Here is a 71,458-nt window from a genome sequence, read left to right as displayed (position 1 = left end):
GGAAGAGCACACACAAGATTTCAAAAGTCACTTATTGTCCACACCCAGAGCAGGGCCACCAGGGAGAAGACTGGTCCCTGGGGAGATGGCAATTTCCCCTAATGCCAGCTCCCTGGAAGAGAGCAGCGCATGCTCCCCGGCCACCAGCAGCACCTGGGACGATGGCTCCCAGGCCCCCACTGAGCCGGGCCTGCTGCCAGGGGAGCCTCCTCACCCCAGGCCCTGGGCCAGCCTCTACCCGGCCAGGGTCGCCCGTAGGGAGGACCTGACACACGCCCTCACATGGGAGGCCGGCTCGGACCCCCAACTTGAGCCATCCGCCGAAGACCTCAGGACACTTTCTCCAAGAGGTTCGGTGCTGGACATGGCCACCAGCTCAGTGGGCCTCCCTGAGAAACCAGAGCCTCCTGCTCAGCAGGAGAGGGCAGCCGGCAAGCCCCCAGCGGTCCCACCCAAAACAGAGAAGGCCCTGCGGCGGGCCAAAAAGCTGGCAAGCAAGAGGAGAAAGACCGACCAACTGCAAGAAAAGCATGGTGAACCTGGAGAAGAAAAGCCCTTCCTGGAGGACTGGGAGCGTAGGCCACCATCCCCCGGAGAGAGGCCCCGATCCAGGTTCCCCGAGGTCCGTTCCCTGCCCCCTCCCATCCACCGCCACTCAGTGTCTGCCTTAGAGCCACTCAGGAGGCAGCCTGGGGGATCCCAGTCCCGTATGCCTCTGGCCCCTTACCCTGCCACCCAGAAGGTCCTCCAAGACCCCCAATCTGGAGAGTACTTTGTCTTCGATCTACCACTCCAGGTGAAAATCAAGACCTTCTATGACCCAGAGACGGGCAAATATGTCAAGGTCCCCATCCCATCCTCTGAGGGGGGTTCCCCCGAGCCACCCCCGCCAAACACACCTGATTCTCCCTACATGCTGTACCCCCACTTCCGGCCCCTGCCCCTGATGCCACTGCGCTGCTCGTCTCAGCTCTCTGCGCCCACCTTCTTCAGGCAGGGCCCGCACACCCCCGAGGCGGCCGGCCCTGGGTCCCGGAGCATGCAGCCAGCACCTTCCCAGTGCCCAGCGGAGGAGGGGGGAGATGCTCCGCGCCTGGGCATTATCTCTACCGACGACCTAGAGGACTTTGCCACAGAAGGCATTTCTTGAGAATTACAGCAGACTAAGCCCCCTCAAATAAACCCAGAAGAACTTACTTCCCCTTTCCACCAAACAATCAATCACTTACACACACACACACACACACACACACACACAGACATCAACACATACTTAGCCATGTGGGATCCCTAAAGTCTCAAAAAAGTGGGGATTCTGAGAAAACCCCACCTGAAGGGCTTCCTGGGGCTCTCCTCCCTGGGAGGGCACTGTTTGCATGACCAGGTCCCTCCCAAGCCCCTTCCCGGATCCTGGATCTGCTCCCCTTACCCCTTCCTTCTCCCCTCCCTTACTCCCTGTCCTCCTCCCATGCCACTGGGGTGAGTCCAGCCTGATTCCTAATGGCCGCTCTGCTCGGGCACCGCACCTACTTCTTCTCAAGGGCCGGCTCATGCAGTGAGCCAACTCCCAAGCCCCCAGAAATGCCGCACTGCACTGAGCGCAGCCCTGCCCGGCGAGCAGGCCACCCGGCCCAGCCCCTCCAGGTCCAGCATGGCACAGAGAAGCGCCTCTACCCTCGCTCCCATGCAGTAACCATTTGCAGCTCACTGCAGGCAGAAATGGCTAAGGACTGCCCCAAGGCAACCCTGCAGAAATGTTTCTTTGGATAGAGTGGGTTTTCTTTACTGAGGAAGCTTTCCTCTGAAGGCTATTTTCTGATAAAGAAAAGGCTACCTTTTAAAAAGTGAAACAAGCTTGCAGATGTGGTTCTGTCCTGGACTGGTCTTCCATCTGTGGGCAGTGGCAGGTCTCCCCTGGTCAGTAAAGTGCCTTGTGCTGTCCAGGCCTTCCATCACCTTCCATCACCGCCGGCCACGCAGGGGCATCACTCTGAACAGAGCAGCCTCGGCACCTGCTGCCATCCCGGTGCTCCTCCTAGAGCCCTCAGCACTGTCCCTGCGTTCACGGGGCCAGGCTGTCCACTCATGTGGGGGGACAAAGAGGAGGGAGACCCAAGCTCACCATCACGGCTGGCGCAGGGAACTGAGTCAGGCCCCAGGTGTCCCAATTTCACAACTGTTAACCTATGCCCTGTGCTCAAAAGGAAATTGTATTTTCCCAACTCCCAGGCCTTTGGGGATGTGGAGGGAAGTATCTGATTCAGGTCAAGGCAGCAAAATGCAATAACCATCTCTGGCCTCTGAGAACAGAGGCGTCTGTGAGCACATGCACACTGTGGGCAGCCATGCTAGGAAGGAACGCAGGCTGGTTTCACGGGCTTCCACCCAGGGCATCCGCTACAGCAACTTAATTCTTGTGCTATGGGAAAGACAGGGGCAAACACGTCTCCCTCCTTGTTTAGAAAGGGCAGCTGTTGAGGCAGCTGTCAGGACTGTGCTGTCCACGTCCCCAGGGACCCCACAAACTGCATCATCCTTGTTCCTTTGGCAAAGATGCTGTTTCCAGGCTGGAAAGATGGGAAGGCACAGAACTCACCAAGTCCCAGGCTCACACCAATACAAGAGCTCTTATTCTTGGCCACGATTTGGATTCAGGATTTTCTACCTGTTTGTTTTCCCAACAAGTACGGCCACACCTTAATTTCATTGTGAAAATACTCCACAAATCCCCTGGCTCGATGCTATGGTGAGACAACCAGACGGCTGGCCAGGAACACAGTCCGGCTGCTGTCCGAGAAGTCTGGTTCCCACGAGTCATGCATTGGGGTGCCAGTTGGAAGAACAATCTGTGATCTTGGCTCTTGCCACCGTGGCTAAGCATCCTCTCACCTGCTTTCATCTTACTCAGATAGGAAAATGGATAGCTCATTTTAAAATTCTCAGGGCCCAGGAAAAGAACTGCCTAACAAAAATAGAAACCTTCGGTTAAAAAAAAAAAAAAACCACAGTAATAGTAACGATGTCCCCACGAAGAATAATATACTTTCCTTAAGGGGAGCTTATGTATGGGGAAGCAGTCATCTTCTGTCTTAGAAACAATATAAGCAGAGCTGTTGATCAAGCTAAAAGCATCAAAGTAGATATTTGGAGATCAAGGTCAACTTCCTTATGAATGCACAAGAGGAACAGGGCATCTGGCAGGATGCAGCATCCACTCAGAGAGCCGGGATTCCTGGGACACCTGGCTCCCCAGCAGGTCAGCCAGAGGAAGGCCTCCATCACTTACAGCAACGTTCCTATATTCCTAGGAAGCAGGTAATGCTTCCGGGGGATAAAATCAATGAAGACCAACTCATTTGCAAATAATGTTCTCTTTCCTTCCTCCCTTCCTCCTTCTTTCCCTCTTTTCCTCCCTTTCTCTCCTTTTCCCTATCTCTCTATTTTCCTTGCTCCCTCCTATTACAAACATTTTCAGAGTTCCCGTCCTGTGCCAGGCACTTCACTGGGCTCTAAAGATATACTATGATAATTAGATCTGGTCTCCACACCCAAAGAATTAAAATCTAACAGAGAAGAAAGACAGTGATAGTCCCCTGTGGTAAGTAATTTAATAGAGTGGTCTGAGGGGCATCTACCTCAGCCCGGGAGACGGCACCTAAGCTGAGTCAGGAAACACCAAGGAGTACATCAGCTTGTGAAGACACCAGAATTTCCCCAGCTTTAATCTATCTATTAAACAAAGATGACATTTGTGATACACTGATAGATTGGCCTTACCAGGTCAAAGTATAAGGGCTTAGCTAATGGTTAATTAGCATTTTTAATCAGCACCAGAATCAACCAGTGTAGCCTCACAAGATAGACCTTTATTGTTACGTCCCTTCAGCTTCTGAATTAATATTTCACTCCTCTGAGTTACCCAAAAAAAACCCACTATTTCTACCATTGTGTTTAATAGGACAGTGGTGAGAACTGTGAAAACATTTTATTTGTGGAAATTGTGGGTTGAAGCCATGCGTGCATCTTTTATTTAGTGCACTGGCCCTCCTATGAGTTATAACCCCCCCTCAGTGTTTCCTGGGGGAGGTACATAAATGTACCTCAAAAGAACAATCAGAGGTCCTGGAGCTATCCAGTGGAAAGTGACCAAGAGCTCACATTGTCAGTCAAATGCTATGTACCAGCCCCGGAGCCGGGAGCTTTGAGACCGGCCTGCATCCTCACAACGAGAGGTAGCCTCGTTCGCAAAGGCACTGAGATTTTGAGTAACTTCCCACCGTCACACAGTCACTGAGTGAGGGGGCCACGCCAGGAACTCAGGCCACTGTCACTTTCACTAGGTGGACCCTCTTAGCACGCCCCTCCTGCTTCTCTAAGTGTGGTCAATGAATCAGCAGCCTCCAACATCACCAGGGAGCTTGTTAGAAATCCAGAATCTCAGTCCGCATTTTCACAAGAACCCCCATGGATTTATTTGCACATTAAACTTTGAGAAGTGCTGGGAGCCTCTGTTTGGCCTGGAAGGGAAAAGATTCCAGGAGACGCACCCAGGTCTTCATGTCTGCAGCTTCGCCGCGGGCCCAGGAAGAGAGCCTTACATGTCGGGGTGGGAGAGCGGCAGGGAGGCCGATTCATGCCCACTACAGGAAGGGCGTGCCTAATAACTGCACCACTGTGTCCAGCTGGCTAGCGCGGCCTGGGGAGCACTAAGCTCCCCATCACCGGAAACATGCCATAGAAGCTAGTGACCCCTTTCCTAAGACAGGGATGGGTTCAATGTCCAACGTGTCCTAACTACATCTCTGAGACCCCAGGCTGCACATGGGGCTCCAGTATAACAATGTCGTGGGTCCAAAGTCTAAACAGGGCATGGCCGCAGGAGTGAAATATATGAATGAAACATTTGCAATTGAAAGAGGAGCTCTAGGCAAAACGTAAATTCTATGCAGGTGGGAAGCATTTTGGCCCAGATAACACTGCGATGTTACACACGATTGTCTTATGTAAGCCTTCTATATCACTCAGATATAAAGTCCAAGGTAAGCAGAGAGAGCTCCGGGCCATGTCATCAGAGCCTGTCACCACCTGCTTATGTGTCCTTAGTGTTACCCCAGCAGGGCCATCTGAGCAGAGGGCTCCTCCTTGTGCTGGACTCCGTGTAGATGCAGAACTGCAGCTGATTCTGGGGGTTCTCTCCTTCACCTGCCGGCTCTCAGACAGGAAGCCCAAGCCTTTCTTGGCTTTCCCAACACCTGTGCACTTGATGACAAGACAGCCCCGGCTGCACTTCCTGCTCACCTCATCACCTCTCCAAGTGTGGGAAAAGGACAGCTGTAAATAGAAGAGCTCCCCGGGGGACTCAGGGACACCCAGATTCATAAACACCATCCTAAGCAGAGTTCCCACGCAAATGATCCGGCGCTGCCCGGGCCCAGCGTTCCCACCAGTGGGGTCACTTCAGTGGAGGCATATGAGGAGGAAGGGCCCATCTGGGTTTGCCCATGGGCAGGCACTCCTCCAGGTGGAAAGCTGTGGACGGGCAAAGGCACAGCCAGGTCCTGGAACTGTCCAGCACAGCCACAAGCCCTGCCAGAGCCAGACGCAGGCATTCCCTGGAGCTCTGAAAGGAGCCCATGGACTGATCTCAGAAGACAGGAACGAGGGCTCCCTTCCAAGGCGGCTGAGCCAGTGTTCCCAGCACACGAGGAGATAATGGGGGACTGAGGAGCCACGCGCATCACCATCCCTAAGCAAAGCCAGTCTTGGCTGTGCTCATCATTCATCCAACTGCAGTTTCGTTGTTTAAGTCCCCTCACTGTTCCTGCACTGTTCTCCAACTCAGCGTATTCTGGGCACTGCCACGCTGACATCATTTTCCAGCCCTTCCATGCCATCGGTTCTCTTCCTGGGTCCCAGCCCTGACCTCCATCTCCCATTCCCATCCTTCCCAAGCTTAGAAGTGCACCTTGCTCTCTTTAGAGCCCTCTCATCCCCCTTCATCATAATGTGTTGAGTGATATTGTGGATGCCTGCCATCCTGTCTTCCATGCTCAGTCCTATATTTTCCTCTGAATTTGGAAAATTTTAGGCTGGTGTGCTCTTCTTTCACACTTACAAACTCTAGATGACATGGTCAGTCTCACTCGGCATTCCTGTGCTTTCAGCAGCCCATTCTTCCCTGCTAATCAAGATGGAAAGTGCCAGCAAGCCAGGTCAAGAACTCAGCCAACACTGCCATAGTGGAGCCCCATCTCTACCCTTCCTTGCATGGGTCGTCTGTTGCGTACCTGCGTGAGGAGTATAGGGAGGGCCCTCTGTCCACCCAGCTGATCCACTGCACCGGGCAATGTGATTTCAATCGCCTCCCCACACACTTACCATATCTCTTCTGCCAAGTTTGCTGACTTCCCAGAAGGTGTATACCTTCTGATGGAAACCTTTTGACCCATGTTCAACATCACTATTCATTAGGAAAATGCAAATCAAAACTACAAAGAGGTATCACCACACAGCCATTAGGATGGCTAGGATTTAAAAAAAAAAAAAAAGAAAGAAAGCAAGTGTTGGTGAAGATGTGGAGAACTTGGAACCCTTGTGCACTGCTTGTAGGAATAGAAAATGGTGCAGCCGCTGTAAAAAATAATAATGGCAGTTACTCAAAAAGCTAAACATGGAGGGGCACCTGGGTGGCTCAGTCATTAAGTGGCTGCCCTCGGCTCAGGTTGTGATCCCAGGGTCCTGGGATCGAGCCCCGCATCGGGCTCCCTGCTCAATGGAAAGCCTGCTTCTCCCTCTCCCACTCCCCCTGCTTGTGTTCCCTCTCTCGCTGTCTCTCTCTCTGTCAAATAAATATATTTTTTTAAAAAAAGCTAAACATAGAATTACCACATGGGCTAGAAATTCCATGCCTAGGCAGATACACAAAAGAAATGAAAGCAGAAACTCAAACAGATATCTGCACACCCATGTTCATAGCAGCATTATTCACAAAATAGCCAAAAGTTGGAAGCAACCCAAATGTCAGTCAACAGATGAACAGACAAACAAAATGGCGTCCATCCGTCCAATGGAATATTCTTAAGCCTTAAAAAGATTGGGCTCCATGTTCTCCTGGAATCAAAGGTGCAGGGGCCAGAGGAAGGCAGGATTTGGGACTGTGGGCCAAATCGAAAGGGTGTGGGGGCCCGCTCAGACCCACACTCTGGCGATAGCAGAGCAACTATACCTGCCTCCAAAGAGAAAAATGGAAGAAGGAAAATCTCCAGAACTCTCCTCTCAAACCAGGTCCTCCCCTTCTGGCCTTCCCAGCTCAGTGCCACAATGCCCACTCCCTGGTGGCCCAAGCCACAGTGCCCATCCCCACTGCCCCCAATCTCTTGCCCCCAATTCAATCAGACCCCAAACCTGTGGATTCTATCTCCAGTCATCTGTCAATATGCACCATTCATCGGCACCCCACCACCATCCCTCACTCAGACTGCTGTTAGAGCACCCCCACTCCTCCCACTCCCAATATGACCCCTTTCCACTCTCCTCACAGGGACTCCAAAGCCCTGAATAATGCCCCACCCTGATCCAGAATGTTCCAGGACTTCCTGCTCACCTCAGCAGAGTCAGCTCCAGAGGAAGACATGCACAGCTGCCACATACTGGGACCTCAGTTCTTAGTGGCCTCATCACCTGCCTCCTTGGACTCCAGTCATCCTGGGCTTCTTTGAGTTGATCAAATGGGCCATTTCCTCCCACATTCTCTGACCCCTCCACAGGAGGTTGGGTCTGCATCTCCTTGCCTGCTGGTCTGTGCCCAACAGGATAGAGTTGGTGTGCAATGCCAAGGCCAAGTCAAAAAATGCCATGCCACATTCCCCAGTCCCCTGGAACATGCATCCCTCAAGCCCCCAGTGGCCATGGAGCAGTCCATGTCCCCTGGCTCACTCTGCTGTAAAGAAGCCAACACTGACCACATGGGGATAAAAAGAAAGGGAGAGACCCCAGCCCTCTTGTTCTAGCTCCTGCGTCTAGGCCACCTGAGCCAGAAGCAGCTCACCAAGCCGTTCCCAGATTTCTGACCCACAAAACTGTGAGAGATGATAAACTGATTGCTGTTATTTTCAGCCACTAAACTTCAGAGTAGTTTGTGACACAGCAAGAGATGACAGGAACTCTGTCTTTCCGCCAGCCTCCTTTCCCTGTCTGCTCTCACCCTCTCCCTGCCAGCCTCCTCTTGTCTAACTCTTGTGAACCCTAACACTCCCCAGCTTAGACCACGTCCTCTTGGAGGCCATCCCCAATGCCCTTGCTCCTGACCGTGCACCTCACTTTCCCCACCTGCTGGTCCATGGGCTTCCCCCATCACAGAACAGGCTGTAATTGCCCACTTAAATGTCCCCCTCACCTACCCAATGGTCATTTTGGAAGGAGGAATCTTGTCTGTCCACATCATCACTGCATCCCCAGTGCCTAGCACAGTGTGAGGTCCAAGGTAGGCAACATGTAAACATCACTGAATTCAGTGGGATTCTTATTTTATTTTGCCCTGTTTTAATATTTTATTTATTTAAGTAATCTCTACACCCAATGTGGGGCTTGAACTCACAACCCTAAGATCAAGAGTCGCACACTCCTCCCACTGAGCCAGCCAGGCAAGGCACCCCAGGGATTCTTACTTTAAATGGAAGAGTTGAAGCCAGTTAAAAGGATCTTTTAGGAAAGCAACCTATTCCATTTAGATCTTATTTCCTCCCTTTCTCACCTAGTTGTTGACACCATGTGGATGAGTCAACCCAGTCCCAAACCAGAGCAGGCACTTTGCTCCCCTGACCCTGTATGAGGGGCAGCTGGGCAGGCTGCGGCCCCACAAATGGGGTCTCAGGGACCTGAGGCCCAAGAACAGATGTCCCACAATGTACCCCATAAGTCAGCATTCACATTTAACTGATGTTCTTTGATGAGAAATTCACACCTGCCAACAAAAGGAAGCCAAAGACTTGCCTGGTGCTCACAACAACGTCCAAAACCCAAATTAGAAACCAACTCTTATTTGGTTTGGTGACAATGAAATGATGAGGACATTAGACAAATTACATTAAGTGAAAGCGGTGAGTGGCCCTGAACTCTGTGTTTATTGCCATGGGAAGACTCGGCACCAGACCCCAATCTTCTGAAGTATTTCACCATCTTTGGCTGCCAAGTGGGAAGTCCAGGCTGGTTTAGATGGGGTTTAACTCTTAAGTCACCTAAGGAAAATCAAGGCTGCCCTCCTTCAGGATGAGGGGGGTAAATTCAGCTGGTTATCCTCTTCTCACTTCCCTTCAATCCAATCAAACTATCTAATAAATATTATGACAGGGGAAAAAATGGCTCTAAAAGATAAATAGCATCACGACCTAAGGTGTCCACACATCCAGTTTAACTCTGTAGATAGGATTTGAACATTATCAAGCATGGAAGAGCTTTAGAAAGTCCTAGAGGAGACACTGCTTGACATCTTCATGTCTCAATTAATTTCTCTATGAGGTTTTGAGACAGGGTGACTCTGAAGTGTCTTGGGAAGTCAAATCAGCCACTAAGATATCCCTAAAAGTTTCAACAGCTTCCTTTGGGCATGTTCTTGAGGCTTCAAGAACTTAAAATTAGAAGATCCCAGCTAAGACCATCAGTTAAAGGACCCCCGACCACACCATCTTCCCAGAGCATGTTATCATGCTGACAAGGCCAGCCCACCCAGCCTGGGGAAAGACCTTTCTCTGTCCTGCACTCTGCAAAGCAGGGAGGGAGGGGGCAGGGCAGAAGCCACCAGAAGCAGGAGGAAGGAAGAGAGAAGCCATATGCTATTCCCTCCCAAAATTCCCACAACAGATTTGAAGCTAATCTGAATCCTCCAAGCTTTGGCAGAAGACGCTAAGAGAAAAGGGTTCTTCTAAGTAAATCTGAGCCCCCTTGTTGCTGGCCAAGGAGGAGATTTGCTAGGTCCAAAATGACTCTCAGGGCAGCTCCTTTCTCTCTGCCACCTGAGCAGGGACTCCAGCAAACCAGAAGAGATGTGTCCCTCCAAGTTGAGGTCCGTAGGCCCATCCAATTTGGCCATTTTTATTTAAACCAAGAATCTTTGGGATTTTACATGGAAACTTGGTATTAACAGAAATCTGCTTAGAAAAATAACTTTATCATATTCCATGAGTGAGCTTCTAACTGAATTTACCAAACATTAAAATCAGCCACTATCCATACTAAAGTACATGTTGTGAGAGCATGCCTCTTCTGCCTCCCCTCGTGGTAGCAGGGCTTCCTCCACAATAAGCAGCAGTTTTTAGCCACTGGACAGCAAGCAGCAGAGGACCATGATCCAGAAGAGAAGGGAAACAGGTAAGGCGAGCCCCAAGATTTCACCAGCTTATTGTCTAGAGGCAATTTCCAGGCTTGCGGTTCAGAGAGGAGAAACCCAAACAGAGCCCTGCAGTCTGGCTTTGTGGATACAGAGATTAGAGTTTCGAGAGGTCAAGAAAACCAGAATTTTCAGGGCAGAGTACTAGAGAGGAGGGGGCTGTCCAGAAGGAAAGTTCTGGAAATCTGCAAAAGGGGTCCCCTTGGGTCTTTGGCCAAGTATAAAAAAATATACATATGTTTGAGAGGAAACCACCAAAACCAGGTAAAGAATCACCGGAAATGCATAGATGGAACAATTCCCCAATCTCGTGCAAAGTCAAGAATAGCTCATCTCCTGCTAATTAGAATGGAAATGCATCCTATGACACAGGGCATTAGGTAGAATCTTCGGGGGGGGAGGGCATCACCTTAGTAGTGGAGCTAAATAAATCTTAGAATAAAGACTCACTAGATCTGATCTTAAAAAGCTGGAAGGTGGGGCACCTGTGTGGCTCAGTCAGTTAAGCAGCTGACTCTTGATTTCATCTCAGGTCATGATCTCAGGTTCCTGGGATCGAGTCCCACATTGGGCTCCACACTCAGCAAGTAGTCTACTTGAGGATTCTCTCTCCTCCCTTGGCCCCTCCTGCTTTGTTCTCTCTCTCTCTCACACACACGCTCTCTCTCTAAAATAAATAAATAAATAAATCTTAAAAAAAAAAAAAGGCTGGAAGGCAAGCCTCTAAAGCTACAGTGTCCAATATGATAGCCACTAGCCAAACATGACTGTTCACTAACTATATAGAAAGTGGGTAAAAGCTGCATGTAAGTAGTGCCTACCATTTTGAACAACACAAATTACAGAACGCTTCCTCATCAAAGTAAATTCTAAAGGATCCAACATATCCCAAGTAACTTAGCTGCTTACCAGATAAAACCCAACTCCATTTAAAGGAATGCAACAAAATCCAGGCAACCAACAATATAAAAATCACAATGTTCATCACAACGTTCACTATCCTATCAAATATTACCGAGCATGCAAAAAAGCAGGAAGATATGATTTATAACAGAGGTGTGGGAAGGATCATTCAATAGAAAGAGACTCTGAAATGAAAGGAATAATGGATGAGCAGACAAGGACACTAAGCAGCTGTTCTAAATATATATATATATATATATATATATTCCAGAATTCAGAGGAAAACATACGCATAATGAAGAGAGAGATGTAAAACATAAAAAATGACCCAACGGAACTTCTAGAGTTGAAAAATACAATAGCTTAAGTGAAAAATACACTAGATGAGATTAAAAGTAGATTATATAATCAGAAGAAAATATTAGTGAACTAAAAGATACAGCAATGGAAACTATGCCAAATAAGCCACAGAAAAAGACTTTAAAAAATTAACAGAGCATTAACAACTTGTGGGACAATATCAAGAGGTTTGCATACATTTATTTGAAGTTTTTTTAAAAAAAGAGAAGAAGGAAGACAAACACTGAAGGAATAGTGATTGCCTTTTTCCAAATTTGGTAATAAATATAAACTCAAAGATCCAAGAACTTCAACAAACCCCAAGCAAAATAAATCTAAAGAAAACCATGCCAATCAATGGTTGTTGTTTTTTTTTTTTTTTAATTCCAGTTAGTTAACATACAGTGTTATATTAGTTTCAGGCAACAAATATAGTGGTTCAAGAACTCCATACATCTCCCAAGGCTCATCACAACAAGTACACTCCTTAATCCCCATTACTTATTTCACCCATCACCCCCACCCACCTCCCCTCTGGTAGCCATCAGTATGTTCTCTACAGTTAACCTCTCTCTTTTTTTCTTGGTTTACCTCTCTCTTTTTTTCCTTTGTTCATTTGTTTTACTTAAATTCCACATAGGAGTGAAATCATATGGTATTTATCTTTCTCTGACTTATTTCAGTTAACATTATACTCTCTAGCTCCATCCATGGTGAGATTTCATTGTTTCTTATGGGTGAAAAATATTCTGTTATATACACCACATCTTCTTTAACCATTCATCAGTCAATGGATATTTGGGCTGCTTCCATAGTTTGGCTATTATAAATAATGCTGCTATAAACATAGGGGCTCATGTATCCCTTTGATTTAGTGTTTTTGTATTTTTTGGGTAAATACCCAGTAGTGCAATTGCTGGATCATAGGATAGTTCTATTTTTAACTTTTTGAGGAAACCCCATACTGTTTTCCACAGTCATGCCAACCAATGTTAAAGAGAAAATTTTTTAAACAGCTGTACAAGAAAAAGACATGTTATATTCAAAAGATCAAAGACTTTTGATGGCAAACCTCACTAGAAACTATGAAAGCAAGAAGACAGTGGAGCAACATCTTTCAACTATCAAAAGAAATACTCTGCCCAACTTGGAATTCTTTGCCCAGCAAAAATACCTTTTGAAAGTGAAGGTTGAATAAAGGCTTGCAGACAAGAATCTGAGAGAACTGATTCCTGGGAAGTCCATGCCTCAAGAAATATTTTTAAAAACCAAGATCTTTAGGGAAGTGGTGCCAGGAAGGAAAGGAAGGAAAAAGATGCCAGATGGAAATCTAGGAATCTAAGTTTACACTAAAGAATTATAAGCCCTAAAAATGATAAATATGTGGGTAAATTTAAAAGACTTTTGTCTTATATTTAATATATTTAAGGGGCACCTGGGTGGCTCAGTCAGTTAAGTGGCCAGCTCTTGATTTCAACTCAGGTCATGATCTCAGGGTCATGAGATCAAGCCCTGCATCAGGCTCTGCGCTCAGGAGGGAGTCTGCTTGAGATTCTCTCTCTCTCCCTCTGCCCCTCCCCCAATTTGTGCTCTCTCTCTCTCTCTCTCTCAAATAAATAAATAAAATCTTTTTTTAAAGAAAGATAACTGTTTAAAGCAAAAATAATGTCAGCATGGTGTGGGGTGCACAACATAAGCAGAAGTAAAATATATGTCCACAATAACACAAAAGATGAAAGAAGGTAAAAGGAAGAATGCTGTTGTCAAGTTCTTATGCTATAGAAGAAGCAGGATAATCTCTTTTTTTTTTTTTTGAGAGAGAGAGAGGGAAAGAGAGAGTGCATGCACTTGAGCCAGGGGAGGGGCAAAGGGAGAGGGAGAGAATCTTAAGCAGCCTCCATGCCCAGTGTGGAACCCAATGTGGGGCTCAATCTCATAGCCCTGAGATCATGAACTGAGCCAAAAATCAAGAGTCGGATGCTTGAGGTACCTGGGTGGCTCAGATGGTTAAGTGTCTGCCTTCGGCTCAGGTCATGATCTCCAGGTCCTGGGATCGAGCCCCATGTTGGGCTCCCAGCTCAGCAGGGAGTCTGCTTCTCCCTCTCCCTCTGCCTCTCCCCCATTTGTGCTCTCTCTGTCTCTCTCTCTCTCTCTCAAATGAATAAATAAAATCTTTAAAAAAAAAAAAAAGAATCAGACGCTTAACCAACTGAGCCACACAGGTGCTGCAGAATAACCTTATTATTATAAGTTAAAGATTAAATTGAAAGCCTTCAAGCAGCCACTAAAAAATAAAATGAGATAGAGTTAATAAGCCAATAGTAGAGTAAAATGAATGAATATCGTATGGCAAGAAGCATGAATAAACTTAAGTTACACATAGAAACACAGATGACTAACTGATTTAATGTTCACAGGAATAAAATCAAGTGGCAGAAGAATAAAAAATGAAAAAAAGGAAACTGGAGCGGCCATATTCATATTAATTAAAGTAGATTTTAGAATAAGGAATAAATAGGGATCTTTCATAGTAATAAAGGGGCCAATTAATCAAGAAGACATAACAATCCCAAATGTGTATGCATCTAATAACAGAACTCTAAAGTAAATGAAGCAAATTAAAGTCACAATGAAATAGCATGACTTACCCATCAGATTGGCAGAATAAGAAATTCCAACAATCCCAACCATTGGCAAGGACACAGAGCAATGGGAGTTCTCATATGCTGCTTGTGAGAATACAAATTCGTACAAACACTGTATTAGTTATTCGTTGATATATAACAAATACCACAAGACTTAGTGGCTTAAAACAACAAACGTTTATTTTCTCACTGATATCATGGGTCACAAATGCAGGAGCTAAGACATGACTTAGCTGCATTTCTCTCATGAAATTGAGTCAAGATGCCCATTAGGGCTACATTCATCTGACCTTCCTCAGCCAAGGAGTCTGAGAGAAGGTAGAAGCCCCTCCCCACCACCCCAGAAGGGAAACCCTGAAGATCTGCAATGAAAACATGCCAGGGTAGCAAAACACTACCTACCCCCAACCCACAGAGATACATCAAAGGCATTACTGAGAAGAGGCCCCCTCCCTGCCCCCACCTTCATGAGGAGCTCAGGCAGGGCCTGGAATCAGGCTGCTCGGTTCACATCCCCGCTGGACTACTTACTCAGTGATTGAGCAGGTCACTCTGACCCTCAGTATCTTCATCTATAAAATGGAGATCATTCTAATCCCAGCCTCATACGATGGTAGTAAGGATTAGGTGAGTTAGTACCTGTAAAGCACTTAGCCCATTGCCCAGCACCCACTAAGCGCTCATCCATCTGGTTCCCTCTGCCACAACCCCCCACTGCTCAGCAGAGGCCCCACAGTCTGGGGGTGGCCTGGCTGCACGCAGCCCCCAGTGAGCCTGGCTGGGCCCTCCAGGCTGGGCCATGGACTGGGTCCTGCCCAACACACCCACAGCTCCCCTTCCTGGATGCTGAGGTCATTCATTGACTGGCTTCCTCCCACCAAGCAGGCATGAAAAAGCTGCAAGAGGAAAACCTCCAGGAGTGCAGGGCCGCACAGCACCAGGGGGACCACTCCCAATTCTGCTGTAGCTGCAGTTCGAGCCTTGCGCATGCAGGAACGGCCCGAGTTTAATAAAGGATAATTCCTAGACTGCGAGACTGAAGGGGAATTGGATTCAGATGACAAAGCGGATGTGGCTTAATTGGAACAAAGTTACTCCCTCCTTCCTGGTGCCAACCGCGAGACCAGAATCAGAGAAGCGAGCATGGCAGGAGCGGCCACGGCCTCCCAGTGCGGCCTTGCTCCTGAGGCAGAACCCGAGACGCTGCGGGATCTGCGGCCCGGCCAGAGCTCTGCTTCGGGGATGGTGTCCCGGGCTCGACCTCAGGCCCCCGGCAGAGAACTTCCCTGAGCTTCCCTGTGAGAAGTAGTCACTGAGGAAGGAGGCTGATGCTCTGCCCAAAGCTCCTGGGGCAGGCCCTGGACTTTGCAGTGCCTGGTGTGCGAAAAGCCAGATGCCAGAAGGATTCAGTCTCCCACCAGCCCCTCACCCCACCCACCAGAGCTCCTCAGCCCTTGATTTTGTCTCCAGCTCTCTGATTTTGTCTCCTGCCACTCCTCCGTCCTCCCCGGCCACAGTGACCTCTTGCTGCTCCTCTAATGTTGCAGCCCCAGGGCCTTTGCACCAGCTACACTGGCAGTTTCCTTTGCTATGAATGTTCTTCCCCAGACGGTCACCTAGCTCCTTCATTCCTTTCCTTCAAGGCTTCACCTTCTGGATCAGGCCTACTCTGACTACCCTGCTGACCACCAAAACCTACCCAGTGCCCACCCCACGCCAGGCCGCCTCCCTTATTCCTCTTTGTTACTTTTTTTTCACATGCGTCTCATCTGCTAACATACCATGTAATTTAGGATTAAATCATGTCTGTTATTTTTTGTCTCTTTCCCCTCTCTGATAATATAAGCCACAGAACAGGGATCTCTATTTTGTTCTTGGCTGTTTCCAAAGCACCTAGAACATAGTAGATGTATAGATGCACAGTAGATATGAATATGTGTTGAAGAGAGAAGGCAGGGAGGGAGGGAGGGATGGAGGGACGGAGGGAGGGAAGAAGAAAGGAATAGAGAATAGGGAAAGACAGAGTATCTGTGGTTAAAGGAGACACGTCTCTTGGAGCCAGCATGGAGGAAGCAGTTGGTCAGGACTAGAGCAGCAAGGGAAATGTCGGGGGGCAGGTGTTAAGGCTCTAAGCTCTGGCCAGCCACCCCTCCTTACCGTGAGGAGCTGGGCTTGCTCTTTAGAAGCCTGATGAGCCCCTTACCGATAAGTTATTATTTTTTCCATTGTGATGAAGAAAAATCTAAGGTCCAAATAGCTCAGCACACGCACAGAGTGGAGCTGGGATCCAAACGCCAGGTTTGTCCAGCTCCCAAGCCAGAGTTCTCCACCAACACTGTGGACCTGCAAGGAAGAGCCCAGCCGAGCTGTGCCCACTGCACCGGTCGGTGCAGGAGGGATGGGGAGGAACCCTGAAAGGGCACCTAGATGCCGAGGAACCAGCCTCGGCGAAGTCAGTGTGCTGCACAGCGGCAGGAGCCTCCTCCTGCCCCACTCTCCACTTTCCCCACAAGCAGACATAACTACATCCATCCACAGAAATGTGCTTCTCCCCACAGACCTCTCACTTTCAACCTGCTTCGCTCCTGCAACTCTCCACCTTCTCCATAAAAGCAGAAGAGGTTCACTTTATAGCCCGTTTAGCTCTCAGACATCAACAGGGAACAAGTGCATCAGGAAAGATGCATCGTGCCTAGGCAGGTCATACCAGGAATGAGCACCCCGCCTTGGACCCCTGGCCTTGAGTCCTGTAGGTTTCAGGCCATGCCTGGAAGCATGGCTGTCATCAAGGGCACTGCAGCAGAAGGTCAGCTTCACTCAAAGCTAGAAAGCTCCGTCCCTGGGACATGGGTTGGTCAGGCAGCAATAGTGGGTCAGGCAGTAGGGAATCACATGGTGTGGTGGGGCCCACACTCCAGGTCTGCGACAGGGACATCTCCCCAGCCTGAAAAAGTCTCCTAAGAATGTGACTTTACAAGATGGTGCTGGGGGAGGGGGAGGGAGGGGAGCCCAGGGGTATTACGACTCTAGGTTCTCCTAAATGGGGGCAGGGATAGAGACAAGCCTCCTCGTTCCAGATTCATCCCATTAGTAAACAGAGATGAATCTTTCCCATAAAGAAGGACTCCAACTGCTGCCATTACTAATCACCGGCAATAAAACTACCAAATAAAGAAAAGACAGAATGATAAATCCACAGGAGGGATGCCCGACAGAACAATTAGATGTGGGAGAAAAACATTCATTCACAGACATCACCACCAGGCATGTATTATTAATAAAATAGACATTGAGCTCTGTCAATAATAAAAGGAAAGGGACCCCAGCCTCCCCCACCCCAATAAAGTCATCCACCGTCCCTCAGCCTTGGCATTGAGCTCTAGCTAATATTAGCTCTGAGACAGGTGAGGCTGTCAGATGATGCCACAGCCATAGAGAGACACCTGGCTCCCTTTGTCCCACTTGTCCCACTCCTGAAGGCAGGCAGGACTCCCACTATCCCACTGCCAACTTACATCCGGGTCCAGCCCCTCCTTTCCATGCCTTAATGAGCCTCCCCAACTATTGTTGTGTAACAAATTATCCCAAAACTTAGCAGCTCAAAACAACATTTATTGTCTCACAGTTCTGTAAGTCAGGAATTGGGCACGGCTTGGCTGGTGTCTGGCTCAAGGTGTCTCATGAGGTTGCCATCAAGCTGTTGACCTGGGCTGTGGTCTCATCTGAAGACTGCCGGGGAAGGGTTTTTGTAAGCTGACTAGATAGGTGTCTGATCCTCACAGCTGTTGGCCTGAGGCCTCCCTCAGTTCCTCACCATGTGGCCTCTCCATAGGATAGCTTCATGACTCGTCAGCTGGCTTCCTCACGCACACACCCTCACCCTGAGTGAGCAGTCCCCAAGATGGAAGCCACCATCTTTTCATAGCCTAATCTGAGAAGCCACATCCCAGCCCAAGTGTCCATCGATAGATGAATGGATAAAAATGTGATACACACACACACACGTGCACACAAGATTGTGATTCAGCCATAAGAAAGAATGAAATCTTGCCATTTGCGACAACATGGATGGATAGAGGGTATACTGCTAGGTGAAATAAGTCAGTCAGAGAAAGACACATACCATATGATTTCACTCATATGTGGAATTTGAGAGACAAAACAAATGAACAATGGGAAAAAAGAGAGACCAACCAAAACACATCCCATAACTTCTATTTATTAGAAATGAGTTACAAAATCCAGACCATACTCCAGGAAAGGGGATTAAATGGGAGGTGGAGATCACTGGGGGTCTATTTACAAGCTACCTGCCATACCCACTACATGTGGGTGAGTGGGGTGACAAGATGGGGCTGAGAGGCAGAGGAGCCTGCCAGCTGAGAGGAAGCCACAGAGCCAAAGAAGGTAAAAGGGGGGGGGGAGGGAGGGAGGGAGGGGGGAGGGGAGGAGGGAGAGGGGGGGATGGAGGAAGTTCATTTACAAGATGCAATATTTTCTCCCAAGTTGTGTTCCATTTCCCCCAGCAATACAAAATGTTCAGAAAATAACAAGGAAATCAGGAATTTGTGTCAACCCCACATCTGTTCCTTAATTCCCCCATAAACATGGCAATGTAGATTCCAAAAAACCAGAGAGTGAAGAATATCCTTGGAGAAAATGGGGCAGCAGGTGTGGCTAGCAGCCCTGGCCTGCTATCATCCACCCACCGTCTTCTCTCCCAGGACTCCTCCAGCCATGCCAACCACCGCTGCACCCACAGAGAAACATGAACCAAGAAACAGACCACCTTTTCAGGGCAAGAACGAGCCAGCCCAACTTGGATGGCAGTTGGGGTCCCCCTCTGTCCTCAGAGCTCCCGCTCACTGGCCCCACACAGGCTCATCCCAGAGCCGCTATTGCTCTACCTGGTCCCTGGGAGGAAGGAGCTCAGAAGGAACATGGGCCTCTGGCCCAGGACTGGCAATGGGGAGTCAGCTCTGAACAGACATCTGGAGAAAGAGCTAGAGACATTAATGAAAGCGACAGAGTAGCCATGCGTTCCATTTCCATGAGTAATTGATGACCACTTAACCTGTGAGGGAAGGGCAGGGCAAGCTGGAGTTCTGGAAACTAACAGAGTCAGGGTGCTGGACAGCCTCAGTGTGCCCCAAAGATAGGACAGAGGGGCCCCAACGGCCCTTGTAACTCTGCTCAGGACCTCCCAGAACTTTTACACTTTCTTCCACATCTTGTCCTCATTTTACTACCTACCCACACCTCCCAGGAAGTCAGGAAAATTCTGGCTAGGGTCAAGTTTTCCTCACTGTGGTGGTGGAAACAACAGGAGACCCAGCTGGGACAGTGGAAGACTAAATCAGTCCCATGTGCCAAGGGCACCGGAGGGAGGGCGGACAGCCTGGTCTCCCACTGGCCTCCAACATCCTTCTGCAGCTGCATCAAGAAGCTCCTTTGCCCTCTGCCTTCTGTTTGGGCAACGGAGAACCGGCAGGAATCGGGGGCAGAAGGAAAGTGGGCCAGGAATATTTATTCCTCTGGCTCTGTCTCTGGGAGGCTGAGGGCTGACAGTGCCTGGATCCCTCTCCCCAGGCCCAATGCTCCTATCCAGCAGCCCTCTCCAAGTGACAGGGCTCACTGGTTCCAGCGCCCTCCATCGGGTCCGGGGGTGAGACCAATCCCTCAGGGCTTCACCACCTCTTGTTGGCTTCCCTTTACCCTGCCTACATGCTTGAAAACAGTCCCTCTCTTCAGCTTTCCTCCATCACCCATGGCAGGGTACCTGCTGGACCCTGACTGCTAGAGATGGGCTGGAATCTGCCAAGAGCCAGGAGCTGGTGGAGATAGGGCAGGAGTGACAACTGGATAGAGGGGAGGAAGGACCTGGTGACCATGGGCTGAGCCAGCCAGGCATATCCGGCGGCTGTGCAGACGTGTCCTGCTGCCTCACAGGTGGGGTCAGGTGCAATGCCCACACTCTGGGAAGCCCCTCCAGCTCCATGCTTAGGACACCCAATCTACTCCCAGGGAGGGGCATGATCCCCTCAGTAGCCTTGGAGGGATGGAAAATGGGGTGCCTGGTCCCCTGTCAGTAGACAGGGAATCAAACTGTCTGCCTGGAGTGGGTAGGGCCAAGGGCCCGCCTCTGCTTGGAAAGTGGACCATCCAATCCACTGACCAGCACTGCAGCCAGCAGGATGCTCTCCTCCCTCCAACAAGACAGGACGGCTCCTAATAGTTTGGTGTTCACCACAGAACATGCCTCCACTTGGAAGCAGCAATAGTAGGAAAGGAAGTGTAGCAAAAGGCAAAGAGCCAGCACTTTGGCATCAGATGACCCCAAGTGAAAATTCTGGCTCCACCAATCACTAGCTGTTTGACTCTGGAGAAGTCACTTAGACCCTCTTAGCCTTGCTTTTTTCAGATGTCATATGAGAAAAACAAACAAACCTTGTCAATTCATGTGAGCATTAGAAATGATATATGGGAAGCATCTGGTAGAACTTCTTGCTCATAGATGGTATCCATCAGTGATCATTATTTTTATAATAAAAGACAAAGTCAACCCAACGACCCTTCAGACGCCAAGAATTCCCTGCATCACCTCCAGGGTAAAGCTCACCCTGGCTCACAGGTCCCTCCTGTTGGCCCTCAGCCTGTGTTCCCCACTCATCTCCCAACACCCTAATCCTCTCCGGCTTTGCTCTTCTCTCTTGGGACTGCATTGGCTCTTGACATGAAGACATCAACACTCCCACAAGCAGAATTGTCATACATTGTACTGCAAACCGCCAAGTCAACTTTCTCGTGCCAAAGGTAGGACTTTGGAACATCAGCTGATGAATGGATATTTTAATCTAAATAGTCAACAATTTGGTATCAACGTATTTATCAATACAGCAATATTTGTGTTATACCAGAGTACTGGCCCTTATCATCTTCAAATAAAATAAGGTGTAAAGGGGGGACATCAAGTTTCTACCTGGAATTAAAACAGGAGATCAAAACCAGGCACACTGCTACCAACAAACCTCGGCTTTCATACTGATGTTCGTCGGTCCAGTCCAGGTACTGGATGTCCATCTGCACAAAGAATAAACCAGTAGAAGAGCATTGGCCAAATGCTGGAAGGAAACATCGATGGAGGTAATACAGACATGTGGATTGAGAATTAGCTTCAGCAGAACATTCCAGAAGCTGAACCAGACACACTAATATATGATTCTCCCCAAAATATGTATTTAAGAGAAAAAAAGCACAGACCAAAGAGTGTGTATGATACATGAATATTTATGTGAAAAGAAGTATATGTACATCTGCACATCTCTGGATGGATACACAAAACCAGGTAGCAACGGGCATCTCTACAGAGAGAAACTGTAGAGGAAAAGTCGGCAATGGGGAGAAATATAATTTACCTCGCTTCCTTTTTTCTTACCATGTGATTGTAGGTTGTAGTATAATGATCCAAATGCAGAGAAAATTCATGCACTCATAGCTTACCACAGATTCCTCGGCCAAAACAAACAGACTGGCATTCCATCTCCTCTTGACAATTGTTCCAAAAAGTTAATAAAACATTACCAAAGTCAACTTCACATTCTCCTGCTCAATCCCTTCCAGAATCCCCATCAGCAAGGCTTTTCACATCAAAGACAATTTCCTCCAGCAAGTACATGAAAAGATGCTCAAGATCACTAATCATTAGGGAAATGCAAATCGAAACCACAATGAGCTACCACCTTATACCCATTAGGATGGCCACCATCAATTAAACAAATTAACAAGTGTTGACGAGGCTATGGAGAAATTGGAACCCCCATGCACTGTTGGAAGAAACGTAAAATGGAGCAGCCACGGCGGAAAACAATATGGTGGATTCTCAAAAACTCAAACTTGGAGCTGCCATATGATCCAAAATCCCACTTCCGGATGTACCTCTAAAAAGATTGAAAGCAGGGTCTTGACGAGATATCTGAACACCTATGTTCATAGCAGCATTATTCACAGTAGCCAAAAAGTGGAAGCAACCCAAGTGTCCATCGATCAATCCAATGGATGGACAAACAAAATGTCATGTAGGCATACAATGGAATATTATTCAACCTTAAAAGGAAGGGTATTCTGATACATAACTGCTACATCTACAATATGGATGAACCTTGAGGGTATCTTGCTAAGTGAAATAAGCGGGCCACAAAGGAATAAATACCACATGACTCCACTTATATAGGGTTCCTAGAGTAGGCAGACTCATAGAAACAGAAAGTAGGGTGCCTGGGTGGCTCAGTTGGTTAAGCGTCTGCCTTCGGCTCAAGTCATGATCCTGGGGTCCTGGGATCGAGTCCCACATCGGGCTCCCTGCTCCGCAGGGAGCCTGCTTCCCCCTCTACTCCTCCCTCCACTCATTCTCTCAATATCTCTCTCACTCTCAAATAAATAAAATAAAATCTTTAAAAAAGAAAAGAAACAGAAATTAGAATGAGGGGTGTCAGGGCTGGGGGAAGAAGGAAATGGGAGGCTGTTGTTTAATGGATATACAGCTTCACTTGTACGAAATGAAAAACTTCTGGAGATTGCACAAGAATCCGTTAAGAATATGTGGATATACTTAAGACGATTGAACTGTGCAGTTAAAAATGGTTAAGATGATAAATTTTATGTTACATGTATTTAACCACAATAAAAAATAAATTAATAAAAATACATTTCCTCTGTCTCATAAATGTCACCATATGTTATCTGACAGAGCCCCTAAGAAGTCATGTTGTATCGAGTTAATGTTTACTCTATATAACGTTTTAAATCATCATGAATACCACATTGTGTTTAACACTCCTTTTTTAAAACACATGCAGTCTGGAGCACTGGGTGTTATGCACAAACAATGAATCATGGAACACTACATCAAAAACTAATGATGTAATGTATGGTGATTAACATTAACAATAAAATTAAAAATAAATAAATAAATAAAACACATGCAGTCACTCTATGATTCCATGTATATAGCAGTTTTTAAATGAGAAAAGTATAGCAATGGCAAACATCAGGAGTTATAGGGGTTAGGGGTGGGGGGTGATGGAAAAATTCTCTACCTTGACTGTAGTATGTTACAGGAAAATAAACATTGACGAGATTTCAATGGCCAACCCCCCCTCAAAAAAAATTAGCACATGTAAAAACTGATGAATCCAAATTAATGTCTGTGATTTAGTTAATAATATTGTACCAATGTCAATGTACTGGTTTCGATCACTTCACAAGGGTTATGTAAACTATGTCTCTGGGATAAAATGGGCAACAGGTACATTGGAACTCTACTGTTTTTGCAACTTGCATGTAAGTCTAAAATTGGTCTATAACAAAAAGACTTCTTAAAAAATATGTCTCCAAAAAAAATAAAAAATATGCCGCCAATACTCAAAGAATTTGTGATATAGTGTAGCTCTCTGGAGACAAAACCCATTTTATAAGGTGTAAGCTGGCAGTTCTACCTCTAGGCGAGCCGTTTGTGCTTTCCAAGGTCCGCTCGGCTAGATATCAGGGCCTGTCTGCACAGCACGCTTGGTGCCCCAGGCTCACTGTGCTCTTGCATCCCCTTCCACCTACAAGGGCTTCTCCCTCAGACCACAGGGTTCTTCTCCTTCATCAGTCTGAACCTCTTCATCATCATCATCACCTAGAAGAGCTAATATAACCCCTTGGCAGCAAGTAACCCCCAAGGGCCAGAACCAGTGCCTCACCCCGCCTAATCTTGGTTGCCCCCATTTTACATATGAAGAAACTGAGCCTTGGGAGGGCAAGGGACAAGCCAAGACCCCACAGCCAGTGGGCGGTACAGGGTTCTGGATTCAAGGGCAGGCCCTGTGACACCCCCTACCGGCCACCTCAGCTGCCACCTGCAGACTGGCATGTGGCAGCAGGTGCGAGTCAAGCCAGTGGGGACAGGGCACTCATTCAAGGCTGCCAGAGGAGCAGCTGTTCTCTGAATCCCGGCGGCCTGGGGCCATGCTGCTCTTACGTTCCCCGGTAGATAAAGTGCTCCACTTAGAAGAAGCTCTCTCCAGGCTGCGGGGCCATTAGCTCGCTGACTCTTGGAAAACCCATTTGGCCAGTGCTGATATGGCCATTACACCGTCACTTAGCCCCTCTGGCTGCCCCATCCAGACCTTGCAGGAGGGAGGAGCCATGAGGCACTCAAAGCTCAGGGGAGGGTCCGCGAGATTCGCTTCCTGGCCAGCCGCTTCCTCTCCGCCCTCCGGCTGCATTTTGCCAGGCCCGAGTTGCTGCTTCAGGCAGTATGACTTCGATGTACTGCCAATGACCTTGGTCTCCTGAGAATTGTTCACAAACTGCCTTCGTACGCATCATCTCCCTTGACCCACACAGCAACCCTATGAAGTTGAAATTAGGATTATTATTTCCACTACACAGATAAAGAAATCAGGCACAGAGAGGTTAGGTAGCTTGCCCAATGCCACACAGCTAATAGTGTTGCCTGCCCCGCGCTGCTATGACCCCGCTGGGGCGTTACCGTGTATGGGGAGCTCAGCCTCAAAGCAGCATCTGCAGAACCAGGGGCGGGGCAAGGGCTGCTCCTCTCTGCCAAGTGGAGGCACGAAGCTGCCGGACGATGCGGCCTTGTCCCCGAGGAGCACCTGCCGCACTGGCAGGGCCCAGGCGGCCCTTGACCGGGTAGGTTCCCAGCTTAGGTCAATGCATCCCACGCCTCCCACGCTCCCGGATCCTTTGCTCGAGCCGGATGAGCGCCCCAGGCGGGGCTTCCCAGCCATTCAACAGCTGGCCAACCTCTCCGCGCCAGTAGCACAAGCACCTCGGGACACGGGTTGCCATGACATCTGGGGCACCCAGCTGATCCAGGCCAGGGTCTGCAGCCACAGCTGCATGCGCCCCAGCACTGCCCTGTGCCCGGGTCCCTGCCCCAGCTCGGGAGCCCAGATGTCCCTGAGTCGAGGGAAGCTGCAGCAGGTGCCCAAGTCCTAAGGAAGAGCACTAACGAGCAATAGCCCATCTCCTGCCCAGAGCCAGGCTCGGAAGGGAAGGGGTTTTGCCCCTCGGGGGCCCAACCTCCTAGCTCAGCTGAGAGCAGATGGAAGAGAAGGCTCCATTTTGAGGCCCAGCCTCCTCGGCCCTATCCTACAGAATGCAAAGAGAAGACCCTAGCTGCTTCCAGGGTACCCAGATGATGCTGCTTTCCACCAAGATGCCTTGCTTTGTTTTGAGGTGACTCAGAAAAAGGTGGCTTAAAAGTCCATAAGGCAAAAGCAGCCCCTTTTCTAAAATGTCCTTCCTGGTGGGTTCAGGGCTGGACCCTGGTTAGTGCCATGGGACTGAGGGAGCATATGGGCCTGGCTTGGCCCTGAGAACAGCTCATGCTGCGGGGAAGGATGCAGCCACTTCTCTTGAACACAAAGACTGGAGGTGCCTGGGGCCTGCCAGCCAGCTCTCAGCTCACTATCCTCCTCGGACAGCACTGAGTGGTGCTGGGGCCCCAGGGGCCCAGATTCAGAGTCCAGAGCTTTGCTGTCATTGTGTGTGGGGCGGGGGGTGTAGACATGGGCAGGTAGCTGCGGATAGCTCAAGGGCACCTGGAATGTTCCACAGCCCTGGGATCCATGAGCTTCTTGGGTACGGGGCCCAGACACTGCTCCCACGCGCCCCCACCCAGTCCCTGCAGTGTTTCATGTTGGACATGAGATCACAACCAGGGTGCTTGGCCAAGTCCTGGAGAGAAAACCAACAGATGTTGGGTTCTCTGAAGTCTGGCTGTATCCAAGAGTGGGGCCAAGAAATGAAGCTGTGTTATCATTTTTAAAACAAATATTGTAAGTCTCTGATAGGCTCTGCCTCATCCTCAGGTTTGACCTGCCTCCGCTGGGCTTGTTTCAGCCATACCTGTGCCCTTCTGTGCCTCCAGCGTGGTCTCCCAGGAGCAGGCACACTCCAGATTTTGCCCCTCCTGTCTGAGAATGCTGTCCCCCCTCCCAGGGCGTGGCTGAGCAACCACAATTAGCCACACCTGATAGGACCACAGGTGGATGCCTGGCCCAAGCCGGCTCAAGCAGATTCCTTCTCTTGGGGGCCTAGCAAAGGCTCCAAAACTACAGTGAACCCCTGCCTGGGGGCCAACCTGAATGAGGTGCTCTGTGAGCGGCAAAGCAGCAGGGACAGAGCTGCAGGGGGAAGACAGGGAGAAGAAAGAAGGGAGGGTCTGATGGCCCCTAGCCCTTGGTGCCTGGCCCAACAGAGCCCAAGACTAGAACCTCAGCCATCCTGAGCTGCATGGCAGACCTTGTATCCTCATAACATCATTTTTTGACTTAAACTGGCTTCAGTGGTTCCTATTGCTTGCACTGAAAGAGCCTTCATGGAGGCATTCCCTTTCCCTCAACCCCACCCCTGCCGCCTTCAGGCACCATAGGTTCCCATCCAAGTTCTCAGGACCCAAGACCCAGCCAGCAAGATGCCAGGCTCTCAGCCATGAATGAGCCTGCAGAGGGATTGGGGATTTCCACACCTACCTCCTGAGCGAATTTATGTGGGCTGTGGGAGGGCAAGACCTCCAGGAGAAGGCATGTCCTCAGGCTGAGAGCCATCCAGCCCTGCTTCCTTCTTGAGACCATGAGCTTTCTACCTGCAAAAGGTCTTCAAGCCCTTGAGATGTGTAAGGCTTGGTGGGACAGGAGCTAACATTTATACTGCACTTCCTCTGTGCCAGGGACCATTTAGCAATTAACTCATGTCATCTTCAGAGAGTGCTACGAGGCTGGTTCCATTATCATCCCCATTTTCCATAAGGGAGAACCAAAGCACAGAGAGGTTAAGTGACTTGCCCACAGAACATAGCCGATGACAGCTGGGATTTTGAACAAGTAGGAGCTCTCCAGTCAGGTTCTGAAATCGTAAAAGTTTCACTTTTCCTGGTGAGGCCAGAAAATTAAGAAGAGAGAGTTTCCATGATGTGGAATGGTTGGCTCCTTCTTGATGCCCTCCTTGCTGGAAAAGCTGTTTGAGGGGTCCGGAATTTCTGGGAACCATCAACACTGGGAATCCCTGCCGGGCCTGCCCTTGGACAGGTTGGCACAGATGCAAAGGCCAAGTGTGCTGGAGACGGAGATGCTGGGGTGGCATGTTCTCCCCTCCACAGGCCAGCCTAGGATAAAGCCCACAGGTAGCAAGCAAAGACAAAACAGAATGACCTCAACTCTCCCCCTGTCAAACCCACGAGGACAAACTGGCCCTAGTTACCCCTCCACTGCCTTCTTGGGCCTTCAAGACTGAGCCCAGTTAATCTCATTAACTCATAGATTTAGCACTCCCTGTGTGACAGGGAATGAAGCCAAGCTCTCTCTCTCTTCTCATTGGAAGCCACCACCCATGTAGCTTTGGAGAACTTGTCCAATCTTGCTGTGCCTCAGTTCTCCTGTCTGCGAAATGTGGCTTCAGTGGTTCCTATTGCTGGGGATAGTGATACTTACCTTGCGGGTTGGTCACTGGGATTAAATAAATTAGCCTCTGTAAAGTTCCCAGGCCATGAGATGGTGGCAGAGTTTAATAAATGGGGATTATTTATTAATAAGGGAGATGTATGCAATCAAGAGGCCAAATGCTGGGTATTCCTAAATAAAGCACCAATTGATTGATTGGGGGGATGGAGAAGGGAACCTCTGAGCCCCATGTCCCATGCCAGGGCCACCTACCTCCAGCTCCCTGCCCCCCACCACCGTCGATCCTCACCCCAGCAGTTCATCATTCCCAACGAGGAGGGCTGCTGACCCCGTCGTGACTTCGACTCCTTTCCCATAACCTGAAGTGTATTAAGCTCTTCAAAGGGCTTCCACTAATAAATGAATAATAATAATCAATTAATCAATCCCTGGGGCCTGTGCCTCCTTCCCAGACTGAAGCCCAGTGGCCTTGTTGTAGTCACATTACAAACTTCTGCAGATGGGACAATCTGCAGGGGCTCCATCGACGGCCGTTCTCACTGCCAGAAAGGAGACTTCGCCCCAGACAGCCCGGGAGGGATATAGCGAGGTCGTGTCCATCCATCTCTCCATCTGTCCCAGGACAGAAGGACTGACCCCCCCCCCCCTCCAGGCAATGGCACTTGGTCTTGTCCCAGCATCTGCTAAAAGGTTCCTGAGCCAAGGCCTCAAAGCCCTCCACCTGGAAGCTTCGGAAAAATCTTCAATTCCGTGCCGGCCAAAGCAGAGGGGCGCTCTCCACTCAGGCCTGCAGCCCGAGGGCCAGGAGCAACAAAGAGAGAACCTGGGCTCTTTCTGTCTTTCTTTTTAAGTCTTCTAGATTTATTCGGGTATTTAAACAAACAGAAACTACATCATGCATGGTTACTTTTCGCCTTTGTACAACAAAACTAAGTACTCGATATCTCTGCAGAGGTCTGGTGCTGATCTCTCTCCTTGCTTTCAGTAACATCAGGCAGACTTTCCGATGTTATCCAGTTTTGCGCAGTCACTAGAGTGTCGCATCATGAATTATTAAATCAGTGCTTCGTGGTAATACATAATTTCTTATCAATTATTCATGCTAATGTGTGTGTAGTTTACTTAATTGTGTTATTGACGATCAAAAGTAATTTCCTGAAAGTCCTCAAGGACACAAAATTTAATCAGCGTAACTACTTTTCAGATGCAATGCTGTTAAGTATTCTTAATTTGCTCAACAGTTCACTTATTTATGTACCTTTCTGGAGGAAATACGAGTTTAATCAAACAATTAGATTGAAGAGTTAGTGTACATAAGGGCTTGAGCTTACATCGTTCAACCCAACATTCGTAATTACAGGGAAACGGAAGCGACTCTGCCGCTTTTTGGCAAATCGTTTCATCTTTGTACTCAACAAGCAAAATACAGCAGGAAGAAGGACTTGATTTTTTTTTTCTTTTTAAGGAGACAGTGTATTTTATCAAATGCTTTGCGGTCATCAGAGACGAGGCACGCTACACTCGGGAGTATCAGTGGGGGGCTTCTGGGTCAGGGGCTGAAAGGGGAGCAGGGTGATCCGAAGGTAGAACATTTTGATTATAATAACTGAGAGAAAAATAATTGCCATAAAAGCAATAATGGTTTGCATGGAAACGCCATCAGTAAGCCGTTCAAGACTGCAACCTTTTAGGTACCAGAACCCCCTGCCGGGGAGTGTCAGAGCTCACGCTATTGCACATTTTCCCTTGGATCTCTTCAAGTTTACTATCCACATGAGAGAAAACACACCCAGTAGATGGAAACTGAAATCTCTACGAAATTTGGCCCTTTGGAATGAATCCTCTTCGCACTACAAGGAAGCCCTCTTCCCCATGCTCCATTTCTCCATATACACCATTCTCCTCTTGTTTCCTACTTTTTTTTTTTCCTTCTGTAAAAAAAATAAATCAATAAATAACACCACTGGAGAGGTCCCTCCATGTGCCAGGGACCTGAGGAAAGGTAGTTCATCCAGATGTGTACATACGTCGGAGATGTTTGTGGGAGATTTTCCCTCTCCGAGGACCCTCGGCGTTGCCTAGATCAGAGTACCGCTTTCCACTGGTCAACGTCCCACCTACCTAGAGGTCTGGTCCAGAGAGGCGGGGCCTGCAGGCGGGCGCTTTGTTGTGGGAGTCCACACTGGCTCAGTGCCCGCAGCATCACGATGGTGGCCCCGGTTCATGAAGCTGGCGGCCTGTCTGATGGCCTAGCCTCCCTGGCCGGCTGTGCCAATCCCTCCTTACCCGACACCGTCTCACCATCTAACCTAACCCAGCCTACAACCAATATGCTCCAACAAGACAGAGGGGGGGCATTGCTGCTAATCTCGGTGGAGGGCAGTAAGAGTTCGCTGGGATTACACCAGTTTCCTGGTTCTTCATGCAACGGGCACAGTCCCGCTTCGTAGCACAAGGCTCAGCCCGGGGCGTCTCTCAAGGATGACCCACGCCGCAGTTCTTTGGGTTGGTAAGACCTTCAAAGGCGGCCCAGGAAAGGGACAGGAAAGTGAGGGGGGTGAGCAACTCTACTTCCCTCCAACACTTCTGGGCCCAGACGGAAACCCCAGGGGATCTCACCACAGAGTGGGCTCTGGTGCCCACGAGTTCCATCCGGACTTGTCACCAAAGAAGCCAGGACAACACAGCCCCGCCGGTAGGACTCGAGAGGCACTCTCCAGATGCCAAGGGAGCTGTGGGTCTCACTTCCCTTCCTGAGTCCGTGAGCAGGCCCCGGGCCGCAGGCTTCCCTTTGCTTTTTGGAGAGTTTTCCACAGGGGCTGAGGCTGGGAGAAGCAGGGGGCGGGGGAGGGCGCCTCGGGCCTGGACACTCGGGACCCTCATACACTCTTCTCCCCCTCACTCTGTTCCTTGGAGGGAGGATTCTTGTCCTGGCTGCCATCGGGGGGCGCCGGCTTGGCCGCAGGGCTGGGGCTGCTGCTGGCGGAGGGCAGGAGGTTGGCCGACTGCAGGACGGCCTCCGAGTGCTCGCGAGCCTTCATGCGCAGGGTGGCCACGCTGGCCGTGCGGTTACTCTGACAGCCGTAGGTGGGAAGGAACGACAGCCCCATGGGGTCTGGGACACAGCAAGAGCACAGTGGGCCCCCTGAAAGGAGGAAAAACAACAGGCTGCCATCACTGCCCACATTCTGTCTCCCAGCACACAAGGCGGGCGGATTCTGTTTGGTTCAGAACCCTAAAGGGAGAGGTGACATGACAAGTGCTCAGGACCCCAAAGATGAGTAAGGAATCGTCAGAGCACTGGGGAGACCTGACCGGTTCTGCTTCCCTCACCAACCAGCTGGGCGGCCTCAAGCCAATGACTTGGCTTCTCCTTCTGCAAAATGGAATGATACTTACCTCACAGGATCATTATGAGGATCCAATGAAGAAATCCCACTCTCCCCAAACCAGGTGCCGAAGCACCCCTGAGAACTGATGGGGGCACTGGAGGATGTTTTCAACCTTTGAAGACGAAGGGAGCCCAGCCATTTTTCAAGCGGCTACTAAGTTGTCGAGACATGAATACTTATTGAGTTGCTTGGACCTAACCATTTAATGAACAAAACTGTTAGGTATTTCTTAGGGCCCAAGAGAGTCATGAAAAATTAACTGAGACACTCAGGGCACCATGAACTGAGGTTTAAGAAACTCTGAAGGAATCAGTTTGGAAAGCGCTTAGCATAGGTCCGATTTGTGGAACGGGGCTAAGGAGCAACTGTGTGGCCCCCAGCTTGCTGGCCAGAGGTATATGAACCAGTCCAGGAATGCAGTGAGCTCACCCCTCGGCCAGGCTCTGTTCGAGGATACTCTCTCATGGGTCATCCTCAATTGTGCATTTATTCAACGACTATCCCATGAGCACCCAGCGCTGTTCTAGACCCTAGTGACAATCAGCAGGAACAAGGCAGTAAGACCCGACCTCGTGGAGTGCAGTTCTAGTGGAGAGGCACGCGGGAGCCCTGAGTCCCTGATACAAAGACAGGCGGTGAGATGTGCTATGGAAAACACAGATGGAGCACAATGCTTGGCAGAGACCTGAGGGCAACCAATCAGAGTGACAGCCACGTGAATGTCCCAGGAAGAACACACAGCCAGGGAGAAGAGCAGTGCAAAGGCACGGATATGGGAACAGAAGTTTCCTGTTCGGGGAGCAGCAGGGTGTTCAGACTGACTGAAGCCAGAGACTGCAGACTGCAGGCAAGGGCAGAAGCAGACAGGTCAAGGTCATCAGGGCCAGACTGTCCTGCCGGCTGAGCAGGATTCAGTGCAAGGAAGCCTCAGCAGGTCGGAGTAGAGAGTGCGGCAAGCTTCTGTGCCTGCGGGACAGGGTGGGAAGGCTAGTGGGGTAAAGCAGTCCTAGGGGAGAGTGGCTTGGCTCAACGTGGCTGGAGGGAAGATGGTGAGGGGTGGCCAGATTCCGGGTTATAAGGAAGGTTACAGCCCGCGCCGACTTCTTGTGGACCACAAAGAAGGTGATGGAAAGGAAGGATTCACACGTGATGCCTAGGTTTGGGCCTGAGCACCCAAATGAATGAGGGTGCCATTCCTAAGATGGGGGCAAACAGAGAAGGTTGTCGTGTGTGTGTGTGTGTGCGCGCAGAGGAGGATAGTGGATAGAGAGAGTCTGGCCGTGGAATCCCGTGGTCCTGCTGCCCATCTGAGTTCTGAGAGAAGTGAGCCGCGCCCAGCAGTGCCAGCACCACTGCTGTCCTTGAGGGACCCCCGTGCGCTCCAACTGCCTACTCCAGCCAGGCACAGGGGCAGGAACCACACAGACTTTGCACCCAGACCCGGTGGGTAGACTCGGCCGGCGGCATGACATACTTTAACAGATTTTCTGAGCTCCCAAGACAGGACAAGTGGTGGGCCCCCTTGTGTGATCCCTGCGGGAGAGGCACATCCCCGCAGCTCCTCGCCCCTCCCCCCGAGTCATCCTGGGCCGGCTGCGAAGCCAGATCCCACCAGGGGAGCAGGAGGTGGACCACCACGGCCCTGCCGAGGACAGTTGGGAGTTAGTGCCCATCCCTGAGGCCTGAGACCTGGGTCCGCCATGGCCATTGGCCCCACATGGATGGGCAACCTTCTGACAAGGGAGGGGACCACAAACCCAGTCCCTCACCTCTTTCTGAAAATGCTCACCAGCTTTGGAAGAAGCAGCAGCGGAGATCAGGTGTACCGGGGGACCAAAATCCCTATTTGTCAAATGAATCCAAACTCCTCCCAGCAGCCTCCAAGCCCTCGCATGATCAGGCTGGCACTGTGCTCTCCTCCTTCCCATGTGCCGGCCAAGACTTCTCTCACATGCTCACAGAACATCACAGCAGAGCCGACACGGAGCTATATTACCAGTTAGTTACCCCCTTTTACAGATGAGGAGATTGAGGGGGAATAGTAAGTGGCCAAGCTGGGCCTCACCAGGCAGGGGCCCTTCTCCTCAACCATTGTGTCCCTCTGTCTGAAAAGGGGGCACATTCTTCCCCAGCTTGGACCCTTCCCCGGGCTCAGCCTGTGAGTGAAGAACCTCTCCCTCTGCCTTGGAATGTTCTCCTCACATCTCTCTCTTTAGTGCTCCATTAGACCATCACCTCCTCAGGGGCCCTTCGGGACTTCCCCATCCAAAGTAGGCTCCCTGGTTACACTCCACTCTGCTCAAATCTCACAGCATTGGCCACAAATGGTAGGGGGGGATCGTTGGTGGTTGGTTGACTTATTTGTCGTCTATCTCCCCTCCCAAGAGACTGCAGACTCCCAACAGGTTAAGTACCTTCCTGTCTCATTCAACACTCTGTCCCCAACACCTGGCACAGTGCCTGAAACAGGCCAGGCCCTTGGAAAGTACCTATGGAAGGAAGAAAGGCGGGGAGGGCCCCCAGGCCCAGTGCCCGCTTGTAGGATCAGCCCTCACGAAGCAGCCTCAGCAGCACCCGCTGGGATGTTCCCACCTCTTTCCCGGGGACAGGCTTCCCCATGCCGGGGCCAGACACCTCCCTCCCTCTCCCCTCAAGCACACCGGGGCCTCTCTCTCGTCCTTTCCAAGCCTACTCAGAGACAAAAGGAAGCTCACCTTTACCAGCACCCATGGTGGCCCCCGTCCCCATCCCGGCCACCCGGAGGGGTGTGCCTTACTCATCCCCACTCTCCAGGTAAGGAAACTGAAGCTCCAGGACTAACTGGCCCAAGTTTGTACAGTTTACTGATAGGTGGGACCAGAACCTCTGGCGGTGTTTCAGTTCTCCGGGAAGATAACAGGGGGTTAAAACAGAGCCGTGGGGCGCCTGGGTGGCTCAGGTGGTTAAGCATCTGCCTTCGGCTCAGGTCATGATCCCGGGATCCCGGGATCGAGTCCCGCATCGGGCTCCCTGCTCAGTGGGGAGTCCGCTTCTCCCTCTAAGTCTTACCCCTCTCACGCTCTCTCTCTCTCAAATAAATAAATAAAATATTTTTAAAAAATTAAAAAATAAAGCAGAGCTGTGGCCTCCTACCTCAATTCTGACTGAGGGTCAATAGAGCAGGTAGCAGGCACTAGGATGAGCGTGGGACAAATCAGAGGCCAACCTTACAAAGGGAATTCTGAGAGCCCATTTCACAGCCCCACGCCGCTGGTGGGCTTCTAGCCTCGCGCCATTTCCGGCAGCAGGAAACAAACAGAAAGTCACATTGGGTCCAATCCCAAGTCCACTTTTCCCATCGGCCCTCACTCAACACAGCCACAGGAAGACGCAGTTGCAGCTCAACGGGGAACTGCAGCCTTTGCGGGGATGGTGCCCGTGCCATGAGCCCTGGGAGCCATCCGAGGACTGGGGCGCCCTCCAGGCCTCCCTCCCCAAGGGAGCTCATGTGTGAGGGGACCACACATGAAGAACGGTGCACCCTCTCAGCAGTGGGAATACTGGACATTTTCCTCTTTGTGTCTGTTTAGAATTTTTCTCATTTTTCTACAACAAATGTGAATTTCTTTAAAAATTGGAAACACAACTTTTAATTTTAAATGAATGTTAAGAAGAGGCACATTTGAGGAGGAGCTGTGAGAGGCTGGGGAGCCTGAGCCGGGCAGGTACTGAAAGTCGGAGGGGAGCTTGCCTGTAGCTGTGGACGGTCAGCGACCTGGGAGGGGCCGCGGTGCTCAGGATCCACCCCAGGCAGCCTGCCCTGCGTCAGACCAGCCCAAGATGGTCAGGCTGATTCCTGCCTCCAGCGAGGCTTTGCTCCAATATAAGCATCAAGCAGGGAGTTAACCAGTCTGTGATCCAGTGATGAATATGCCACCTGCAGGATGAAGAAGTGCCACTTGGACAAAACAGAGCCTCTTTCTCTGGGATCCACAGCCTACACCTGCAAGGTCACACCTGCAACAGGTGGGCTCCCAAGAAAGCCACCAATAACTACACTCCTGGTCCTCAAAACCGAGATTCAACAATAAGAGAAATACATTAACTCACAGAACCAAGGCTACGGGAGGGAGCAGAGTCTGTGCACATGATCCAGTTCACCCCCGACACCAGATGGATGGAGAAACTGAGGACCAGGAACCCGACAGCTCTGGGACGCTCTCTGGTTAGCACTGTCAGGGCTATGCATACAAAGGAGAAACACTGAGTCTTAAAAAGGAAGGAAACTCTGACACATCTATAACATAGATGAACCTCAAGGACATTATGCTAAGTGAATAAGCCGGTCACAAGAAGACAAATCCTGCATGATTTCATTTACATGAGACGCCTAGAGTAGGCATATTCATAGAGACAGAAAACAGAATGGTGGTTGTCAGGGGCTGGGGAGAGAGGAAAATAGGAGGTTCTTGTTCGGTGGGCAGAGTTTCAATTTTGGAAGATGAAAAAGTTCTAGAGATGGATGGTGGTGATGGTTGCCCAACAAAAGGAATGTATTGAATACTTTTGAATTGTAGACTTAGAAGGAGTTAAGATGATAAATTCACCAGCTCTGCTCCTGGCCCCGCAGGAGGCCCGACCGATCGCCACACTGCGTCCACGGCTACCCGGCTTCCTCAGTGGAGCCTTTCCCATCAGACCAAAAACTAAAATAACTTATTCTGCCAACAGAATTTTGAGGAGCAAGACAAACTTAAAAGTGTCATTTTTTAATTACTAGATTTCCAGAGTTGGGGCTCTAGGGGATTTTTCCCTTTTTTATTTTAATCTATCCAAAAGGTATAAATCACGAATGGGCTAAAAATTAAATTAGCTACAAAGTAAGTCAATCTAGTGTGGCATATGGTGACAATAACTGTGACTATCCTCATGGCCCAACAATAGGGAGCTGACTGAATAAGTTAGAGTCACCCACAGAGAACACACTAAAGCTATGACAAAATTGTATTATAGGAGGATACTTAGCGCCATGAAAAAATTAATCATAATGACATATGATAACAAAATATTAAGTTTAAAAAGTAGGTTAAGAAACAATTAAGTCAATAGGATTCCATTTTGGTACATGTATGTACGAGTTGTATATACATATGCGTATATACATAATACATATGTATATACACATACACATATGGTTATATGCCATATCCCTGTGGGATCGTAGATACAATACGTATAAAAATTTATAAGTAGAAAATATTGATAAATTTAAACTTTTTGGTTTAACATTTTTAATTTCTAAATAAGTTATAAAATATTCTCAAATTCATTAGAGATATATATTTATAGATGGGAAGACAACAAATGGACTAATACCAAATATTCATAGTGGTTGATTCTGGGTACTCAGGTCATGAGTGATTTTTATGTTTTTCTTTGTGTTTTATTGTATTTTCCACTCTTTCTATCCTGACCAGGTATTAATGTGATGAAAATGGTGTCCTTTTTTGTGCCTTGTGATTTCCAGCCTTCTTCCTTTCAGATGATGAGAAGAGATGCTGTCCTTTAGGACAGAGCCCCACAGAAATTGCCAAGGAATAACGGCCATGTCCTCAGCACCCAGCTGCAGCCCCATAACTGCTAATGGCCTCGGGCATTTGATGGTGGACGAAGCACCAGGGAAAACCCACCAGGAAACTCGGTCCCTCTCCCGTTCCGTGGGGTTCAAGATTTGCAAGTCCCTTTGCATGGGGTACAACCAACCTGCCAGCAGACGAACCCCCCAAAAGACCACAGCCTCTTCCCTTTGGCCCTACCAACGTGTCTCATCCCCAATGTCTGCACAAGAGCTATCTGGCCCTTAAATGCAGCCTGAAAATGGTTTTGTTTGGAGAACATACTACCTCCTGGACACTAAATTAAAACACACAATTAGATTTCCATTAAGTTACAGCAAATTCTGCTGAATTGATCTAATCGGCCTACATTCCTATATGACATCATGCTTTAAAGGCTTGGCCTGAACATAAATACTTAATGTAATAAATACAGTCTGAAATATTTGATCTCCTTGGCAGTTTAATTGATCTACTATAGAGACTGACAGGAAAAATTAAGTTAGTTCTGTCTCGTCTCTGCCGATAGCATATTTTCATCATAAAAGCACGTGAACTACAATTTTGGTTACAAGTAAAGCTCTAGCACACTGATTTCTTGTTGAAAGTTAAGGTTAAGTGTAACAGAATTGAACAAGGAACTGAGTGTGTGGATTTATGAGAGCTTTAACACAAATACCATAGTTCATGTCTTTTGATAGATGATGATGATAGATAGATAGGAAATATATTTTATGATTTGTAATTACCAGCCCCTTGTCATGAGTGGGGTGTTGGTAGATGCCTACCACATTTACGCACAGATTTTTAGATGCTGTGACTATGCGTCTTCACCAATAATCAAGTGCACAAGGTCAAATTCATACCCAAATGTCTTCTACTTTAGAACCCCTGATGTGCTTTCTCCCATCTCCATTTTATGGTTTATATTGCCTTTTACCATGAGTTGTGTTTATTATTATTATATTATTATTATTATTATTGCGTTCAGCTTTGTACCCAGCTCACCTCCAAAACTTGCAGTAAGCACCCTTCACCCACTCTCACCCCTATACTCCTGATGCCAGAACTGAAATGTCCCATTTGGGTACAAAGTAAAGACTGAATATTTGGGGAAGGCAGAAAGGGAGGGAGAGTCTCTCCTTCCTGACTGAGCTGGCATACTTTAGGTCCTCAGAGTTACCATCTCCCAGGTCCTAAACTTCCTTGGTATCTCATGGAGAGAAACAGTGCTCATGGCAAAGTTGCTCAATCTGATTCATGTCAAAATCCCCAGGTTAATCTGGCAGGTTATTCCGCTAGAACTGACAGCAAGTCCCACCCCTGTCTGAACCCCACCCAGCACCTGCACACCCACTATCCTGACATCTGCTCGTTTGTTCAGCAAATGCTCCTCTATGGGAGGCAGCTCAGTCAGACATTCCTTGTGCTGTGACAGTCTCAGGGCCAGTGCCAGGGTCCCCTTTCTGCTTAGATGTATTTGAAGGGGCAAACAGAAAATGACAACACCCAGATCCAAGGACCCTGGCACAACCCAAGGAGCAGCAGGGACTTGCGTTCTGGGCAGCCTGGTGCCAGTTAGCACCGCCGTCCCGCCTTCGAGTGGCAGCCAAAACTCTGGATGGGCAGGCTGCTTCTCCCGCTGCATCTGGGCACAAGCCAGAAACTTTCTGCTCAGCTCCCTGCACTCCAGGGCCCCATTGATTAGCAGGAAGGGCAAACCCATCAGCACCCATAGGAAATGGCTTCTGGAAAGTGAGTTGCAGTTTTTAAAGCCAGAGAATGACAGCAGGTGCCTGTAAAAGGAACAGAATCGATACAGGGTGTGGGGAGCTGGACGATGGGACACCTGGGTCCCTGACTTGCCCTACTTCTGACAGATGTACTACGTGACCTTGGACAGTCTTATCCCCTCTCTGGGCCTCTGTTTCCCCACTACATCCTGGAATGATAACATACTCATTAAGAAGATTCTTTACAAATCTTAAGTGCTGGGATTCTCTACCCTTGTCTTCCTGACATCAACTGGGCATGGAGAAGGTTACGGCTGACCTAACCACTTTCCCCATAAGAAATGGCTACCTTTTACCCCTTGCATTCCCTGCTCCCCAAATACCTATACCCTTATAACCAAGCCAAGGGCCCCTGGAGGGCTGTGCTGCTTTCTTGGAGTTGCACACACCTCAGACCTCATTAACTATGCCTTGAAGGCTGAGAGGCTCTCCCATTGAGGAGCAAATGCCTGCAGGAAGTAAGACCCTCTGCCCCAGAGGTCTAAAACCAAACCTTAATTAGATCCCAAGTGACCTCTCAGCCTCATCATCAGAACCCTAACAACTGCCATCACATACTGGATGCCTGGATGGGCCAGGCACAGATAGACACCCTGCTCACCACAAGCACTATTGGGTATGACCATCATGATCCTCATTTCACAGGTGGACCCTATGATGAGAAAGTAGCAGCTCTGGGCCATGGCCAGTCTGACTCCAGAACTTGGACTCACCTTGAGGCCATGCCATCCTCTCCTGGGAACGTGGCCCCACCCAACCTCGTGCTTTGCCCTTTCCTCAACTCACTAGGCCTGCCTGCCTCAGTGCCTTTGCTCATGCTGTTCTCCTGCCTGGGGTCCTCTCACCCGCTGGGCAACTCCCATACTTCCTTCAAGCCCAACTGAAACATCGCCTCTGGAAAGGCCTCCTTATTCCTACAGGGAAAAATGTACTCCCCCCTCAGGGCTTCCCCCACACCGTGCCTGCCCTTGTTGGCTTCTATGAAAGCACAGGACTGTGTCACATGAGATGGAATTCTTTACTGACTGTCTCTCCAAGCCCACCCTTGGCCTGTGAGTCCCTTAAGGTCGGGATGTGTCTAATTCATCATCAGAGGTTTGGCCTCTGGTTTAGATTCCGGCAAAACAGGGTACACAGTAGGTGCTGAATGAGGAACAGGAGGGCCCAGTTGTTTCTGGGGTCCAACAGGTGGCCAGCACTGCAGGCTAGTGAGGCCAGTCTCCTACACCCAGAGCAGCATCACCTGCTTTCCTTCTTTACCCAAACCTCCCTATCACTTACTCTGCACCAGACTCTGTATTTGGGGCCGAGGTGAGTGGCTTGGAAGGACCTAGAGGTGAGTCAGATATGACCAACACCCTTAAAGTGCTTGTGGTCAGAATTGGAAGCAAGGTAGGTTCAAAAACAAACACCCCAATTCAAATCACGATGTCAGAGAATCCTCGATGCCTGTGTCACTCAATCGCCAAAGAGGGCCTTCAATGAACCAACGTCCTAGCATTCACACCTGTGTGCAGTCCCCTCCACTCAAGTCTGGTTGGACCTGTGACCAGCTTAAATCAATAGAATGCATCAGAAGCAACACTGCGCCTGTTGTGGGCATAAGCCTTAAGAAGGTGTGGCATCTTCTGGTTTTCCGCTCTTGGGAATCAACTGTCATTCAACCCCATCCCAAGCTCACCACAGGGAGAGAGAAAAAGAGAGCTTCCAGCCTCCCAGCATCCCTGCCAAGGCCCCAGACAAGGAAGCGCTACCATGTTGCAGGTACCAGCCCCAGCGGCCACGTGACCACAACCTCATGAGAGAGCCCAGGCCAAAGCAACAACAGAACTGCCTGGCTGAGCCCAGCCAGTCCTCGGAATCAGGAGAGATAGTAAAATAGCTGGGAAGCTCTACTGCTGCTTTTATTATACTCGGTTTGGGGGCAAAGTAAAACAATACTAACATCTGGAATGGAAATTCTAAGAAAATCCCAAGCCAATCTCCCCATGATCATAGATACAAAACCCCTGAACAAAGAACTTGCAAACCGAATCCAGCTCTATATAAGAAGGATGACATGTCACATCTAATTTAGGTTTATTCCAGGAATGCACAGTTGGATTAACATTAAAAAATCAATCAATGTAACTTACTGTATTAATACATTGAGAAAGAAAAATCACGTGATCCCCTCAACAAGAAGCAGAAAAAGTATTCAATGAAATTCAACATTCATTCATATTCATGATTTTTTTCAATGATAATTAAAATAAAACTCTTAGAAAACCAAGGCAAGAAGAAACTATCTTTACTTGATAAAGGATATCTAAAACAAAACAAAACGAAAAGACAACAAACATGATGGTGAAACCCTGAGATCAAGAATAGGCCAGGGTCGATCACAAAGACCACATATCACATGATTCCATTCCTAAAAAAGTCCACGGTAGCAACAGCAAAAATGCTCATGACTGATAGAGACAGAAAGATCCGTGGTGCCCCGAGGCTGGGGCGTTGGGAGCAGCCGGGGAAGTTACTACTAATAGGTACAGGGTGATGAAAACGTTCTGAGGTTGATCCTAGTGATGGTTGCCCAACTCACTTAATACACTAAAATTCATTGAACCATACACTTCAGTGGATGAATGGTACGGTGTATAGCTCAATAAAGCTGTTATAAAAGAAATGGAATGAGGCAAGGATGCCCGTTGTCACCACTTCTATTCAGTACTGTGCTAGGGGTTCTGGCTGGCACAGACAAGAAAAAGAGATAAAAAGCATAAGGATTTGAAAGGAAGAGACCAGCTCTCTTTATCTGCAGATGGCCTGATCATACACATATCATAAAGAATCTACCACTAAACCTAATTATGTGAATAAATCTCCCAAACATAATGCTGAGCCGAAGAAGCAGACACGAAGAATCTGTTCTGTATGATTTCATTTATACGTGAAGTTCAAAAAAGTCGAGCCTAAATGATAATGTTTCAGAATGCTTGCTTAGGTGGCTGGCAAAAGTCTGCATAGTGCTCTCGCTTTGGGGAAGGAGAAAGGGGTCCAGGATTGGAGAGCTTCTGGGGTGCAGGCAATGTCCCAGCGGGTGGTTACATAGGTGCTTAAAATGGGTCACTACACTCTAGATGCATGTTTTATGAATTTTTCTAATGAATACATTTCACAATAAAATAACTTAATGTTTTTCGATTGTGATTTTTTTTTAAGCCACAACACAAAGGAAAAAGTGATTAAAGAGGAATAGAGGGGAGATGTTGGAGAAGGAAGAGGCTGCCTCCAGCCTGGAGTTTAGCCTTGGTGGGCAGAAGTTTATTGGGCAATAAAGCCCTGTCAGTCCCAGAATCTGGACACTTTATCTTGGCCTGAGCCCAAGGCCAAGGCCAGTGTGAGGCAGGGAGGTCACATTCCTGACTAACGAAGGGGCCTGGCTCTCTGGAAGGATGTGGCCAGACCCTGGCCCAGCGCCGGACACCCTGCCCCTCGCCTCGCCCTGGTCCTCACACACACACACACACACACACACACACACGCACGCACGCACGCGATGCAGGACCGGGACTGCTATTCCAATTGCTAGTAACTATTGAGCTCCCACTGCATGCTAACACTGAGCAAGTCCCTGGCACATAACACCTCCAGAGTGCTCACAGCCTGCGAGGCCCGAACGAGGCAGCTCTGCTGGGGAGCTGTCTGCCTCCTGCCCCTCCAGCAAGGGATGGCTGGAGCCACCTCAGCTCCCCAGGACGGGATGGGAGGGCAGGGTAAGGAAAGGTCAGACCTCAATCCCTTGCTCTGCTGCTGGCAGACTCTAAGGACTGACAGCCCCCTACCCGCCGTGGCCCGCCTTGCCCTACAGGCAGCCCTACCCTCCCTCCCACCCCCTCCAGTTTTGGGAAGGTTGGCCGGGATGCCCCCACCCAGTGCAGGAGAGTGGCTGTGATCCCGCAGCGTGAGCACAGACGGAGTTATGAAAGTTCTCCCCCGGCAGCTGTAATTAGTTTCCACCTCACACCCAGCTCTCCCAATCACAGGTTAGAGGCAGCTGGGCTAAGTGCACCAGGGAGAGGGGGCCTCCGCGGACTGTGGCTCACCTGCCCCCATCGCGCTCCGCTCCTCCTGTGGCCAGCACTTCCCCGGAACAAACCCAAGCGCCTCCCTCAGCCATTAATAACCTCCTCTGCATTAATGAATTGTGAACACAAGCCTGGCCATTAAGCCAGCGCAGGAAAATTCTTTGTGTTGCAAAGGCTTTTTCTCTGGACACCCATTACTGTTATGCAAACCCTCCCTGCATGGGGTAGGATCCTGCTGCCTTTTTATTCTAGAGTGTCCATGGAATACTCAATAAGGAAACACACCAACTGCAACAAGATGGGTCCTCTCTGAGGACCATCCCGAAGTACAAAACACATCACTGCCCAGGAAGCCCCACGGAAGGAATGGGTGCCCTGCCCAGGAAATCCTACCAGGGACAGGAAGGAACCCCCATCGTGGCCAAAAAGGTAAGTCACAGCTACAGTAAAGGTCAGAGAAATGGGACACGTTTGGAAGATGCAGACATGACTGGCTCCTTTAAAGGTGAGTGGGAGCCAGGGACTTGGAAACGAGATTGAAGGGATCTGGTTAATAACGACGGTATTTACCGTGCCACACACTGTTCCAAGAGCCTCAGTTTTCTAGCTCCTGCGCTTCTCATTCAGCTCTATAACTTCTGTCTTACTATGATCAAGATCCCCGTCTTAGAGATGAGGGGCAGAGATAGAGACCCCCCAGTGCTGTACTCAAGACTTACATAGCTAGGGAACGGAAAGGTGAGGATTCACCCCAGGCAGGCCACCCCAGAGCCCTTGCTGGAGGCCACTGTGCTGGTCGGCTGCTTGATAATTAAAGGATAATTAAAGGAAGAAACCCCCACAAGTGCCTCGTTTTCAATTACGTTGCTCTGTCCCCGGTGGGCAGTTTCCGGGCCTGAGGTAGCCAGCTGCCCCAGCCCCAGACGGGCACAGCCCAACGCCCATTCGGGAGCCTGCCGGGCAACCTGGAGGCTAGTCGGCCACACCCCCACATATGGACGCTCTGCTTGACCCGCCACCCCGGAGGGGCCATGACCTCCCACCCTCCAGGGGTGCGTGCCCACCTCCCACTCTTCCCTGGCTCCCTACTGCCTGAGTAGCCCTGCTGACCTACCCAGACACAGCCGTCCAAGCGCACACAGCCCCTCACGCACTCCCAACACTGGGCCTGCTGAATGAGCACCCCCAGGACCCCAGCCCCGGAGCTGTGGCCCAGCTACCCTGACCTGGCCCTGGGACCTGGCTGGCAGCAGAGCCCACCCCCTCCCCCCAACACAACCTGATGGTATGCGAGAGCGCAAAGCTCCGGAAGGTCTGCGCACTCGCTCCCTGGCCTGAGGCAGAAGCACTAAGCTGAGCTTCACTGACGTGGCAGTTCCGAGCTGGGTGGATTGTCCAAATACTGGGGTAATTTTCAGTCTGATCTTGGCTTCCCCAGCTCTCTAGCTGCTTCCAAACCCCAGACCCCTGCTTTCAACAGGTATCTCCAAGGAATGACAATTAGTCCTTCTAGTTTCCTAAGAAAACTGTACTCCAGAGTTGTCTGCCACCGACTTCTCAGTCTGTGTGCCAAAGCTCAGCAAAGTGGCTGAGACCGACTCCCCTTCCTATTTTCTGGGCCACTTCCCCCCATAATCCAAAGATAAAGAACCAGAGTCTACCTCCCCTGGCATGTTCTGGGCCACAGCCACAGAGCTCCTAGGGCCTGTCCACCCCACTCGTGTTGGAGACCGGGCTTGGCGTTACCCCACAGCTCTGTATTCTGGGAGCCCAGCACTGTGGGGGCCCCGGGAGCTCATTCCCTTTACATCTCATGGACCTGCATGCCCTTTCCCTTCCCCCGGTGCAGCCTGCTTAAGGAGCTGACAGACAGTATTCCAAGAGCGCTCCTGTTTTCAGAATACATCCAAAGTCAAAACATTTCCAGGCAAGAGAACAGCCATTAAACTACGTTCAAGGACAAAGAGCCCTCAAGGGCCACTACTTAAAGGGGCTAAGCAAACTGTACCTCAACAACCCCCTAGCTCTCCCACAAACACCCCTGGAGGTTCTCTTAACATTTCCCAGCCAAGGACTTCACATCTGTCACAACAATGCCTGGAACCAAAAGACCGGGACCCCCAGCTCAGAGTCCTTGGCCTTGTAACAGTTAGCTCTGGGAGCAATAGCTGAGGTGTTCCATATGCCCTCTGGGAGAATCCATCTTGCCCTGGAGCACCGGGAGCCCTGCCTTGTCTTCTCGCTCTGGACAGCTGTCACCTGCCTCGCACAGCAGCTTGGGCTTAGATCCTTGGGCCCTGGTCTGGAGGTGCAGGTCACCAGTCACCCTGGTGCTGTCTAGGGTTGGGCCAGAACCTCGGTGGCCTACCCAGGATACTTACTGTCTCCAGCCCAGGGCTGTATGATCCCACTAGGACCACAGAGCCTAGGGAAGGAGACACGAGCACTGGTTTGAGTCTGGGAGCTGATACTGAGTGTGATTTCTTTCTTCTGGATCATTTGCAAGTTGCCACAAGCCTGGAGAAGTGGATTGGGATCTCTGGGCTGAAAGGGACTGTGGTGCTCAGCTCACAATGGTCTTGGTCTCCGATAGTCTTGGGTGAGTCTAGACCCTTCCCCAGGGCTCACACCCAGCAGACCCATAGTTCTCCTCTCTTGCTGGGAAAAAGGAGAATAGGGGTCCAAGGCCCTACCAACAGGTGCCCATCCAGAGGAATGAATGAATACATGGTGTCTGGAGGAAAGGGCACATCAGGATCCTGTGGAGGGCAGCCCAGACCCCAAAGAGGAGACCTAGCTGAATAAACCATGTGGGAGCAAGTGACTTCTCCTCCTCTGAGCTTCAGTTGCTCATTTGTGACAAGAGGGATGGGCTTAGAAGCCCAGACAGGTGCCTTCTAGCACCAACAAGAAGCAAAGCTCCTCCCACTTAGGTGAGGCAGTCCCCAGGGTGGCCAGCACCCCTGGGGAGCCAGGCTCAGGCCACGAGCTCTGTCCACATTGCCTACCCAGTCACCTGTGGGGGTGCACTAAGGTGAGGGAGGCCAGGTCACAGCCCAGAAGTCCCGGCACTGAACCAGGCCATAGGAAATCAGGGTTGCTCCTCTCGTGGGCCTGTGCACTTAATTTCTGTAGCCTGGGGAAGCCTGGGAAGAGAAGCTATAGGTTGCAAGAGACTGAAAGCTGTCTTGTCCCCAAACCACTTAACGAATGTTCCACAAAACAATCAGATGTTGAACCCCAGGGTATCTAGAAACTGACTCGTGGGCACACACTTGTTACCCAGGTCCTGAGGCAGAGGCCGGGTGCCCCAAGCACACCTCCAGGGAAAGCTGAGCCCACATGGACTAGAGCCGGGCAGTTCTGACTCAGAGACTTCCAGCTCAGAAAACCTGGCTCCCAGAGGTGCCTCCACATGGAGTCAGGCACTTTTAGAAGGCAAAGACCCCCCAACCAATCCCAGCTGTTTCTCAGAGCAAAATGGCAGACCACGGACTGCTCTGACCAACTGGGTGCAGGTTTGGCCTGAAGACTTGGAGACCACATTTAAAAGATGGGAATATCTCAAATAAAAATCCAGACTTCCAACTTCTCCAGAAATTGCAATAGTTCTGGCAATGCTGTGTCCGCATACCCACTTGACCATCATCAGCTGGCCTGAGCAGCAGCTGACCCCTGCGTGGGTGAATCCACCCCCAGCCCCACCTGTGCCCAGCCCCTTAACAGGCTCCTCACATACCTGTCTCTGACATTGGAGAAATGGATCTTTTCCCCGTGCCTTTCCTGTAAGTATGAAAATGACATATAGACCAAGAGGGTTATGTGCCTCAAGAAAAGTAAGCAAGAGCTCATTAGTATCTGGGGAAGTGAAGACAATGCCTACCACATTCACCTCGCTCATTGTCTGCCTGACACCTGAGCTGCCCCCTGCCCCAGCACACGACCGCCGTCAGGAAGGACTTCCCGTGGGGCACACAGGCTGCCCAAACAAGTGCCCTACAACACGCAAAGATACACCCTAGTCTGATGAGCACCCTGTGATATCCGTCACCGCTGTAAGCTCTTGCACACCCCAAGCTCCACCCCCTTGACCCCCTCAGCGAGGGCAGCATCCAAGGAAAGCCTGTTTCTAATGAGGCAGACACAGGACAGGCCCCAGGTGTCAGAGTCCAGCCAGAAAAGTCTAGGGAAGGGCTGGAGGGCAGTACGTACCAGTGAGGGATGAAGAGGGGAGACAGATTGACCTTTACCAGGCCCTGCCACCAGCCCTGCCTCTGTCCTGGGCCAAAACTCAGAAGACACAAAAGCCTCTGCTCTGTCTCCCTCTCACCACGGCCCTGGGCCTCCCGGCTGTAGACACTGTGCCCTCCCTGCTCAGCAACCTGGCCCTCTCGCCCTTCCTCGAGCCACTGCAGGCCCCCTCCAGGGCCCCAGCTCGCCTAGCCAGAGGGCCTGGCCACAGGCAGCCATAGCAAAGACACGGGAATCACGTACAACTCATGAGGTTGGAGGGGGGCAAGCAAAGAACATTTATAAAAGAGGTGGTTACTCTTAGGAGCTGAGCTGGTCCCCACAAAAACAGAGAGGATTTGGCAGACAGACACAGAATTGCTCCTCTGCCCAGACCAGTTCCTTAACTGATCCCCAAGTCCCATTGGTCATCTCCTTCCAGAAGCCCCTTCCAAATGGGACTCTACCTCCGTAGCTCCCTATCAGCCTACTCTGTCCTGTGAATATGTTCCAAAGCCACTCTGGGGTGTGTTCTACATGGCCCCTGGAGCTGAAGGAAGCATGAAGAAGCACACGGGGGGCCAGAGCTAGACAGAGGTGAGCCAGCTGTCTAAGTGAAGGGATTTGCCCAGCTGCCTGGACCGCTCAGAAGTGGCTCTGGGCCTCAGGGCCCCAACTCCTACAGAGGAAAATCCAACCCCAGAAGCATGGCTTGCAGGGCCTTCAAGTGTTGGCCCCTGCCGGGCACCTCCACATTATCTCAGGGCGCTCTCCCATGGGCACACACCATACCAACCATTCTCCAGGCAAACCTCCTTCTCCTCTCCTCTCCCGACACTCTGCATGTGCTGTTCCCTAGGCCTAGAATGCCCTTCTCTGCCTTCTGGAGACTCCCCAGGGAAGCTACTTCATGCCCTCATTCAGCCTTCAGAAACCACATTTGCCCTACGGATTGCCAGTGTGTGTGTGTGTGTCTGACTTACCAGCTGGAGGGGGACCCCTTGAGGACAGGAGACCCCAGATCCTAATGCAGAACAAGCAGGGGACCCTCTAGGAGGAGCCTCTCCCACCGCCTCTATTACCAAGAAAAAGCCTACAGCTTACACCTATACCTCCCCTCCCAGACCCCCTGCGACAGACAAGCCCCAGAGCAGCACAGACCCTCACTGCCCCAGACCCCGTGTGGAAGCCAGCCCTGCTCCTGGCCAGCACAGCTGCCTGGTCTCGTCCCCGGAGGAGTGGGCTTGAGGCAAGGAAGGCAGAGACGGTCACATTCATCCAGCAGGGATGCCCCAGAAGTCCCCAAGGAGTTCCTCTCTCTGGGCCTTACCAAACATCCCTAATGGTTTGCAACCTTCAGACAACAACAGCTATTAAGAAGAGAGCAAACCCTGGAAAATCACCAATCCTAGCCCTGCAGACCTCTGCAGTCCCTCAGGGGTCCCCAGGGAGGTGGGCGGGCACGCTGCACATATGGAGAGGGTCCTTGTAAGCTGGGACAACTGCCCGTCGAGGCCTCACCCACGAGCTGCAGGTTAACACCCAAAACTGTTACCAGGAGAAGAAGCCCCCTGTGAACACAGAGTGGTCCCTTGTGACACAACCACCTCTCAGACAAGCCCCCAGCCAGTGCGGTGATGCCCACAATCTCAGGCCACGTAGAAGACAAACAAGATAGCATGTCGGGGAGCAGATGCTGTTCATGACCCTGACGGTGACCGACAGGAGAGAAGGAGCCGCACTTGCCCGAGGTATAAGGGTGGGCAGAACTGAGAAACCAGGCCGGCCAGACCATCTCCGTGACCCCTTGGGGACAGCACCCGGCCGCGCCAGCCAAACCCCAGCCCCACTCCACCAGCCAGCAGAGACAAAACGTACCTTTCAGGGAGGCAACATGCGACAGGGCCTGGGCGTAGGTGGCCGTGTTCAGGAGGGTCCCCGGCAAGCAGGAGGGGAAGAAAGGTCCTGTGGGACCCACAGTTCTCCCCAGGCTGCTAGAGAAAAGAAAATCACACTGAGTTCCCAACCCTGTGTATCCGCCAAGCCTCCAGACCCCAGGGGCCCGCCGGCCTCACCTCTGCTGGGCTTCCAGGGCCTCCTTCTTGCTCCGGGCCTGGTCCCCCGGGGGCGGGGAATTGATGTTTCTCACGGGAGGTGGTGTCACCTCTGCCATGGGCTCCTTGGCTCCTGGCTCTTGGTCGGAAGCCCCTCTCTCCGTTTTTCTCCATTTGGCCCTTCGGTTCTGGAACCAAACCTGAGTCCCCCGTGGAAATGCACATCCCATGGAGGCAGAAAATCAGACAGGAGGAGGGAACCAGTACCCAAACCCAAACGCCTGGGTCCTGTCCCCAGTGCTCACGGCTCACCTTGCAGCAGCTGTGGGGGGGGGGGGGGGCAGCCTCCTCTCTCCAAAAGATGTCCCAAATCAGTGCCCTCTGGACTGCAGCTTCAGACCCAAAGATGGGCCAGAAGATCAGTGTAGAAGGCATGACAGGCATTTCTTTAATGAATGTTAAATCATAGAAAGTATCCAAATGCATCACCCACAGTAAGGGTACAAGTGTAGAAATTCTTGACGTATCCAAGTGCATTTATTTGATGTGAAACGTATTTCCTATGATTGTGGGGAGGGGACATCATAGTCACAGCAGTTTGTAAAACACTGCCCTGGGGTTTCCTCATCAAAAAGGCTCATTCCTGGGGCACCTGGATGGCTCAGTCGTTAAGCGTCTGCCTTCAGCTCAGGTCATGATCCCAGCGTCCTGGGATTGAGTCCCTCATCGGGCTCCCTACTCTGCGGGAAGCCTACTTCTCCCTCTCCCACTCCCCCTGCTTGCGTTCCCTCTCTTGCTGTCTCTCTCTCTCTGTCAAATAAAATCTTTAAAAAAAAAAAAAAAAGGCTCATTCCCTCTTAGCAGGTTTGCCTGAGCACTGGACTGTGTCCGGCCTCAGACCTGTGAAATCCTCTCTGACGCACCAAAACTCATGACGGGCAGCCCAGCGCACCCACGAAATACAATGCCTCTGGAGTCAGCCCTGGTTTGGTTTAGAATCCACCCCGACCCTGTAAGGCAGGTAGGTCTACCCCCATTTTACAGATGAGAAAACTAAGCACAGACAGGTTAATTAACTGGCCCAACGTCATTCAGGTGGTAAGTGGCAGACCCACGATTTGAGGACCAGTGGCTTGGCTAGGGACCAGATCCAAACTCCTTGGGAGTAATAATGGTGGCCACCCCCAAGCATTGTTAGCCCAGAGACACACGAAAAACACAGAGCACTGTTGCCCGACACACAGCCATCAGTCACTCGGTAAACATCAGGCAGCCTGATCCCTTGCCATGCTCAGGTTAGGAGGAGCCTTACGATGCACCTGCCCTAAGTGCCTTCTGAGAGACTGGTGTGGAATTCTGCAAGCCTTAGCAATCAGGATGGCATCTGCAGAGGGACAGCCTCATGGCAGCCGGACAGACGGGGCCCAAGGTGTTCCCAGAGGTCAGTGAAATCCTGCTGCTCTTTACCCAGCAGAACCTCGTCCCTTCTCTCCTGGGAGATAATTCCTGGCTTTCAAAAAAGGCCTGGCTCAACCTCCCTCCAGCCCCCCACCCGGAGCATCCTCCCCTCTTCCCACCTCACACTGGCCCAGGAGAAAGCCTGGGTCCCGGGGCTGAGCCCTCCACCAGCCCACCCCACTTCTGAATTTTCATTCTCCTTTAACTGGGTTTCTTTCTTTTTTAATCCAGTTGGCTTTTAATTGCACATATCAGCAACCATTGAATAATGATTTTATCTATATTCTAAATTTAGGGCAGTTAAATGCAAAGCAAAATGCAGACACTTTCTTGTGTCTTAATTGAATGAAGGTCACAGCTATAACAACATTTAATTGAGCTATTTTTCATTATCATATTTTAATGACTTTGCACTGACAGTTCGCCTGCTTCTGAGGAAAGAGCATGATGGAGTCGTTTATTTCCCTATTTAGTTATTGTTTGACAACATCAGCTTCGATTAAGCCCCTGCTTTATAGAACATTAATCATATTTGAATGAGCAAGGGGTATAAATGTAAACACATCTCCCTTCCCGCCACCGAAGCCCGCGTCCCCACACGGAGGCTCGCTGAACACATGCTTCACAGCCATTGTCTGTTTGCATAATAGCCAACAACAGCCTGACCAACAATTCCCAGCCTTAATTGTTACCACCCCTATCTCACCCTTGCACCTTTCAGGAAGAAGTTATGATCTTCCACTTCTGAATGCTCAATAATTGTGTCATTTATCTCAATTTGCAGTTCAGTCTTTAGGCAGCTATTGGCAAACTGGCATTAAGAAAAGAAGGGATAGACAACATCCTGGCCAAAGGAGATTTTCATTTCCAAATAATAATCAGTTTAATTTGCCCACATATGACCAATGATTCATGTTCAGATTTAATAATCAGGATCACATAATCTGATTATAGGGGAAATAATTTGTTTACAACCCCCAATTTACTGCTCAGAATTCCATTATCTCTCTTCAGCCATTGGTTTTTAAGAGATACTAACATGACCCAGGGGAACCGAAAGCAAACTATTATATTTCCTACAATTAGATCTTTGCATAGTCTTAACCCCAAGCCCCTACATAAAAAAGAACAGAAACAGCATGGAGGAAACCCCATAAATAAAATGAATATATAATTGTGCTCAAAGAATAGCTCTCCCGGAGAGGCGGCGCTGCGAATCCATTCCTCCCGCACTCGGGCACATCTGCCGGGCTTGACGGGTTTGTGCACTTAAACGTAATCACCGTGTGGCTTCTAAAAAGAAATCCTGCTTAGAGACAGTCACCGCGGGCCATGCTCGGCTCGGAGGCAGCCCTCTTGCTGCTGCCTTTTAAAGATTTTTAAATTGCACAAGTTCTTCGGATCCACTTCGCTGAAAGAGTCCGCGTCCAGGGGAAAAGTTGGACATGATGCAATTTCTGGAAAGCAGGTCCTACCCTGTTCCCATCTGAAAACATAGTTCTCTGCAATTGAGCGGCCTTACCCCAGAGCGGTCAGAGCTGCTTTGAGAATAGCATCTCAGCTCTTTTTTTTTTTTTTTCCAAAGCAAGGAAATGGATGTGCATTGATGTAATTTAGTACCTTAGAGACGCGGACAAATTAGTGTAGAACATTATCACTAGTTAATTATGAATGACCGATTAATCAACCTAATCTAATATTCCACATTATGTTGATGTTATTAAAGTGCATCATGAAAATGACAGATAGTCTTCATTTGCTTTCTTTGGCCAAATGTGCACTCTGCAGTCATGATGTCAAAAAAAAAAAAAGTTTGCCAGTTTTAATATTAGAGAGTTAAATAATTAAAAAGAAGGTTTACCTGCACTCTGGCTTCTGTGAGGTTTATTTTCATGGCTAGCTCTTCTCTGGTGAAGACATCGGGGTAGTGTGTTTGGGCAAAAACTGCCTCAAGAGCTTCCAGCTAGTAAAAGGAAGACATATTTACTGGTGAGAGGCTGTGGCAAGGTGAGAGGAAGCAGGTGCGTATTTCAAATTTGCAAGGAGCAGTGAGAATGTAGTTGCACAGATCAACTAGGGGAGGAAGAGGGAGAAGAAAGCTCTTTGAAAAGATCCCACAGAATTAAAATTTTAACCACGGGTGACTTAGGAGCTAAGACTCACTAACGACATCGGGGCTCCCCCAAGAAATAAGAATAAGAAGAGAAGCACAAATATTTATATGCTTTTCCATTTAAATAGATTCATAGGAATCAAAGACTCTAAGGGGGGCTTATGAGTCAGAGCAATCCACACAGCCTTCCCCATAGGACATAGGAGAACAGGAACAACTTGCAGAAGCCCTCACTGTGTCAGGCCCCCAGAAACTCCCAAGAGGTATTTGGGCCACCTTCCTGACAGCTCCAGTTTGCACAGATCTAAGAAGAACCCAGGTCCAGGAAATACAGTCTGAGGGTCCCACTAGTAGCCCTTCCATTTATGGACGGCAATATCTTCTACAAATCAGTCAGTTTCTTGGGCCCCAGTCCTCCCATCTATCTGCTGGGATTAAGAATGTCCTACCTGCATTTCTCAACGTTCAGATGATATTGCTGATGTGGAAATGTTCCCCCAAACTACCAACCTAGGGCAAATGTGAACGATCACTATTGTCCCTTTATTTCCTGTCTGGGATCAGAAGATCCAAGTCATCTATTCTCTCCCCAAACAGATTTCTTGACACATAAAGCACTCAAGAAAACAGAAAGATCCAGTTTCCATAGTTGGCTTTATTTTAAAAGACAAAGAAGAGCTGCTCAAACTCTGAAATTTTGGGAGGCAGGAAGTCGCTGACTCTCAGAAAGGGAGCGCCGTCATTACCTGCTGAAGAGTAAACGTCGTCCGGTTCCGGCGCTGTTTTCTGCGCAGAAACCCATCATCGAAATCTCCTGGAGAGTGGTTGCCAAAGGGTGCCGTGCCTACAGGGAGCAAACTGAATCAGCCTGACCGGAGGGCCTCCCTGTCCTCACACCGACCCCGGACACACATGCTCATTCGGAGGCACCTCCAAGCAGAGTCCTGCCTGTCCCAGAGCATCTTTCTCTGCTGCTCTCATTGGGGCCCTTTCTCTTCCACTCTCTCGTGCTCTCTCTCTCCTCCAGTAACCTTTGACTTTAGGCCCCAACTATGTTTATTTCATTGGACAGGTGGCGACCTTCTCCCCCAAGAAGGCCAAATCCGCTTTTCTTGTGAAATTCTGGACTCTGTGCCAGGAAGAATCACCGGCTTGAGGCAGAGCCTTCACTTGCCCTTTGGTTTCCAGCTGCACCTGCGTCCAATGTGCCTTGAACTCATCCCCTACCTCGGATTCTTTCATAGAAGCCTCCACAGTTCCTGTCTGCTCACCTGCTAGTTTACTTTCCCTTGTTTCTATAAACAACAAGGCTGACCGGCTGGGGGTTGGGAAGGAAAAAAAACACCAAGCGCTTTCACTGCACATTTCTCCTAGAACTTCAGGACACAAGGAGGTAAGAAGTTTATAAATGAATATTAATTACTGTTGGTCACAGCTCATCAGCACCATAGTGGATCTGTTATATAGATGTCAATTAACAAGAGGTCTGCACCAATAGCCAGCGTCCTGAATTCCAAGAGACTTAGGCAGGGCCACTCTCAAAGGGCATCCCACCCTCTGGCCAGGCTCATAAAGGACCCATTGCTCTCACTTCCCTGAAAAGAAAAGCATCCTTTCCACCACCCTCCCCAGCAGCCTCCAAAGCTCATATAAAGCCAGAACAGAATTTGGCCCCAAACGTGCATTCAGATCATTTTCCGAATATGCACCATTTACTCCACAGTCTACAATGGCTTCTTAGAAAAACAAATGAGCAAGTTCCCATTAGCCAGTGAATGCTGTACCTGCCATGGGCTCTGGTCTCAGAAGCACTGCATGTTTGGCATTGGGAGCTGGCAAGCCACACAGGCAACCTCCCTCAGAAAGACCTCAGTCCCAAAGAAGCAGGGTCCTCTGGACTTTTTAAAATTCTATCTACTAACGGGGGTCCCTCCTACTTATTATTCTGCTCTCTAGTGCCCCATCCTTTGCCACAATACCCCAGTCTCTCCTGAAGCCTTCCCCTCCAGCTTCTTGTCCAAATTGCACTCTTCCTCAAAACCCTAGTTACAAAGATTTCTCTCCAGCTCATTGGCAACTTCAAAGGGACAGCCTCAAAGCAGCCTTATTTCCATTATTTTGCAGGAAACCAAATTGTCTCTCTTTGGTTGGTGAGGATGGAATGCAGACTCTGAGATGCTCCAAACATTATCTGCCTCAGCCTTCTAACTTATACCTGCTGGTCCGAAATTTTTCTACAACATGTGCACATAATATCTGTAAGTGAAACATTGTGTGCCTAATTGAATCCTAAAAAAGACCAATGGCCCATCGAATTAATAAGAACAAATAGAAAAGAGGAAAACATGAGAAGAGGCTTTTTACTTAAAAATAAGTAGAAATGTTGATAATATGAAAATGTTAAACCCTGCCAATAATTAAACAAAACAATGAACTACTATTTTCACCATTTTGACAAAAAAAAAAAGATAAGGTGCATAATGATACCCAGTACAGTTAAGAGTGTAATAAAATGTGCGTTTTCATTAACCATTTGTAGGAGCATTAATTGGTGCAGCCTTATTAGGGGGTAATTTGACAATATTCGTCAAAGATTTAAGTGCACATATACATATTTAATCTATGAATTAGGTAAAGTATGCTAAAATAGAAAAAGAAGAACATTCCTGGCAACACGGTAAAAAGAAAAAAAAAAAGAACTGGGAACAGCCGAAGTTCCCACCAGTACAACATATAATGGAATATTACACAGCTGTTTAAAAGAAATCAGTAGATCTGTATATATTGACATGGAATAATCCCCAAAACATGTTACAAAGTAAAAAAAGCAACATCCCAAAGGATGTGGAAGTATGATCTCAGCATAAAAAAGGCATAACATATAGAAAGAAAAAGTGTGTTTTTCTTGAAGGAATCACAAGAAACCAACAATAGGGAGTATCTTTTTTAAAAAAAGGTGGAGAGGAAGGAGGATTTCACTTTTCAATGTGTAGGTTTCTGTTCTATTTGAATTTCCTAAGCAGGTATATATAGTACTTTTTAATTCAATATTAGTAAAATTATCTGAGAAGTGAGATGATGAACCACGTTTTGCTTTCTTCTTTATGCCTCTCTAGATTAATAAGGAATAAAAATTAAAAAGCTCCTAAGCTGAGGGAGATGTCATATTCCAAAGGTCTGTTCTCAGCCCTGCAAAGCACAGCAGATCACCTCCCCAGCAACACTAAACTGACAAAAAAAAAACACCCCTTTCTGCAAAACTAGCTCAGAAACACATCTGCAGAGGGATAACAAGGTTCTTAAAGACACATCTCCTTTCTTCTGGTCCTAGCACTCAGAATCAGCACTGAGGTGGGATGTGCCTGGGGTGTGGGAAGGAAAGGTGAGCAGCCAACAGTTCAGTGCACTGGGGCCATGATCGGCCAGGCCAGGACTCACCCTAAGTGACTTCTGCAACCCACCCTGTAGATAGGGCTTTTCCCCTAAGTTATCCAAGCAGCCCACCACCTGCTAAATACCCACATCTTGACCTTCCCCTCTTTAACCTGAGGAGTGGGCTGTGCCATACCCATCAGTCCAAACCCCAGGTTCAGAAGTGCAGAGAAGTTGTGTCCTCCGCACATGCAAATGTCCCTCCAGGCCTGGGGTACAGTGTCGGGGGATGCACCTCCTAAAACTGGGCAGCACGGGTCCTTGGAGATTAAAGGAGGTGAAATGCAGACAAGTGTCTGGTCTTCCCTTCTTAGGAATGCTGACTGACCTAGCAGGGCTTAAACACGGATCCTTAGCCTCCTTTAGAAAATTCTACTGAACTCTTAAAAGCGTCCATGGTTAAGACAAAAACAAACTTTCTGAAATCCCTGGGCATGTTGGCCATCGGAGGCCCAGTTACTGCTCCAGGTAACTGGAGACAAGGTGGATGAGGTCCTCTGATGTCTCAAGCCCCTCAGTGCCTCACCGCCTTTGCCCTCCCCCATGCCTCCCTCGATTTCCTGGCCTCCAAAATTCTCCCACCCCACAAATAAATCAAGGGAGTAGGTTGTCAAAGCCAAATCCTGGTATTCCTCCCAGTTATAAAAGTTCTAATATCTCACGGCTGAGACTCCTGCTCTGAGGAAGATGCTGTTACAAGTCCAGAAGGTATGGCTTTGCATTTGTCTAATGCCCACCCAGGGGGTCCCCCCAGGCCCTGTGTGGGGGCACCAGAGAGCCAAGCTGTCTCCTTCTTACAAACCTACTCCCACCTAACAATCCAGGGCAGAGAACACAAGAGGGATCCTGAGGCAAAATGTCTTCTAAGGCCTGGAGACCCTCAAACTCTCAAACCCTGGCCATGGGGCTGCCCCTGGGAGTGGGGAGTGGTTGGTGTCTGGGCTCAAGAAACCCAGTGAGTCACAGGGGAGGAGCCAGGCCAGGGCACTTGGGGTGGTGGTGGGCTGGGCCACCTAGTTCCAAAGGGCAGCAGTGGCCCAGAACAGATGTTAAAGCTTCCCTGAGCAGGAGGGCCCTGCCCTCCAAGGGAGAGCAGCCTAGCCATGGGTCGTTCATGGCTCTTGGTCGGTGTCAGGACGATGAGGGCCAACTCCCTACTCCACCTTGGTTTTTCGGGATGTTTGCAAAACACCGTGAAAGATTGATGCGGCCCCCAGGGCCCGGGAGACCCGATTAGAGGCGTGACACCAGCATCTGTGCTGGGAGGACCCGGCGGGTCCCTGCTGTGCGAATAGCCCCGGGCCAAGCGGCCCAGGCGGGGAGGGAGGTGGGAGGCAGGTGGCGACAGGGCGGAAGGCTGGAGTGAGATGTAGGGAGGAGGCCAGGGGCACCCGTACCCACCCCCCGGCGGCTGCAACCCTCGCGGAGCGGGAACCCATCCACCCACCCACCCGCCACGCTGCCGCTCCGGAGCTTTCTGGCTAGCTCCGGGCTGTTCGGAGCGGCCCCAGGCGCGGCGCTTACTCACCCTCTAGCTGTGGCGGGCAGTGGAAATAAAACATCGCCGACGGCCGGATCAGCTGGACGGCGGGGCCTGGGGAGGGTGACCGCTGGACAGACAAGGAGCGCGTATCTCCGGCCTGGCTGCAAAGCAAACAGCGATAGAGTCTAAGTCTCCCTCTGCCCGCGCCCCGGACTGGCCCTAGTGCGCACTGGGCGCCCTCCTCCCGGAAGCCACCACCCTCCCAATGCCCTAAGCCCACTGTGGGGATTGAAGGCGACACGGCAGCTCCGTCTTAAGCCCGGTCCCCGTGGGACAGCCCTTCGGTTCGGGTCCACCTCCAAGATAGCGATGCCCCCACCTCGGCCCCAACACCAAACCCGGGCAATCTAGCTCCCGGCTCTCTGGGGTCCCCGCCGCAAGCCCGGCCACCCCGGCCACCGCAGCCGGGTCCAGCGAGCGCGCCAGGCCATCTGCGCGAGCTGCAGCCCTGGCCGGGAAGGCAGCCGAGCCCCAAGGCCGGGCGCGCGGGGCCGGGTGAGTGGGTCGGGAGCCGCGCGTACCTCGGCGGGCTGCGGACGAGGAAGGCCGGAGCGTGACCGCCTCCGGTCCGCACGCCGGGCTCGGCTGGAAGCGGGCGGGGCTCGGCGCGCCTGGCGCCCGCAGGACCAGAAAGTGACTCGGGAAGTGGCCAGATGTCTTGCTGTCTGTCTACAGCGCGCGCCGCCGCTCAGCACTCGCCTTTATAATCTCACGCATAATTGGCCTTAATCTGATTATTTCCAGCGCTGTCTACAGCGAGTAACTTGGATAGGTCTATTGGGCCTTACAAATGGCCCACGTGGTGTAAAAAAAAAAAAAAAAATCCATCATTTCTCAGCAAACATTAGAAATGTTTTTCTTCTTTTAAAAGAGGATAGAAACAACCACCACTACCAACACCCCCCAAAAAGGCATTATTTTCTGAACACTCCACCCACACCCACCCCTCTTCCCATCTGACTCAAACCTTCTTTCTCCGTAAAAGCTTGGATTTGGGCTCGCCCTTGTCAGAGGCCTGGCGACTCCCGGGCTGCAAATTGACAAAGCGCTGTTAATTGTAGCCGCCGGATGGGTTTTTGGGGGAACTCTTTGCACACGGCTTCCCTTTCCAAGCGACCGTACAAAAGGAAAGTTTGATTTTGTTCTCAGCAAGGGGTCCCTGAATTTATGTTCGCTTCTCGATGCAAATGATATGCGGTGGGACCCTTCGCAATTACTTTTAAAATGCATCCGAGGCAGACACTCAGCGGAGAGAGACCGCCCTTCCCTCTGCCTGGGTGAAAATTAAACTCTAAAGTACCGGGCTGAAATTTTCAAGTCAGGGGCGCGGGATTGGATCAAATCACATAAACTGCAAAAAAAGCAAGTCTAATGGCGCATAATTGGTTCTGTAATAGCATTACACCAGGATAATAGCCCGTTACGGCCCCCTGCACTATTAAGTGCTTCCCTGGCGGAAAGCCTTTATGATATTAAAGGGGGAATATAATGATATTTTGGTTATTAAATGCGTGTAATTAATTTATGCACCACTGAAAATAAAGTTGGTATTATGACCCACTCAAGATGCATCAGAAGATGCAAGTCAGACAACTGTTGATAAGTTCTGGTGTCTGTGTTCCGTCTAGACTGCTGATTTTATTTTGGGACGATGGCTTCTTGGACAGACTGCATAAATTGAATATTTTATAAACATTCTAATGCTGCATTCAGGAGCCCTGGCGAGGCGGTGGGTCCGGTCCCTGCACCGCCTGGGATCCAGCCTTGATCTTAAAGACACAGCGTGTTGGAAACAAAAGGCCTGGCGGGCCCACACGTGGACACCTGCCGCGGGCGAGGCTTGTCGAGCTGAAGGGCAGAGTGCCGGGGACCTGGGCCGCCGGTGGACAACCCTCTGAAAACCAGTGGGAGGAAGACGCAGCACCGCTCCAACGGAGACAAGTTAGGGCCCAGGGCACTTCAGCTGCCCTCCTGGGTTCAGGCAGCCCCGGAGTGAGGAGTTGGCCACGCCACATGGAAGAAACCGCTGGAAACTCTGGCTCAGTTCAGGGCAGAGAGAGTCCGCGGCGCCAGCTCCGCCAGGGTCACCGACTCTGCCAGTCCAGTTGGCCGGCCGCGGGGAACACGCCTGCAGGTCTGGTAGGTGGGTGCGGTAGCAGGAGGGGCTGGCTGGGCAGCAGAGAGCGCCGTTTCCACTTCATCCAGAGAGGGCTGGAGCCCCAAGAGCGGACCTTGTGTCAACCCAGGCCAAGAGGCTCAGCGCGCTATCTGTGTCCCTCCCTGTGTCGCTCAGAGGACCCCTGCCCTCTGGAGCCCTTTCAAAGAGCCCGAGGATACCCTTGAGTTCCCCAGTTTGCCAAAAGCCCCCTCGGGTTCCCATCTGCCCTAGGCGGCAGCTCCCTGCCTGCGCACCCAGTGCTCTCCAAGAGCCGGGTGCCTGTCAAGCGAATTGAGGAAGGTATCCCGGAGGGCTTGGACAAGATGTTCCAGTCGCACCTGGGTAACCGTGCGGGAACCCGCGGCACCAGGCGCCCGGCGCTGCATTGGCCCCAAAAGCCAACGAGTCCAAGCCCCAGTCTCAGCTCTCCATCCCTCATATCCGCCGAAGCAGATTCCCATCAAGGCCCAGAGATGTCCAGGGAACTGGGCAGGCTCATCCTGAGTCTGCGGGCAGCTCCCTCCCCGCGCCTCCGGGCAGGTCAGAACCCTGGACAGCGGCACCGGACCGTCCAGGGCTGCGGAGGGAAAAGATGCCGATCCCGAAGGCCCCTCTGGGGCTCTGTGAGGCGCAGCAGTGGGACCCCCCTGCCGGATCCCAGGTTTTGGGGGACTGACCCCAATCCTATCCCGATTCAAACCTGCGGAAGTTAACTTGGGACGCGCGCTCCGCGCTCAGAGAAGGGACCGAACTCTCGGCGCCGCAGCCCCACGCGCTGCTCCTGCCCGGCGGCTTCAGCCGGGGAGCGGCCCGCCGCAGGTCGCCGCCTGACCCTAGCCTTCCCAGCGTCCCCGACGCGAGCCCGGCCGTCTCCCTAGAGGGACAACTAGCAGGCTCCGGAAAACACCCACCTCGCGCGTAGTCAGCTCGGGACACTCCGCCTCGCCTCGCCCAACGTCCCTCTCCCTGAGCCGCGAGACCGACTCCTTTCTGTTGGCAAAACAGCGAATAAACAAACAGCGAAGTAACGTAGAAACGAAAGCCTACTGCAAACTTTGATGACGCGACCCCCCTTTTTTCTTCCGATTGTCTCTGACACTCGGCCTCCAAAGGTGACTAATATGTATTCGCTACGGTCCCCCTCCCCCACCAAAAAGGGCGTTCGAAACGAAAAGGTTATTTTTCCTTAATTCTTGTGCGGTAAAATGTATTTTTCAATTAACCAAATTCACCGATCTGTCCCGCTTGGACACTCTGATAATTTACAACCTAAAAGTGTACTTTCTTTATCTAAAGACCAAGGTGACTGCTTTTAATTTTCTCTAACCTCTTTACACTTGATGTTCACCAGACTCATAATGTTAATTGGCTTCATATACGGATCATCAGTTTAATGAAGAAATAAATCCTGTGTTGCTTTATGTTTTAACAGTGATTGCTTTAATGAGGAATGTGACGTGTTCCAAAATCAAAGCTGCAGGAGACATTAGATGGGGTTTCTATTAGGACGGAAATGCTTATTTAAAGTTAAAACCACGGGTCATATTTCAACAGATTCTTACACGGCTGGCCCTCCCCACCCCCACCTGGGTTGCTTCCAGCCCCTGGAAGGAGACAATCCTGTGGTTGGTCCTCAACGCTCCTTCTTCTCCCTATTTAATTCACAGCAGCCGCAGAGTCTCCCTTCCCTCTGAGTCATTTTCTGGTTACTAAATAGGCAAGCTACTTTACCTCCTGTCCAGCAGAGCAGAGAGAAGCCAGAATAGGGTGGATTGTTCAACTTTCAAGGTTGTTCACTTTTTTAAAAATAAAACAAAGTGGGTAGAGAGTGTCACATACTCCCTAAGACGTGTGTGCAGATGTGGCTTCCTCCCTTCCCAGCGCGTCTCTACCACTGAAAATTCAAACCTCCACTCTTAAAGGCAGACAGCTCCTGTTTAGGCTGAGTGGGCTGCTGCTGGCCCACTGGCCCCTGAAAATGTCTGCAGGCGATGTGCTAGGCTCCTGCCTGGGTGATGGGAGTTTTACATCTTTACATCAATTAATAGCAGAGTAAATCTACTTTCTCTAATGGGTGTTTGATTTTTCTAATTTTAAGCTTGTTCTGTGAAGGGAAAACCGTCATCTCAAAAACACTGAGAGCAGCAATAAAATGCTGGAAACTAGAGCATCTATACCTGAAAGCCCTAAATTGTCTTTCAGTTGAATTATGAGTTATTTTAAATTGATTCCTGAAAAGAATCCCAAATCCTTAGAAAAGGTAGAGATTTGAGACTCCAGGTTGATGTCTCAACCATCCCACGTGGCATTCATGTCTTACCGTTTGCTCTGTTTTGGGGAAACTGGAAAAACATTTCAAGATACCACCGTCAACATCTTTTGAGCCTGGATACATGAACATATGTTGGATTTGACATCTCAGTTGTGCTCAGAAGAGATTTTTCCCAACCTTCCTTTTAAAATTTTGTTTAGCAGAAACTATTTCAGTAAACATGGTTTAAAACCATAATAATATTTCCATTTTCAGGGAGGAAAAAAACCACACTGAATTCCTAATTATGTGTTTTAGAAGGGACTGGGTGATTTGTGATGTTGTTTTGTTACTAAATTTTTTTTAAAGCCTCCCTGGTGTCCCAAGGCAGAAGGTGAAGCATACGCACGCTCAGTATGGACACCACGTATTCTCTACTTGTCAGCTCATCTATTGTCATTTTGTAGTTTTGGAAATTGCCAAGAACACTTGAGTTAGCTAAACATGATAGGATATGTGGAAAAAAAAAAAAACAGCATCTAATTGAAATTCCAGATGAACAGGGAACTATGAACAGAAAAAATATATATACAACAAGGGATAGATATGCATTTTATTATCTTGGAAATTTCCTATCATTCATTAGTTTTACTGTCATGGAAAAGTAATAGCAGCTACTAAAATGCAAGCCAGCTTCCAATAGCTTCATCTGCAATGGCCACAGGACCAAGTGTATTCCCATGTGGTTCCCAGGGAGTCTTGCGGCTCAGCTCAAAGCTGCCAAATCCTCCCAAGATAGCATAGCATGCACGGGGCACCTGATGCAGCCCCCCCACCTGCAGAGTCCCTGCAGAGTCCGTGCATACTAGCTTCATAAACAGGGTGCACTGGAGAAGGCCACTCATTCTTTCAGAAACTCCTTGACTTCCTCTGAGAAAGGAGTTTGAAAATGCCTATATCAAGTGCTGGTGAGGGGATTCAAAACAGTGCTAGATGATGTTCAGGACAGTGAAACTATCCTGAATGATACTACAGCGGTGGGTACATGCCATTATACTTTTGTCAAACCCATAGAATGGACAACACCAACAATGAACCCTAATACAAACTATGGGCTCTGGGCAATTATGATGTGTCAACACACAGCTCTGGTGAGGGGTGTTGATAACGGGGAGGCTGTGCACGTGTAGGGGCAAGGAGTACATGGGAACTCTCTACACTTCTGCTCAGTTTTGCTGTGCATTGAAAACTGCTCGAAAAAATAAAGTCTATTTTTTTAAATAAAGGGAAAAAAAGATAGTGCTGAAAACAATGCCCAGCACATAGCAACCACTCCGTAAACACCAGCTGTGATGGTTCTACTATCATTATTGTTACCACCCTGCCGCTACTAATAGCCCACTCGGGGACACGTGCCTGGACAGGTGCTACCCGGTCCTGCTACTTATAGATGGCACATGACTTTTCTGGCCATCTCCAGGATGAGCCCACTTTGGGCCAAAGAAGCACCACCCTGGGGAGAGCTTCTCTGCGGCTCCTCATCCTACCTATCTGCCAGTCTGCCCCACTTGCCTCCTTATATTTTTTCCTTCTTCATGCTTCATTGTCAGGTTTGTTGAGTTGCACTCAGTACACAGCTATTTGACTAGAAAACCTAAGCCAAGGGCCTTGAAGCTGGAACAAAGGTATTTTATTTGGCCAACAGAAATATTTTTAGAAATTCAAATGGATTGCCCTTAGACTGAGCATGTCAACCCTGCTTAGCCACAAACCCCACTATTCCATACAACTTTCCTCTATGTCACTTTTTGCATTTGTGTGACCCACCTGGTTCCTGCAGGCATCTGACTTTTCTACCCCTCACATAAATTCTGCATGAGTCTATCATGATTTTCAGACTGATAATGACTTCTTGTCAAGTGTTAGGATGGGGGGGCGGAGACAAAGTCCATAGCCTCTGGAGTTCCAGAGTTTAATTCAGTCCAATTCAACAAACCTATATCTAGTATTTACTCTGTGTTAGGCGCAGAGGACACAGACCTGAGGTTTTGGCCTTGGGAGCCAGCCTCCAGAGATTCTGGCTAGGAAAGGAGATGAGACAGCAGGGAGAAAGGAATCTGGCACTATCTGGTACCACAGGAAAAGCCACTGGATTCACTGGGCCTTCTTTCCACTGCCCTAGAAAGCCTTCTGGAAGGGCAGCTCTCAGAATACAGCTTACCCCAAACTGGGGGAAGGATCCCCACACTCATGTATCCTCATGCAGCTTTAGATGGAGAAGCGCCCTCCTTCCCCAAAGCCCACAGACAGTCTCCCCTCTGTCCTCTGGGGGCCCAGAAGTCTTGACAGGCTCAGCATCAGCCTCCCGCCCCCTGCTTCCCAGTTCCAGCTGCAGTGAGAACCTTGGGGGACTAGATCACACATCAGTCTGGGATTTGTCCTACAGGTGCACCTACTGTTTCCATTTCTAAGATCCCAACATCCAGGACTACTCTGATGGATCTCCTGGAGTCACTGGCTTGGAGCAAAATCATTTAATAGACATTTGTTTGGTAAGCCTAACTGACTATTATTAAAAATGTAATAATGAATTGCAAACAAGAAAATGAAATCAATCCAAGGAAATCTCAAATAAGATCCAGCCAAAAATAGAAGAATGATCTCAGTCTCCAAGTCTACATTATCTCACCAATAAACCTAGGAAAAATAACTTTCAAGGTCAGCCCTTTGGCGCAAAACAATTCTCCGTAAGAATGAAATAACAGAGCTGTAGAAGGTGAAGAGTGGGAGCAGAGAGAGAACAACGTGCAGTTAGCAACCAGCAGAAACATGACTGGAAGCCGCCCTCCCAGCCCAAGCCCAGTGCTGGTCGTTACATTCTCTTTAATAAGACAGGCTTCTCTTGAAACAAAATACACGGTCGATCACCCATGCTAAGTGCTCAGTAAATGTGCAGAATTTAATTGAAATGACTATTGAAGAAACGAAATAAGTTTGCTACATGAATGATTAGTAAACACAATGAAAGCTTTCCAATTTCTAATAGACTTGAATTATGTAAACATCTCCAGTGGGAGGGAAGTGGGTTTTCGATCAGGTGGACTGGGGGTCAAAGCTGGGTTCTTCCTAAGCCCCCCTTTCCTCGTCTACAAAGTGGGACTGACAATGCCTACCCTGCAGTTAGTTATCTGTCCCAGCCATCAGTAGCTGCTCCTCAGCCTTCCACCCCCCCACACAAAGTGGGTACTTCGTAACTGTCACTTCTCTGTGATACCTTTGCAAACCAGGGTTCGTCGGACCCTCCCTCTTCCTTTCAACCAGCCCACTCCTGTCCACGATCAGAACCCATCCCTCCAGGACGCTGCCCCCCCAACCTGCCCGCCCCACTGTTCTACTCGTACTGTCTGGTTCTCTCTTTGTGACTTGGCTTGCCATCACCTTGCCTAGCATGTCCAGGTCACGTGTGTTCATACCCGTGCACTTCTCTGCACACACCAGGGAGGCACTCACTGCCTCCTTTTCTCTTGCTGGCCTCAGCTTCATCCAACAGCAGGCTCTCAGAGTATACTTAAATCCCAACATAAATATTTATTGAATGAAATTGACCGATGTCTGAGCAAGGCTGGTGCCGGCAGCTTCCACCTCTCAGCCTCGGGGCCGAGTAGCCCCCAGTGCCCTGCAGAGCAGCCAGGAAAGGGGCAAAGCTCAGCACCACGCACTGAGACACACTAGGGAGCCTTCACTGTTTACCTATCTAGTCATTCATTTCTTCATTCATTCCACAAATAACCATGGAGCACCAGCTTTGTGCCAAGTGGCTTTCAGGGAATGCACCTGTAAACAAGACCCCAGAGACCTAGGAGATTAGTGTGTCAGGAAAGCCTCTCATAAGCATTGTAGCGGAGCTTGCCAAAGCCAGGTCTCCAGAGACAGGCTGCACCCCTGGAGAGGACCCCAGCTGTCCATGACTGCCCCCACAGCCCTGCAGCTGCTTGGCCCAGGAAGTCCCAGCCAGAAGGAATGAGCTCCAGCAGCTGCAGAAGGGCAGCTGAAGCAGGGATGGACAGGCCTCACCTTTGCTGGGAAGGTGGCGGTCCCCAGCACAGCACCTCCAGGTGTCCATCCTGTAGCCCAAAGCTTCCTGTTCTCCTTCACATTCCTTCAACATTCCTTCAACAGATGCTCACTGAGAACCATGTTTGTGCCAGTCTGATGCTAGGGGCAAGAGAAAAGAGATGTCTTTTCTTTCACCGTTCTTAAAACCTTTTAATATAATATATGCATGTGCTGTTCTTTTGTTTTGTATTTGCTACTATTGTCTCCCCAAGTAGATGCCATGAAGGTAGAGAGCAGGCCAGCGTGGGCTCATCGTGATATCCTAAGCACTTAGCCCAATGGCAGGCACCTAGCAGACATGCAGTAAAGATCTGTTGGGTGCATAAATGAATAAGGCAAGATCTGTGGGCTCAAGTCTAGAGGGCATAGACATGAACAGACATTTGGCGATCAATGCCTCTCCCCGCAGTGCAGTCTTATGTCCTTTGATGCTCTCTGGGACAAGTTGGGGCATAAATAAGTACACGAATCAAGAGCCAATCAATCATCTCTTCTCTCTCATATCTCTTACCAAACGATGCTGCAAACCTCTCAGCAGTCACAGGGGCCACCTCCAAGGTGGTTATAAGTGACTCACTGTTTGCAGAGCAAGGCGGACACACTGTCCCATCTTGCAGGAAAGGCTACAACCCTATGAAAGCATTCTCCTACGTTATGTTGCCAAACTTCATTCACACCCCCTTCTAGAGCCTTCTGCCTCCCCACTGTGCAGCCTGAAGTAGTAGAATGGATATGGCATTCCGTGTCCAAAATTCCTGCTGCTACTTTCCAACTCTTGAGTCATCTGACCTTTTTGAACATCGGTGTCCCCATCTGCAAAAGAGAAAAGACTCCTCCACCTCAGGAGAAGTCGGTCATGAAGTGGTAAAGTGCTCCGTGGCTGTGGTGGTGGCAGCTCTCGTGGCCTCCCTTTCATAAAGCTAAAGGAGGATGCGCAGGGGAGTGAGTCACAGCCCTCCCCTCCTGTGCTTCTGTCAAGCCCCCAGCATGCCGGCCTTGCTCGGGTATTCCCACTCCCTCCCTCTCCCTCCTGCCTCCGCCCCGCCCCAAGTCCTGCTAAGCTCCGCCCCGTCCAAGGGATGCCTACCTCCTTCCCTCTGAGCAGTAAAGAGTGGCTGGGGGGCGGCAGGGGGTGGGGGGAGATGGGGGTGGAGAATGGGTTTAGGGGAGGGGAACCCTTATGTCATACTTGATGTAGAGGTTGCCATCTGGCTATCACTGTAAGAGTTTTTCTGTTTGATCAGAACTGATATTGGCTTCATTTTATATTACACTTTATATTATTTAAAATGTGAAAACAACTGTACGGAACCCAACTGGCCAAGGTCCAGACCCTGCCCCTTTGTAGCATCTCACCTCTTCACGCAATGATGATTTCTGCGTGACCTCTGAAGGCATCTGAATTTACAGCCCTTGGATAGATTTTTTTAAAATAGTGGGCTTATGGCTGACTTGCCTTTTATTGTGCTCTTCAGAAAAAGTTTTCTAAAGGAAAAAATCAATCCATCAATAAATTAAATGTTAAAACGTTTTTTTAACTAGCACATAAGACAATAAACTAAGACCATCAATAATCTCACAACCTAAAGATAACCATTATTAACATGTTATTCTATAGCTTATGATATTTTACATGAATTTCTTGTATGCATACTTCTTAAAGAAAAAAAATGGGATCATACCATTACCTGGTTTTTTAGTTTCTTATTCGCTTAGCAATCTGTTGTGAATATCTTTCCATGTCATTGAAGGTTTCACAATATTCTTAGAGGTTCTATATGTAGTTAGGACGTATGTCCAGGTGCTGTAATAGAGACCCCAAATAGTGGCTGAAACAAGAGAGTTTCTTTCCCTTTTATGTGGACGGCCAGTCTGGTATAGTAGCTGTGCTCCAGGAGGTAGCAAGACTTCCCTTAATCTGCCTTCTCCACTATCGCTTGAGTGTGGCCCTTGTCTGCATGGCCCAGGAGGACCCCTCCCCACACTGGCTGTGCAGCCACCAGGGAGGCTAGAAGAGGAGAGCAGGTAACACAGCCTTCACTGGAGGCCCAGGGTCTGCAGGTTGCACCTGTTACCTCTGCTCTCACCCCATTGGCCAGAACCAAGGACACACCCAACTGATCGGAGACTTAGAAACAGTTCTTATCTTGACATCCATGTGCCAGATAAAATATTGCAGGTTCTATCATTGGGAATAGATATTGGGGGATAATTGTCAATTACTGCCACTATCTTACTTTGGGGACTATTGCGGAATATCCACACTCATTGTTATTTTCTCAAGATAAATTTTCAGTAGGCAAACTATTTTGATCAAAGAATAAGCATATTTAAGTTTCATAAGAGCCATTCACACTTCTTCCCATTTCTGTGAAAGGTCATACTCACTTAAATATTTTGCTTTTTGGCTTCCCTTCTGCCTCGAGCACACTTCAGGTCTCCATCCTTTAAAAGGGGACCTGCTTGCATGGGTGGTAAACATTAGTGAGCATAGCCCCACACTGAAAACCGCATCCATCAGCCCCCTCTAGTCAGGGGTGGCAAAGTTGGAGGCGGCGGGGTCTCAGGGACAGTCTGGAATGTCAGGTACTCCTGGGGAGAAGCCCCAGGCCAGGGGATGGAAGTCTGAATGGAGCCCCTGATACCCCTGGACAGGCTCTTAGGTAAAGAGGCTGGTTGGAGGCACAGGTCACAGTCAGGAAACCCTAGGCAAAAGGACAGTGGGATGTGGGCTGGAATGCTGGGGAGGCAGGTCCTGGAAGAGGCAGGAAGTTAGAGCTTTCTTTCCCAGGGCTGGGGCAAGAGATATTTACAAGGTCAAATATCAGGGAAGTCAAGACCCCAGGTCACTGGCCGATTTCTCCCCAAGACAGGTTCATCTAGCGGTGGTCCTGAGGACCTCCCCTAAACCCACTGCACAACTCTGGTGGGTCCTAGGGGGGACTGCCACCAGCAGATGAGGCTCTCTGTTTATACCCATACTTCTTGGGTCACTGGTCAGCCCAGTAAACTCCATGAAAATCTAAATACAGATTAGACCCTGGTGCCCCCAAAGGATACTGGGGAAGTGGAAGGAAAGAGGGTGGAGGAAAGCCAGGCAGCCCCAGCTTGGGAAGCAGGGAAGGGGATGGGGAGGGTCTCTGCATCCCCAGTTCTTCCAGCCCAGTTTTCTCAGGTTTCTGCTTTCCTTGAGAAAGAGTTACCAAGCAACTGGGTGACTTCTGAAACGGCTGCTGTCCTGAAGTCATATGGAGCCCCCTAACCCAGAATCGCCCCCCCATGTCCGCCAGAGCCAACAGCAGCCACCAGGTGGCGCCAAACCACAGAGGGGGGAGCTCATTCCTCTCGGGCAGGAAATACCCACCCCGGAGTAGCTTCCTGGTCCATCAGCGAAGCCCCTCCCGAAACCCTCCCAGCCCCAGCCTGGCCAGCCGTCTTCCCGCCCTTGTCGTTGCCCTTCTCTCTGTCTGGGAAGGCTTCGGGCTCTGAGCCGCTCTTCATCCATCCTCAGCTCAAAGTCATCTCTTCCAGAGAAGATTTCCAGGGCCACCACAGCCCCACTCTCCCCAACTCTCCACCCAGCTCCTGCTTTAATTTCCTCTTTTAGCCATCAACACCTTCCACAAGTTTTAATGGCATGTGCTTAGTGTCGTCTCCCTGAGAGCATGCGAGCTTAATGGCACCTCTAGAACAGTACCTGGCACACAGCATTTCGTCCCCGGGGGTGGACCAGCCTCCGGCAGCTCCCAGTCCCCTGGGCCACCCCCAGGCAGGACTCTCCACCACCAGAAGTTTGTCGCCCCTGAGAAATGCACCTTCTTGCTACAAAGACAACTTCTCCTTAATTACCCTGCTAATTATAAGCCCTTGTAGTCCTAGCTCTGCACGGGCACCGTGGCAAACCTCGTAGACTTATGAAGTCCAGGATAAACAAATCCAATATATTCTGTTTTAATTATTGCTGTTTAATGGGCCATAATGAAACTACGGCAACGGTGCACAAAAGGAGATCATTTAGAGAAGGCGCCGGTGCAGAGCTGCTGGGGAGTGAGGGCCTTGCTGTTCAGATCTCATTTACTGTAATCCCGGCTGCCTCCCTGTGCCCAGAAACCCATCACTTATTCATCCCTCTTTGCCTTTGGCTCTGAGCCCGCCACCCCAGCAGGATGTCAGCCCTCATGGAGACCAATCGGGAACCCAGGGACCAAAGGGACAATGGAAGTTCCCCACGGGCCAGGTGCATGGATGTGTTCCCCCATACTCACGGAGGCAGCAAGCAACTTTCAAAATAATTTCTGACAGTCTGACAAGCCACACACAAAAGACGTCTTTTTCTATGTTCTCTCTCTCTCTCTTTTTTAATCATTTTATGGGGTTATGGGGTTTATGGGGTTAGTTTACCATACCCATACTGCTTATACTGTATTGTATTTTTTTGAGGTTCTTTTTATAGAGGGGTTTTCTCATTCGTGCCTTTTTTTCTGATGAAGGGTTCATAATTTCTACTGGAGGATTAATGATTTGTAAGAACTCAAGATGCAACTAAGATTTTACTCTTCTGTTTGACATCCACTTTGCAAACATTTTTCTTGGTTTATCATGAGTCAGTGGTGGGTGGTGCGTCTACTCACAGTCCCAACCAACCGCTCTGTGAGAGAATTAAGGGGAAAGGAAACATCCAGAAAAAGGACACCCAGGAGCCCTGGAAGCACCCTGCATGATGGCTTGCCCTCGCTGTGTGTGCTCACAGAAAGACTTCTCCGCACCCTGTGGCCCGTCAGCAAATGCAAGAGTGCGGCCGCATTTCAGCTCTTGCTGTCCCACAGGGCAGTGTTTGAGGGTGAGATCTGGGGGGCATCAGCTGCAGAGGAGGTGGGGGAACTTTGGAAACAGCCGAGGCCTCAGGAGACACTGGGTTCTAGAGAGCCACCCCGACCCTGGAGCTGGAGTCCTACGAGCAAGGGCAGGCCCCCTCACACAGGATTTCCTGGGGCAGCCCTCTGGCCTGGTCCAGAGCACACAAAACCTTGAAGGGGCACAGAAGCAAGTCAGGGGCTTGTTTGGCTCCTAACTATGGCCAGGGGATTATTTGAAAACAGTGGGTATTGTGCGTGCTGCCATCTAACAATCACTAATCTGGACCAGGCCAGAGGGGCCTAGACATGCCCAGACGTGTCCTGCTGTCCAGGCACGTGTGATGAAGCAGCAGCAGGCTCCGGAGGTCTGCTAAGGAGTCCGTGCCTGTTGTGCTCTGCAAACGGCCAGTGCTCCCGAAGACTCCCTTCTGAGCAGCTGGGCTTTCACGGCAAGATCATGGAGCTTCCGTCTGGGGTGGGGGCTCAGGGACACTGGGGGTTGGCCCCAGACTCACAGAAGGCGGGACAGGAAGATAAAAGCACAGGACTGTGTCGAGACTGAGCTGGGCCGGGGTGAGGCACCGCCAGTGGCCCCCGGCCCCGTCACGATGGACTGGCAGGAAAGCAGCCAGGGCTGGCACCCTGGCTCTGCAGCTCG

General features: G+C 49.8%; 2 protein-coding genes across 2 annotated transcripts in view; one reads left to right on the top strand and one right to left on the bottom strand.

Moving 5' to 3' along the window:
- C7H10orf71 (chromosome 7 C10orf71 homolog) overlaps positions 1-1,150 on the top strand; it is a 4,203-nt gene extending 3,053 nt beyond the window's left edge. The window contains exon 1 of the mRNA XM_036073559.2: positions 1-1,150. This exon is cut by the window's left edge and continues 3,053 nt beyond it. Coding sequence (XP_035929452.1) covers positions 1-1,150 — 1,150 coding nt within the window.
- A 29,425-nt stretch (positions 1,151-30,575) lies between these two features.
- Positions 30,576-57,438, bottom strand: DRGX (dorsal root ganglia homeobox). The gene is made up of 6 exons (XM_036073362.2): positions 57,405-57,438; positions 53,191-53,288; positions 52,193-52,294; positions 48,895-49,073; positions 48,698-48,810; positions 30,576-30,885 (listed from the first exon to the last, which is right to left on the bottom strand). Exons 1-6 carry the CDS (start codon positions 57,436-57,438, stop codon positions 30,620-30,622), a joined length of 792 nt encoding a protein of 263 aa, XP_035929255.2. The 3' UTR covers positions 30,576-30,619.
- Positions 57,439-71,458: the final 14,020 nt, after the last annotated feature.

Source organism: Halichoerus grypus, chromosome 7 (assembly GCF_964656455.1).
Source record: "Halichoerus grypus chromosome 7, mHalGry1.hap1.1, whole genome shotgun sequence".
Lineage (NCBI taxonomy): Eukaryota > Metazoa > Chordata > Mammalia > Carnivora > Phocidae > Halichoerus > Halichoerus grypus.
The sequence above is the reverse complement of the archived record's forward strand: the minus strand, read 5'-3'. Positions and strand labels throughout refer to the sequence as shown.

What these genes read in the sequence shown, in the direction of transcription:
- DRGX (XM_036073362.2), bottom strand. Translation starts at nt 57,438, where the DNA reads ATGTTTTATTTCCACTGCCCGCCACAGCTAGAGG. An exon ending in CTGCCCGCCACAGCTAGAGG is followed by an intron (nt 53,289 to 57,404) that starts GTGAGTAAGCGC and finishes TGCTCCCTGTAG; the next exon opens with GCACGGCACCCTTTGGCAAC. An exon ending in GCATGTTGCCTCCCTGAAAG is followed by an intron (nt 30,886 to 48,697) that starts GTACGTTTTGTC and finishes TCCTCCTTTCAG; the next exon opens with GGGGCCCACTGTGCTCTTGC.